Below are 72,089 nucleotides of genomic sequence, written 5' to 3'. Positions count from 1 at the left end.
TCGTATTTCCTGTACGGCTAGGATTTCTAGTTGGTATTTTTTCATTTCAAGAGCTATTTCTTGCATCTTACCTGCTGCCAGCATGGTTCTAATATTCCAAGAGCCCATTCTAATGGGTTTTGTTCTTTTCTTCTTATTGAGATTCTTTCTTTATTTTGTGTGCGTTATTTTGTTTTCGTTAACCGTTTGCATTTCCGAGTCTTTTTTTGCCATGTCAATATCATATTTCAGCCGCTGTTCTTCGTTTATTAGTTTTTTGAATTTTCTATCAGCTGTTCTCTCTCTTCGTCCCATATCTAGATTTTGCCATTCACTATTAATTTCTTGTAGCCGATTTTCGTTTGCTTACCTTTGCTTCTTTCGTCCTTTGCTATTTTAGTTATTTCCTTTTGTATTTATTTTTCTTTCGATGTCCAATCGTTGTTTATATAGATACGATCTTTATGCTGTTTTAGTTTACGTTTCTTGTTTAGGATTTCCATTTTATCCGTGAGGGCTTCTGTTTCTATTGCGCATACTGTTTCTCCTATTTTTTTTGCACTTCTTAGTTTTATTTGTATTTGCAACTCTTGGGCTCTGAAATTTTCCATTTTTTCTTTTAATTTCTTATAATCATTTGTTTCTACTTTCAACCCAGTTACGATCAAGCTTTTCTTTTTGCTAAATTTCTCCAGTTGCTCCATTCATTCATGTAGCTGTTTTACTTCTTTTTTTAGTTTTTGTTTCTCTGCTTTTACACCCATTAACTCTTTATTGGTTTGTTGTTATTCTTTCCTTATTGGTTTTATTTCCTGAAGCATTTCATCGTTTTTATTCATTAGCTCTTTCATTATTGTAATCATAACATTTTCCATGTCTTCCTTGTTTTCGTTGCCTGCTTTGCTTGGTGACCGTTTTTTAATTTTACTTCTATTAAAACAATCATCCAAGTTTTCTCTTTTGCGTTTCGTTTCATCATCGGTTTCACTTCCTGTGACATTTTTTCCATTTTCTATGAGTGCAGCGCTAAATACCTGGAATACCGATATTAGATTATCAACAATACTTAAAAAATGAAAGTTACTAATTCACCGGTAGTTAATGCGTTATTTAAAAATTATCTGCGCACCAGAGTTGCCAGTGGGTCTGTAATTAGGATGGGGATTAAAATAGATACGAATTCACCGGGACCCGGAAATATGCACACCCTGATATTCTAGTTACGTAAGCTCGTCCGATTGGCGTATGACGTTAACAACAGAGTAAAGCATAGTCCCGTCTATGCGTTCGTAACACGAACGCGAATGAAATTTGAGAATAGTACAAATGAATGAATTATGACTAAAAGAAACTAAGTGATTTTTATAGTTTAGAGGAAAATTATTAAACTATTTACTTTTATTTAAATTGATTTTCAGTTATTTGTAAAGTTCCCAGTTTCTTGATTATATTGGTATCCGGAAAATAAAAATATTCATATAATCGATATCTACTAAAATTATTATATTTCGTTAGTTGGCAAAAATTGATTAGTGGCCTACACATTAGTAAATATAATTTTTACCAAGGGGAAGAAAAGCCCCAAAATAAAACCATAAATTTAATGGATTGATAAAAAAACAAAATTTTGTATTTTTTAAATAATGTATTTCATCAGATTTAAGTAAGAGGCTTGGAAAAGACAAAAATAAGTTTTACAGTTTTCATGCCATGCACTTTATTTAAATTTTGTGCATGTGAAATAGACGTACATACAGCAACTATGTAGCACTTTTCATAATTTTTCTTTTACGCAATGTCAGGTTGTTAAGAGACTTGTTTAATTCTTTAATTCGGAAGTACATCCGAGACCTAAAAAATAACTTGTTCGCTTTGTTAGAACAGTCTACAGTTACACTTTTGGACATAAGGTTTTCTAAATAATTTTTAGTTACCAAAATGGAATCACCATTCATGTGGAAGGAAAAATTGTCTCCAGTTACTTAATATATCACAAGAGAGTGTCTGATGGTTTACATAAACCACACTCACGCAAATGATCAACCCACGTGTACGTTGAAACATCTTCGGATTGAATACTGGAGTCCTTCAATTTATGGCAGATATAACCAGCCAAATTCTCCAAACCATCATATTCGAGGTCACTAATGTTTTTTCATTCTAACTCTCATTGAAAACTTGAAAATCCACAACTGTTTCGTTGTTAGAATCCAGCCTTTGGATCAATTGTCCAGAAATTGGTAAATCTGGGATGTCGTCTGTTTAAACGTTCGAAAATTCGTACCGTTGTCTACCCTACCCGTATATAACTTTTATAAAATAAAATAAAGCTTTTTGTTAACACTTTAAAAACATTTTAATGGGTTTTCCCCGAAAAGAGCTTCATTTTTTGGTACTATGTATCACGTTAAAATATTTGATTTGGAATTTGAAGGATAAGATCGTCTTTTTTATGAGCTACAAATTTACTTTTACTGGTTCTATAGACTAAGAATATACCATTTTTTCGTTTTTTTTATATGCTACGTTTTTTCCAAGAATATTTTTTCGATATAATACTTACTTTTTCAGTATTTGCGAAAAACCGCCGAAAAACGTGTTTTTTTTTTGTTGAAAAGTAAATATTTTTAGTCGCAAGTGACTCTAGTACCTACTACTAAATTAACCTATTACCTAAGTTAAAAAAACTCTATAGAACAAAAGTTGCTTAAACTTAGTCAGATCTGTTTCCGGACTTATTTTAAACGTATATTTTTTCACCCTCCAAGTAAAAGCAATCAACGGCACAAATTCAACTTTGAAGTGGGTATGGGTAGAATCTAAATCCAAATTTTCATGCAATTAGGAGTTGACCCTGAAAATTATGTGTGTTTCTTTTTATCTTTTAAATCATTTTACTTAAAATCATTTTTTAACTATCAAATAATAATTACATATTGAGTTATTTTATTTTTTAAACTTTAATAATATTTATAAAAAATTTTACTTTCTTGTAATGTATTTTTAAAACAAGCAATCATTTAAATAATTATTTTGTAACAATTTGTATTATTTAAGAATATAATAATTACATTTTGGTTTCGTAGTAAGTGTTTTTTAAGAATATTAATGTATAGTTTTAAAATATTGTATTGCAAATAATTATCATTATTAAATGGTTATTATTTGTCAAGTATTCTTTTTCTTTTTTCACACCCTTATGTATGTAATAAAACTAAGGAACTTTCTGAAAGGTCAATCGTAGACTTTAAAGACACAAAAGAAGCGATACTTAAAAGTTACGCCCATTATATATCTTTATATCGTGGGAAATATACAATACAACACGAGCTCCAACCGCTCGACTAATACTCTTTAGAGCTGGCATCAGTGTGTGATCTCGCGTTGAACGGTAAATATCTAAAATTTCGTATATAATTCCTCCCCTTTACTTTTCAGCGACGGATCTCGTTTCGCTGTAAATTTATCAGAAAAATTTAAGTACAAAAATCTTTTCCCCTCTAAGTGTGCCATGATTAATATGTTAATTATAAAGATACTTATGAACAATATACTCCAATAATTAATTTCCTATTGGTGGATCTCGGGTTGTCCTCGATTTAGTCGGATCTCGCCTTGATATGAAGACGTATATATATATATATATATATATATAAACATGAGATGTAGATCCTTGAAACACACTCAGTGATCAAAAGATCCAAGGTTAATGGTTTGACGATCACTCGTACGAAATCAAACAGATGAAATAGAGAATGTGGAAAAATCCCTTTTGTTCGTAAGGGGATTTTTCCACATTCTCTATTTCATCTGTTTGATTGATATATATATATATATATATATATATATATATATATATATATATATATATATATATATATATATATATATATATATATATATTGATGTGATCTTTATTATTGATATGAGATAATATTCTTATATGTCATTTAATTTAATCAATGCATTAATAATAATCTAATTATTAATTTACCAGATCACATATCAATATGTTTTCAATCTCAGGGCTTTTTATAAAATTAATTACTTACTTACGTGGCTTCTAAGTATTTCTCAATGGTTCCTAATCGGGATAGGAAAGAAAAGAGTAAAATAATACACACATATGGGTTACAATTATAATCAAAATATTGTTTATTTTATTTAAATGGCAATCACTGCTTAATATTTGCTATATCTTATTATTCTTAAACATAACATTTACACATGGGAATCTTATTTCCTTTTGGTTTCCAATTGAAAGTTTTTATTAACATTTAACTATTATGATTTATTAGCAACAATTCTATTTAAGTTTGATGAAGCTTTTCTGATATTATTGATTATGTTCTTCAATTTTAAATGTGGTATTTAATACGAAAAACCCATACATTCATGTCCAAACAAATGAGACTGACCTTTTTCTGGTGAACTGAGAATGTCTTCACACAAGACCCGTTTCCTGCTATCCTTGGCTGCGATCAACACCTCGTCCTGGCTTCCAGTAATGTTCTTCTTTGAAAAATAGCTCGTATAGCTCCCGTTCCTGCTTCTGTCGTGATGCTGTATTCTACCTTTTTCGAAACTGCAATCAGCTACCGGGACACTCTTGGCTCAAGGAGGTTCTTTTACTCTCAACCTGGCCTACCTCTCGTTCCACGATAGATACTCCACACTCACGGAACTACACCGGCTTTTCTCACTCTCCGTACACTACCGTCTACTACTGGACTTCACTTCTCGACAGCTCAAAACATTCTGATCTCTCCTTTCAGTCATTCACCTACTTTCTAAATATCCCTTCCAGATTCACAAATCAACCTTCCACCACCAACTCTCATTCGCAGTATTCCTCAAAACCCATTTTTAATCTTTCTAAATATGCTTAATGGATTTCCAAAAAAATAGTTAATTCCCATTCTAAAATTACTTTCTACTATTTACAAAATTTAATGACCTATTATCTACTTCAACTGAGTCTTATTTAGCATAGGCTAATGATCGAACCTTCCGCGAACAACGATAATGACCTATTATCTATTTCAACTGAGTCTTATTTAGCATAGGCTGATGATCGAACCTTCCGCGAACAACGATAATGGTACGCGCCATTCACTTTGTTTATTCTAAGCGCATTTTCCCGAGTTTCGTTTAATCACTTCTTAAAATTAAATATAACAATTTGTTGTATACAGGTTGTTCTAAATTTATATGCCCGTGGTTGAGAACATTGAAAATATTTTATATTAAATTGAATCCTGTCTATAATTATCAAAATTTAATTTTCATATCAAATAGAAATATAACAAATCCCCGCCTTGTATTCGATAAAATTTATCTGCATTTTTAAATAAATTTTCTCGAGGCAAAACCAACTCCCTGTATATTTCCTTACTTTAATCTACGTCTTATATCCCTTCTTCTTGTATTACTCTAATTAGTCCCACCTGTAGAGTAATTGTTTCCTTATTTTCAGTGTCCTCATCCTGTGTTAGAGTGTCGGCTATTATGTTGTCTTTCCCTTTTTCCCATATCAATCTTCTGTCTTTTTCCTCAGATTTTTCACATACTTTTACCGTGTATTCTGCATCCTCGTTTTCATATGCCTCCTCTTCAAATGCCACTGTTTCGATCATATCTTTTTCGCTTTCATTTGTTAGCTTTATTTCTTCTTCTCCTGAGCTCATCTCTTCTTTTGAGGAATCCCAGTTTTCTTTTGCTTTTGATACTCTCAATTTTTCTTCTTCTGGGCTCAACTCTTCTTTTGAGGAGCCACAGGTTTCATTTTCTTTTGTCTTTTTCTGACTTTTTCTCCCTTTTCTTCTTTGTCCTTGCTTCGTTGCCAAATTCATTTCCACTGTTTATTCTTTACCTGATTCGTCCGTATTTTGTTTCTCCTGTTCCTTGTTCTGTTCTTCTTCTTTTTCTTCTGTTAGATTCATCGTATTATTTTTAAAATCTATCACTACATGTTTTTCTGCCAATTCGTCAACTCCTACTATCATGTCATGTGACATGTTTGACATTATTACACATTGTAGTGCATACATCTTCTTACCCAGTCGTACCATTACTCGTATGCCTTCATTTATAGTTGCCAATGTCCGTTTGTTTGCGCCCACTAAATTTACCCTAGGTATTTTGTAAATTAAATTTGTTAAGTTAACTTCTTCTATTAGTTTTCTGTTGACCAATGTTATTTCAGATCCAGTGTCTATCATAATTTTAATTGGTTTCTCGTTGATAAATCCATCCACAAATTTTAAATTAACTCCATTTTTCTTTTCGTTGTTTCTTGCCAATTTAATAAACTCCTTGGGGTTACAAAAGATTCCTGTTTGATTTTTGGTTTTTAGTGAGCGCCGTCGTGAAAAGACGCCGGTTGCTCATCGTTGTTTATATTTTCGTCATAATGTCTCTCTCCGTCATATTCATCTGTCTGGGTATTATTTACTTCTCTTCTATTTTCTCTTGGTCTGTCGGATCTGTTTCGGTTTTCTCGATATCCCTGTTCATTTTGTCTACCATTATTTCTGTTTTCTTGATTTGCGAGTGTGGTGTTTCTATTCTGGTATTCTCGATTTCTGTCCTCATTCCATTGCCTATTTCTTTGTTCATAATTTCCTCTTGCGTTGTCTCTATTTTCGTTTTCCCTTCTGGGATTAAATTCTCGTCTTGTATAGTCCCTCCTATTTTGATTTCTATCTCTGTAATCCTGTGTTTCTCGGGGCCTGTAATCTTCTCGCGACCTTCTTGATTTTCTTTCTCTTAAACGTGATTCTCTTATTTGTAGGAATTGGCATAAACTATCTATGTCTTTGTAGTTTTGCAATGTGATATGGTCTTCCAGCGTTTCTTCGAAATGTCTTGCAATCAGTTCGACTAATTGTTCCGATGAGTAATTATATTGTAAATGTTTTGCGTTATAGTAAATTTGTAATGCATATGTCCTTTCTGATATACCCATCCTATCATTGTATTTCCCATTTTGCAATTCCTTGTTAATTTCCAATTGTTGGACTTTTCCCCAGAAATAATTCAAAAATTTTTGTTCAAATTGTTGCCAACTGTCAAATTCTTCTTCTTTGCAATCGAACCATAGGCTTGCTTCATATTTTAGATGGTTTCTGATAGTTTCTTTTGCTGTTTCGAAATTTCCGATGTGCTGTATTTTCTTTTTCAGGCTATTTATGAACGGCACTGGGTGTAATCTTCTTACGTCCCCGCCAAACCTTATCTTCACGTCATCTGTGCTATGTATAACCATTTCTCTTCTTTCTCCTACATTTTGTTGCGTCCGGTTTTCGGTGACTTGTTTTTCTATTTCTGTGATTCTTTTTTCCACTTCTTCTCTGTCTACTTGAATAGCATTTTCCAACTTGTTTTCCAAACTTTCCATTTCTTTTTTCTGGCAATTCGTTAACTCCTTCATTTTTATTTCTTGTTCTTGCATGTGATCTTTAATTTTCATTTCATACTTTTCTATGCGTTCCTCCATTTTCTTGTTGTTCTCTTCTATTGCTTGTTTCATTTTTTGTTGTGTTTCATCCATTTTTTGATCCAATTTTTGTTGTGTTTCATCCATTTTTTGTTCCACTTTATCCATTTTCTTTGATGTTTCTTCCATGGCTTGTTTCGTTTCACGTTGATTTTCATCCATCGTCCTTTTTGCTTCATCCATTGCTTGTTTTGTTTCTCTTTGATTGTTATCCAGTTTTTGTTGTGTTTCATTCATTTTTTGTTGTGTTTCATCCATTTTTTGATCCACTTTATCCATTTTCTTTGATGTTTCATCCATTTTTTGATTTGATTCATCCATTTTCTTTGATGTTTCTTCCTGATTTTTATCCATTGTTCGTTTTGCTTCATCCATTTTTTGTGACTGGAGTTGCATAAGTTGTAATATCTTTTCTAATTCTGACAATTCTTTTTTTCCTGTTTCCATGATTGTTGTGTCTAAAATATCTTCTTGGTCTGAATTATCCTCTTGATTTGAATGTTCTTTTTGTTTTTTATTGTCTTTGCTTTGGCTTCTTGTCACAGACATTTGTTTTCAAGAAGTACTGTCCCCGCCAAATATGAAATTTTACTAGTATGTTACCAAGACGACTTTTTCTCACCCAAATATTATAAATTGTCAATAAATATATCAAATGTAAATATCGTAAAAATAAAATATTAAATCAGTTATGTAAAATTTGTACCTAAAGAGATCTAAAATTTTATGTTATCAAATGTAAGTATCTCACTTTTTACCACAGGCATATAAATTTTCAAATACCGGCTTTACTCTTTCTATCCTTCAAATTTGCCACTAGAAATACTTTTCAATGCTTTCCACGTTGGACGACAGTTGATGTGATCTTTATTATTGATATGAGATAATATTCTTATATGTCATTTAATTTAATCAATGCATTAATAATAATCTAATTAATTTACCAGATCACATATCAATATGTTTTCAATCTCAGGGCTTTTTATAAAATTAATTACTTACTTACGTGGCTTCTAAGTATTTCTCAATGGTTCCTAATCGGGATAGGAAAGAAAAGAGTAAAATAATACACACATATGGGTTACAATTATAATCAAAATATTGTTTATTTTATTTACATGGCAATCACTGCTTAATATTTGCTATATCTTATTATTCTTAAAAACAAAACATTTACACATGGGAATCTTATTTCCTTTTGGTTTCCAATTGAAAGTTTTTATTAACATTTAACTATTATGATTTATTAGCAACAATTCTATTTAAGTTTGATGAAGCTTTTCTGATATTATTGATTATGTTCTTCAATTTTAAATGTGGTATTTAATACGAAAAACCCATACATTCATGTCCAAACAAATGAGACTGACCTTTTTCTGGTGAACTGAGAATGTCTTCACACAAGACCCGTTTCCTGCTATCCTTGGCTGCGATCAACACCTCGTCCTGGCTTCCAGTAATGTTCTCCTTTGAAAAATAGCTCGTATAGCTCCCGTTCCTGCTTCTGTCGTGATGCTGTATTCTACCTTTTTCGAAACTGCAATCAGCTACCGGGACACTCTTGGCTCAAGGAGGTTCTTTTACTCTCAACCTGGCCTACCTCTCGTTCCACGATAGATACTCCACACTCACGGAACTACACCGGCTTTTCTCACTCTCCGTACACTACCGTCTACTACTGGACTTCACTTCTCGACAGCTCAAAACATTCTGATCTCTCCTTTCAGTCATTCACCTACTTTCTAAATATCCCTTCCAGATTCACAAATCAACCTTCCACCACCAACTCTCATTCGCAGTATTCCTCAAAACCCATTTTTAATCTTTCTAAATATGCTTAATGGATTTCCAAAAAAATAGTTAATTCCCATTCTAAAATTACTTTCTACTATTTACAAAATTTAATGACCTATTATCTACTTCAACTGAGTCTTATTTAGCATAGGCTAATGATCGAACCTTCCGCGAACAACGATAATGGTACGCGCCATTCACTTTGTTTATTCTAAGCGCATTTTCCCGAGTTTCGTTTAATCACTTCTTAAAATTAAATATAACAATTTGTTGTATACAGGTTGTTCTAAATTTATATGCCCGTGGTTGAGAAAATTTAAAATATTTTATATTAAATTGGATCCTGTCTATAATTATCAAAATTTAATTTTCATATCAAATAGAAATATAATAATATATATATATATATATATATATATATATATATATATATATATATATATATATATATATTGCATTTGCGTCCCTCGTGGCTTCTGTATAGTTTTGACTCTTCGTGACTTCCGATCAATATACAGCGTGTATATTAACAAGAATAATTTCATACAGTTAGCGCTCGCTTTGGCATCCGTTATACTGGCAACAATGTACTTATAATATCAAGTAAAATATTTAACCTTGGTCGTGTTTATGTGCAGATTTAGTTGTAGAACCCAGACAAATTCTATTTATAACTTTTGCCAATTAGGTGGTTTTGCTCGGATATACGATAAGGATTTGCTGTAAATTGTTTGTTTTCGTTTTTTTATACTCTTAAATCAGGTTAGAAAAACTTATTTCTTGGGTGTAGTTATGAAAGATGTATTTTCTAAACTTTTAAATTTTCTATTTTATTTCGATGAAAGAAGATTAAGGATTTAGGAAGATTTCGATGGAATAAGTTATAATGTAATATACTTAACAATACCACTATATACCCGTGACAACTGTTTATTTTTTAAAGTTAATAATTGTTTGATGAGCCTTTCGATAGGTTAGGTTAGGTTTATTATTAAATTTTATTTTGATAAACAATCGGTATTGTTTCTCTCTCTCTTTCTCTCTCTCTCTCTCTCTCTCTCTCTCTCTCTCTCTCTCTCTCTCTCTCTCTCTCTCTCTCTATCTATCTCTTCCTGTAATCCCTTCCCAGCGCATTCTTTTCTGTTTTATTCTTTCGAAATTTGCTATACAAGTATTTCCATTGCTCTCTGTTGGACTTCTCTTTATCTCAGGCCAAGTCTTTCATGATCTCTTATTACAGTTCATCTCCAGCTATTATCAGGTCTTCCTCTTCTTCTTCTTTCGTCTGGTTGGTATTCGAGTGCTTGTTTGGTTATATTATTTCGATCCTTCCTCAGAGTCCGTATAATTCATTTCCATTTCCTATTTTTAATCGTGACTGTTATTTTCTCTTGTTTTGTTCTTCTCCGTAGATCTATGTTTTAGGATTTTCCTCAACGATTTTCTATAAAGGTTTGTAATTTTTTGCTAGTTGTTTCTTCCTGTAAATATTTTGATTTTGGTTAATTCTGATATATCGCGTGTGTTCCAGTTTTTCCTTAAGGTGATACAGTAGCGATCAACAGGTAGCCAAAACGCGTTCCAGATTGCGGCTGTAATTTTGAATATTTTTTCGAGATATTTGGCACACGTATTCGTAATATAATAAAGAATGGCGGTACAGAGCCCAATTTGAAAAATATATTAATATGTGGAAATTACTCTGTAATTAAATACAATATTAAAAAACGAGCCTGTATCGCCATTAAGAAGAACAAAAAAATATATTTTCTTCAAATAAACTTGTTTATCCGATGCCTAGATTTTGTCATTTTGGAACTACTAATGAAATAAAAAATTTTAGTAGTTCCAAAATGACACAAAATCTAGGCATCGGATAAAAAAGTTTATTTGAAGAAAGTGTATTTTTTGTTTTTCTTAATGGCGGTACAGGCTCGTTTTTTTAATATAGTATTTAATTACAGAGTAATTTCCACATATTAATATATTTTTCAAATTTGGCTCTGTACCGCCATTCTTTATTATATTACGAATACGTGTGCCAAATATCTCGAAAAAATATTCAAAATTACAGCAGCAATCTTGGAACGCGTTTTCGCTACCTGTTGATCGCTACTGTTTGCTCTTAATGCATTATGATTATATAATGAGTGCATATTGTGCCGTCACTATCCTTTTTTCTACATCTGATCTAATAAATAGCTTTATCCCGCTAACTGTTCACTGTAATGAAAATCTATGCACAAGGGAATTTTACTTATTAAATAATAAGCTACAATTTAGTAGTCCATAATTTTTTTCGTATCTCCAGTATTTTCGGAGATATTTTGAAGTAAAAGGTGAAAAATAGGAAATTGCAAAAAGTAAATTTTTCTTTAAACTCCACTTTTTCTAAAATTGGGCCTTTTAAATAGGTCAAAGTTCTTGGGTGTATTGATAATACGAATATAAAAGGACCTACTTACAGAAAGGTGAAGATCAATTTTTAATTAGAAGGGTAGTTGGGGGGCTGTTTTCACTAATTTTTTCATAGAGAATAGCAGGTACCGACCTTTTTTTGATCATAAGTCTCTTAATTTTAATGTTAGCAGCTTCATTTTTTGAAAGGTCTAACAGTATACTCGAAAAAAGATTATTTAAGTTTGATTTAATTTGTGTTACTAAAAGATTAATTTTTGATATCTACAGGTTTTTTTGATTAAATGCATATTTTTCGAGGTATTCTCAAAAAACCCTCTATAGTGGAGTCACTGAAGGTGGATATGAGCTATTACCTCCGATTTCATTGAACTTCCATCGATTTGTATGAAAATTGGTGAGTGGTTAGAGGCTATAAGGTGACATGGTGCCAACTTGCGCTTTTACCCTGGGGGTGGATGCCACCCCTTCTCGGAGGTGAAAATTATTTTATTGAAAATAACCCCATAATTCGATAGAGAGGCAAATTCTAAGCAAAATTTATTATATAAAGTTATTAAAATAAATCAAAACTTTTTGAGTTATTAAAGATCAAAGATTTTAATATTTCTTGAGAAAAATGTATGTTTTAAACCGATTCTTCACCAATAACTCAAAAACTATAAGTTTTTACAAAAAAGTAATTATTACTAAAATTGAAGCTAATAAAAAATGAAATAAACTCCCTACTAGAAAAACCTTTTAGTGGTAACTGAAAGTGAGTTATAGGTAGAATATATATTTTTTTCGGCGAGTAAAAAAATCTACGTATTCAAACTGAAATCACGGGAAAATGATGCATTTTATAACATAAACTTATTAAACATTTGTCAAAGTACTTAAAAATATCTATCAAATGAGCCCCCGAACATGTTGATAGCATTAAAATTTATGCTCCAAAATGTTTTCAAAATTTATCTTTTAAAAATATCTCCAAAAAATGTTACTGTTTTTTTTTTTAATAACTCCGTTCATTTTTACGATGTCAGGTTCATCTAAAAACCGTTTAAAAGCTAATTTCAAGGGCTATTTCACCAAGTTAAACTTAATCTCTTAAACCCCTTACTTTTTAAAAATAAAAGGTTAAATGGCCCCGGTTGCATGATTCTTACAGCAAAATTTAAGATTTAAACGTTTCTATCTCGGTTATTTTTTACTCTGTAGAAATAATAAAACAGGTAAAGTATTTGTCACAAAAAAAATCCAAAATTTGGTTATATATTATTTTTACGTGTATTGAGTATTTTTGGAGTTATTATCAAAAGAATATAAAAATTACAATAATTTTAAAAATTATAATTTTTTTAAATTATATCTTTTTTTCAAAAATATGCATTTTAAACCGGTCAAAACTATTGAAATCATTACTTATGCTAATATGAAGAAGTTCTTATAAGGATTATTATAAATTTAATTTTTTGTGGAAATCGCGTATGATTGATTTTTCACTTTTTCTTAAAAAATTCCAAAGGATTCTCTTATTTTCATCATAACTTGCTTAATTTTAACGCTTTTAGCTTGCTTCGAAGCTCATTTTATAGGTATTCTGAAGTACTTTGACAAATGTTTAGCAGGTATATTTTATAGATTGCATCGTTTTCCCGTTATTTAAGCTTGGATAATTAGATTTGAGTACTCGTCGAAAAAAATACACATTAAATTGCCAATAACTCACGTTGATATAACATTAGTTTAGTTCTTTAAGTGAGGAATGTATTAAATTTTTTTATACAGCGGCATGATATAGAAAATGATCCTTGGACTATTCCCTACCTTCTGTGAAAATTTCAAGTAAATCCATGCTGGACGAAAAAATTGCGAGTCAAAATGCTTCATTTCCTCGACTATAGAAGGAGGAGAAACAATCAGTAAATGTAACGAATACAAATACCTGGGTATGAATATGAAAATCACGAATGATGGAACACTGGACGGAGCCGTTAAAGAACGAAACACTCAGGGCAGGAAAGCAATTAGGCTCCTAAACTCAGTACTCTGGGACAAGCAGATAAACAACCAAAACAAGAAAAAGATCTATAACGCTGTAGTGAAAAGCATTATAACATACAGCTGCGAAGTATGGCATATGAAGGAAAAATCAAAATGAAAGTTAGAGGTCACCGAAATGGATTTCTGGAGAAGGGCTGCAGGAAGATCAAGAAGAGAACATGTCACCAATGAACGGATACGAGAAATAATGAACGTCACACATACAATAAATGACGAAATTAACGAAATACAACTAGGATGGTTTGGTCACGTACAAAGAATGCATGAAGACAGAATACAAAGAATAATACTATACACTTCGCGCTCGTTTTGGCATCCGTTATACTGGCAACAATGTACTTATGGTATCAGGTAAAATATTTAACCTTGGTCGTGTTTACGTGACAATTTAGTTAAAGAACCCAGACAAATTATATTTATATCTTTTGCTATTTTGGCGTTTTGTCATAGAAAATCGGTTTTATATACAGGGACTTTACCGACAAACGAAGACAGGAGATTCCTCAGATAATTTTAAGACAATTTAACCCAATTCACCTAGTCGGAAAATGCTTCTTAGCCAAGCCGCACACCAAAGAAACATGAAACGAAAAACATGAAACATGAAACGAAAAACATGTTTCATGAAAAGAAAACATTGCTAAAAACATCTCAAAGTCCGCCTACTAATGAAACGAGTGTGATTCATGCTCATGACACATTTTTATTTTCGGAGAGTCTCATAAATGGCCGGATATATATTTGTTTAGCAGTGGTTTATTTCCATGAAACGTAATTTACGTTTCATGTTTCTTTGATGTGCGGCCGGGCTAAGGGAGCTAGGGCTCTTCAAAGATGGCGTCATGAAATTAGTTTTTCTTAAATACCTCCAAAACGCTTAGATTTAGAAAAACGAAAATTGGTATGCATATTTAGTTTTCAGAGATGAATCGATTCCATATATCGCAAAATTCTAGTACCGGTCATGGGCGTCCGTTTTGGGTAGAGCAACGGGTATTTTAACGCATAACTTTTTTGTTCTTAACTTTTATGCATTTTTGACACCGTATTATTAAATTGTGAGGTATTCTAGTACTAAAAGGTACTCTTGCTTTAAGTCGGTAGGACACACGGTTTTCTAGAAAAATCGATTTGAAATTTTTCATTTTTGGAATTAAAAAAAAATGAAAAGAACTTTTCAACAAAAAACGAAGTATTTTACCAACATAAAGTAAGAGTAACTTTTAGTACTCGAATACCTCATAATTTAATAATCTAGTGTCAAAAATGCTCAAAAATTCAAGATAAAAAAGTTATGCTATAAAATAACTGTTGACCTACCCAAAACGGACGCCTATGACCAGTACTAGAAATTCGCAATTAATGAAATCGATTTATCTCTGGAATATAAATAAATGTACCAGTTTTGGTCTTTCTAAACAGTTTTTTTTTGAAAAAATTTTTTTTATTTCAAAGCGAAAAATTTTCAAATCGATTTTTCTAGAAAACGGTGTGTCCTACAGATTTAAAACAAGAGTACCTTTTAGTACTAGAATACTCCATAATTTAATAATCCAGTGTCAGAAATGCATAAACGTTAAAGATAAAAAAGTTATGTGATAAAATAACCGTTGCCCTACCCAAAACGGACGCCTATGATCGGTACCAGAAATTTGTAATGGATGGATTAGATTTATATCTTGAAGATAAATACGCGTACCAACTTTTGTTTTTCTAAATGGAAGCATTCTGGAGGTATTTAATAAAAACTAATTACAAGACGCCATTTTCAAAGAGCTCTAGCTCCCTTAGGAAGCATTTTCGGACTAAGTGAATTGGGTTCAATTAACTTAAAATTATCTGAAGAATCTCCTGTTTTCGTTTGTCGGTAGAGTTTCTGGACATCCTGTATAAAAATCTTTTAGACTCCTAAATTTATTCTTTAAACACTTTTGCTCTGTAGAATGAACAGGGAAAATTATAATTTTATAATTAGGTAGTTGTATTTTGCTTGACCGGTTTCACACAAAGTTTGTCTTTGCATCATCAAACGGTTTAATAGACTTAGATTTTTAATGATAATGGTCAACGTTACACTAAAAACAAATGAGGCGCTCCGAGGAAAAAGGGCGAATACGCCAGTTACAGTTTTTTTTTAATGCAATGGATAGCCTGATCATTATTCGAACAATGTACCACCATAACATGCTTTATTCGTCCTTTCTATTCAGAACTATAATAGGTTGACTTAACGGAAGCAAACTGTATGAATCTTAAAAAGTATGGTAAATGTTCCGTGGAACAACGGCGAATACCCCACCGCTACGTCGGTACACAGCTAGCCCTCCCACTTCTGTCTTGCCAAATTTCTGAATAAAATTTCCGTGATTTCCGTCTTATTTTTACCGTTTTAAGCTACAGTGTCGTTTTGCTTGTCAAAACAAGTAGTTTTTATTTTGATTAGTTTGAATAGTTTGAGTTACTTTACTAATAAAGTTAAAATTTTACTGCTACAATGTCAGAAAGCGAGTTTACAGAAGACCAAAACAAAGGCTACACTAGAAAAAGGTCGAAAACTGAAGACACGTGGCAAAAGAATGTGAATAAAGTTAAAAGAAACTCAGGTGAAGAATACAGCACCATTAAAAACAGAAAACTTGTGCCTAAGCGGATTGTGGGAAGTCCCTGTTCCTGTGGATGTTTTGAGAAAGTAGGTTTGGAGAAAATTAGTATAATTTTTAAAAACTTTTGGGAATTATCTGAGTATAACCTACAAAACGCTTACTTATCTAAAAGAGTGAAATCTGTTTCTGTCAACCGTTGTCGCATTAAAAATCGACCTAGTCGAAAGTTACGTAGTATTGAGTACAGTGTACTTTTTGAAAGCAATGAATTTAAAGTCTGCAGAAAAGCATTCTATGCGATTCATGGTGTCACTGAAAAGAGGGTTCGAACTGTTTTGAATAAAGTATCCACAAGTGGCACTGTAGAATTGGACAGAAGAGGAAATAAAAATCCAGTTAACAAAGTAAGTGTAGAAATGAAAGAAACTGTAATGTTACATGTAAATAGTTTACCCAAATGTTCAAGCCATTACAGCAGAGCAAAAAGCCCTTACCGAAAGTACCTTTCCACAGACTTAAACATAAACAAGTTGTATGACCTGTACTGTGAGTGGATGACAGAAAATCACCCTTTAATTGACCCTGTCAGCTCACGGTTCTATCGTGACACATTTAATAAAAAATTCAATATTGGTTTCAACCCTCCTAAGTCGGATACTTGTAATTTTTGTGACAAAACAGATATGGAACTTTCAAATTGTGATGATTTACAACGTAACCAATTGCAAGTTGCCAAGGAACTTCATTTAAGACGAGCCAAAGCAGTTCAAAAAATACTTAAAAGTTATAAAAGTAATAATGAAGACTCAGTTTCAGCAATTTGTATAGATCTGCAGCAAACTCTCCCTACCCCTAAACTGACGACATCTGTACAGTATTACAAAAGGAAGCTTTGGACCTACAATTTTGCAGTCCATGATGTTAAATCTGGAAAATGTGTTATGTACATGTGGAATGAAAGTACTGGAGGTCGTGGTTCATGTGAAATAGCAAGCTGCTTGTCCCATTACTTTGATTCTATGGATCATCAAGTCAAAAAAGTTGTGCTATTTAGTGACAATTGTGGGGGCCAGAACAAAAATATGAACATTGTTTTAGCTTGTTTGAAAAAAATTCATGAATTAAAATTTGATTTCATAGAACATTACTTTATGATTCCTGGACATTCATATTTACCTTGTGACAGGGATTTTGGTCACATTGAGTTAAGGCTTCGAAATATTGATGTTTATTCTGAAGACCACTATATTGACTTAATTCGTTCATCAAGGAAGGTCAGACCATTCAAAGTAGTAAAAATGACATCATCAATGTTTTTTGATTTCACTGCTCTTCAGAAGTTAATTACAAAAAGAAAATCAACTGCTAGTTTTAAAGATGGTAAAGTATTTCTTTACTCCAAGTTGTTCAAACAAGGGTTTTCCATACAACCAACGTACCAAAATGTTTTGTCCGAACAAGTTGTTTTGCAGAAAGGAAAAGTAGGAGAATATCAACGCCATTTGTTTGATTTATCTGCCGCAGTTTTGTCTCCTAAATACCAACAGCCTATAAAACTTTCAGAGGAAAAAATAAAAGACATCAAGTCACTTCTTCCATACATACCGCTTCATCATAGGAGTTTCTTTGATGAGCTGATCTCTCTCCAAGAATCACAAACCAATTTGGCAACGCTAACTGGAGAAAGTCAGGATGATGTTATGGATTTTTGCTTGAATTAATAATTTATTGTTTGGTGTTTTTTTAGTTTTTGATTTATCTTAAACAGAACAATTTTTAATTAAAATAGCTATTTGTATAACAAGGGAGGAAAGTGCTACTTTTCCTCCCGAGAATGAAGTTTACTGCCCGACGCGTAGCGGAGGGCAGTAATCATTCAAGGGAGGAAAAGGCACTTTACTCCCATGTTATACATATGGTTTTTCCACCTTCCTCAAATAACAAGTAATTTTTTCATTTTTACTTAATTTATTTATGTAACTAACCAACAAAATTTATTAGAACTAAAACTAACAACAAGTAGGTACAATATAACTGTCAACTGTCAAATATAAGTCAAATTATTAATGTAAACATTGTTAAATCAAAATATCAATTTACTGTTTTTTACCATTCTGCGAAATACAGGGTGTATTATAAATAAACGTTAAAATGTATAGATGCTTACGTAATAGAAAATAGATATTGTACAGGGCGTCAATAAGTTATATTTCATGAATGAAATACCATGACGTCAGTTTTACTTTTCCTCCCTAGGGAGGAAAAATATTTTCCTCCCTAGGGAGGAAAAGTACAACTTTGCTCCCTACAATCAGGTCCGGAAAAGTATACTTTCGGTAGAGGTAGGTGGAAAAATGTTTTTCATATCATATCCTTTGAATAAAACTTTTTTCAATATCCTGAATTATAATTTTGGTTTAGATGGGGTGATCTTATTTGCTTAACAAGCAAAACTTTTTATAAAAAAAATAGTTTTTACCTAACCGCATTACAAAATTTTGATGACGTGTATATTCGCCCTTATTGAATTAAAAACACTTTTTCAACTTTAATCGCGTTTTTCTCAAAATGCCCATTTGGCGTATTCGCCGTTTGTCCACGGAGCGCCTCAAATAATATGGAGAATAGAAGATTATGTAAGGTACATTCCATGTCAAATCACTCAGGCAAAAAATTTTGGATCTCCGGCTCCGATTTGTCTGAAAATTGGTATATAGCTTCTGCGTGACGTAAAAATAAGATATTTAAGGTCAAGAAATCTTCTTCTTTTTTTCTCAAAATGTTATTTTATGCGATTTTACAGTGATTTGGTGTTTATTTAAACAAATTTGCAAATACAAATTTCTGTGGCAAAGTATCAATGAAAAACATAATATTTTAATAGAAGGGACTCAAAAATGTCATCATATGGCATATGGCACAAGTTATTTGGATTCAAAACAAGGTTTTGATCAAATTTTATAGTGTAGAAAACGGTAAAATACCGTTTTTTACATTTTTCTCCATTCCCAAAATACATCATCATCGATTTGGTTGAAAATCTGCCAACAGATAGCCAAAATATAGGACTTTAAGTAGTTAGAAGAATTTGAATTATATTACAATACCAAAAAAGTTACATGCAGTAATATCAGACTCAAAAGTATATTAGTCCAGTCGGAATAGCATTTGACCTTGCATGCCGAGCTGCCCAAAATTTTATTTTTCTAACCTTTAGGAGAGTCAATAGTAGCCTAAATTTAAAATCACGAATGAATTCCTTTTTTACGTTAGCCACCATCTTGATTTTAAAGGAGAACCTGTTTTGCTCAATATCTCAATTTTTAACTTTTCGACAAAAATGGTAGAAACTGAAATTGTTCCTATTTATTTTACTATTTACTATTTACTATTTACAATTACTATTGAAACTATTTACAATTACATATTACAATTTCTTTTTACCAAAGTTTTCCATTGATACTTTATGATAGAAAATGCAAATTTGGTTAAATAAACACCAAATCACTGTAAAATCGCATAAAATAACATTTTGAGAAAAAAGAAGAAGAATATTTTTTGACCTTAAATACAGTCGGAAAATGAAAGAATACCCATGAGCGATCACCTTAATCACTTATTTTGTATTCGCTGTCTTTTTCTATAAATAACAAACGTTAGTTCTTTGCTCTATCAGTAGTTTTTTATAGTGGTTATTATGTTATTGCTTACATTGTTATTTCTTATATTGTTATTACACCTTATTAATTATTTTCTATTTATGGTAAACTTTTAAGGTTACTAAAATTTTAGTTGGTAGGTAACTACTAGGTAATGCCAAGTAGCTATTTCTTGCGTGTCTCTAAATTTTAAACAGCTTTAGTTATATAATATACAGTGCCGGATTAACTATTAGTCGGACTAGGCGGGCGCGCCTAGCTATGAGGCCCGCACGCCGTGCAAAAATATTAATATATTATATATACCGAGGGCCCTACAGCTCTGGCTGCTTCCTGCACTTCAATCTCCAGTTTTGTCTCTCCTGCCAATCCTCTTCTTCTATTTCTCTTTTTCGCATGACATCCATTATTCCTTGTTTTTAAGATTTACGAGGTCTGCCTCGTCTTCGTCTAGTTGTTGGAGTAGTCTAAGATCTTTCTTGGCCATCATTTATTGTTTGTTCGTTTAACGTATTAATACCAAATCAGTTGCCGGAATTCAATTCTCTTGTCAATGCTACTCTTAACCTTTGCTCGTTCCCTAACTACTTCGTTTCTTATGTGGTCTAATCAAGAGATTCTGCACGATCTTCGTAGAAAGTCCATTTCTAGTGCTTTCAGTTTGTCTCTGTTTCTTTGTGATATCTGCCAACATTCTGCGCCATATGTTGTGATTGGTTCTACTATACTGTGATAGATCTTTGTTGTCATCCTGATATTTTTTGACCATAATACAGAATTTAATTTTTGGATAGCCGTTCGTCCTTGAATTATTCTTTTATAGATATCCTTTTCTGTGCTACCATCTTCGGCAATAACAGTTCCTAAATATTTATATTCTTTACAGCTGTTTATAATACCGTCTTCAACTGGAATATCTTCTGGTTTTCCTCCAACTATATGATGTTCCGTTTTATTTATGTTTAATTTTAATCCCCATTTAGCGTATTTTTCCATTAGCTTTCTTGCCATGAATGTTATGACTTCTGCATCATTTGCCACTAATACTTGGTCATCTGCAAATAGCAAAGTATACAGGCAGTCCTCTCCAATTTCTATTCCCATTCTTGAGCACTTTTTCATCCGTAGTTGTGGCGCTTTTTGGATGTAAATTTTGAACAGCGTAGGAGAGAGGCAACATCCATGTCGTAGACCTTTAGATGTTTTAAAGGGTTTTGATAAATTGTCTCGTATTTTTATCCTACTAATCGAATTTTTGTATATGTTATGAGAGAATTTACATACGTGTTATCTAAACCAGATTCTTGGAGCACTTTAAACATCCTGTTTATTGGCACACTATCGTAAGCATTTTCCAAATCTACAAACATTAGATGAGTTGTCAAATTTCTTTTCATTATCTTTTCTACCAATTGCTGTAATACAAAGGTATTGCCTAAATAGGATCATCCTGCGCGAAATCGACTTTGCTCTTCGATGTCTGCGAAAAACATCTCGATTCTTATTTTTAAAGCTCTACCATACAGCCTTCCCCCAGAACTGGTTACACTAATACCCCTATAATTGCTACATGTTCTTTTACATCCCTTCTTATGTACTGAGCTTATAAAAACCCTTTCCCAATCTTTCGGGATATTATATCCCTTTATTGAAAATAAATATCCAGTTATTGAAAATATCTGTAATTTTCTCTATTAGCAAATCTGAGCAATATTTTACCAGTTTTATAGGTATGCCTCCAGGTCCCGTTGTTTTCCCATTTTTCATAGTTTCATAGCTTTCCTAACTTCTTCTTTAGTGATCATTTCTAAATTTGTAGTTATTTCTTCTTGATCAGACTCAGTGTTTTCTATAAATTCCGGTCTATCCTCTGTTAGTAACATTTTATAATGCTCTTTCAATTGATCCATTTTAATTAAAAGTACGTTAGTATTATGCTTTTCGTCTGTTCTTAAATTTCTAAGGGTTTGCCAAACTTCAGATACTTTCGTTCCTCCCATATATCTACTCAATTCAGCGCATTTCATTTCCCACATTTCGTTTTTTCTTTCTGCAACTTTCCTTTTCACTTCTCTGTTTAACCGGGCATAATATATCATTCTATCTTCACCGTCTTGTGAAACTAACCATATGTGGTAAACTTTCTTTTTGTTTTCTATCAAGGATTCTAGATCTTGTGACCACTATTCTGGGTATTCTCTTTTTATGTTTTCCTTTTTCCTAGCCCTTCTTCTGCTGCTCCATGAATGGCTTTCTTTACCTCCTCGTATATCGCTTCTGCGTTTCTATTTACTATGTTGTTTAGTTTTGCAACTAGTCTCCATTTATACATAAAATTTATATAAAAATAATAATTGATGTTTAATTATTTAAGTAGTAAATATAGAAAAAATATAAAATGTTTTCATTATCATAAATAATTTCAATTCAAATACTGATTTGAAGACGTGTCTGTAGATTGTAGATAAATAATTTGACCAGGGCGTCGACGTCGCACCGCCGAGTAATCGAGAAGTTATATCTTTAACACATGCCGACACAGAGCTGGTGACATAATTAAGAATTTAGTTGTTTAGTCTACGATGATTTATGGTTAACGGTGCGAATATGATTTTGAGATAAAAATATTGGAGATGATATTAGGTTCATAAAGTCAAAATCTATTCACTTGTCATCATTTTTTTTTTGTTAACTCGCGAGTAGTCGCGCGGTGAGATAGAATCTCAATTTTTATCCTTTTTCGCGATAACTTGATGAAAAATTTTGCAATTTTGAAAAAATTTCGTAAGTGCCTCGAGGAAGGGTGTAGTAATGCGTAGGAATTTTTTTTTCTTCTTCTTCTTTTTGTGGAATTTTTCGCTTTGGGGAGAGCCAATTAGCTTTAACCCGCGAGTAGTCGCGCCGTTAGATAGAATCTCACATTTCATCCTTTTTCGTAATACAGTAAAACCTGTCAGTAACGGCCACTCAAAATGAAAGAACTGTTGGCCGATATAGATAGGTGGCCGCTATTGCTAGTTTTTGTAGTCTACATATTATAATTGGTTTGGGAAATTTTTAAACTGGCCGTTAGGACAGGTGGCCGATGTTGGCAGGTGGCCGTTAACACAGGTTTTACTATACAGTAAAATTTGTCAGTAACGGCCACTAAAAGTGAAAGAACTATTGGCCGATATAAAAAGGTGGACGGTATTGCCAGTTTTTGTAGTCTACATATAATTGGTTTGGGAAATTTTTAAACTGGTTAGGACAGGTGGCCGATGTTGGCAGGTGGCCGTTAACACAGGTTTTTTTAATAAAATTGCTAGAAATGTATATTTTCAATATAAAAAGTAGATAAAAATAGTACAAAATAAAAATTGGTTATAAATTGCTATTTTGAGATAGAATTTCACACGCGACTATCGACGTTACAGAAGTGAGCGCGACTACTCCCGGGTTAAGAAAAGGTAACAACCTCGTACAATCACATTATCAGCCTTCACTTTATTTTATTATTTGGTATTATCTAATAAAGTTATAAACTTCTCATTATAAATTTAGAAAACATAACAAGAATAGAACCAAATTTAAATAAAGAACCAAAACAAGGACCCATTTTAAATAACTTTTTCAAATACTTTTCAATTACGATTAAGTGAAGGACGTTATAACAGTAGAATAGGGTGACCAAACATCCCGTAAAAACGGGATTGTCCCGTTTTTTAACGATTTGTCCCGGGGTCCCGAAACAGTCTCTCGGGACGCCTAAATGTCCCAAATGTTTGCTTTTGGTTGATTTTTTGTAACTGACCATATTTTCTCTCTTTAATTTTTCTTCAAGTGCGGCATTTATTTTCATTCGTATTTCTCTCTCTTTTGCTACATTGGGGCCCAGTATTATTCTCATTCTGTGTTATTAGATATTTCTGAGTTATTGTGTCATCCTTGCCTACCGTCATGTATTTTGTTTTTTGCTTGTTTATCTCTAGTCCTATTCTCTTCGCTTCCTTATGTAATTTTCCAAGTGCTTTTGAAAGTGTCATCTTTGCCTTCTCTATTACGACTACATCATCTGCATTATGCTACTAGTTAAAGTTGATCTGTAATGTTTTTTTGCACAGTTTGTCCTTCCCATGATTACTTTCAATATAAGATTAAATCATGTCGTAGCGAGATAGAGTCACCTTGTTTCACACCTTTGTTTTCATTAATCTTCTTAGAAGTTGTTCCGTTGAAACTGATCCTTGCTCTGGTGTTCTTTAGGCTCACTGTTAGCATATGTCTTAATTTTTCTGGGATTCCAACATTCTCTAGCTCCCCCATCATTTTCTTCCGATTGATTGTATCAAAGCGCTTTTGAAATCCATGAATATTAGGTGTATTTCTCTGTTGTGCTCTCGATTTTTGAATTATTTGCTCCACTGTATGTATGGAACTAATAATCGACCTTCCCGGTCTGAACCCGTTCTGGTATTCTTCTAATATTCGTTTAGCGCATGATTCAAGTCTTATGTTTAGTATGTTTGCCAGAATGTTATACGTGGTGTTAAATAAAGTGCTTCCTCTGTAATTCTCGCACTCCTTCCGATCTCCTTTTTTATATACAGTAGAACCCCGCTAATCCGAACGTTCGGCAAATTCGGACCAACGGCAAGTGAAAAAAATTCAAGACAAAAATTTAAAAACATGTTTATTATACAGAGTAAAACCAGAAAATTGAACAATCTACGTTTAATAGGTCTTTGACTCCGTAACTTTCTTCTGACGCATGGAAGTGTAGCGAATTGACGCAGTGATGATAAACTATTTACACATAAACATTACATCTACTGGTAACGCAGCAGAGTTATGCTCCACGTAACGTAGAGCCACACCCAGAGCTTTAGTGGCATCTGCGTGTGACAGCCAATATGACAGGGAAACTTCTTCCTCGCTTTCTTCATCTTCATTAGTCATTAGGGTTGCCTTGAGGTTGAACCAAGTCTACAATATATTCATCCGTAAATTCTTCGCTCCCTTTCTGTAATTACAGTTTCTTCTTAGTTTTCTCATCCATCTTGTATAGGGGAAAATGGAGCTTATTCAAATTAGAAATCAAGCCATGGAGTTAACGACTAAGCACAAAAATGATGACACTGGCTCTGCATCAGTGAGATCAATCTGAGATGGGTGGAAGAAGGAGAGAGACAGGCACAGCGACTCAAAATTTTAACGACAAAGTAAACTTTCAATTATTAGTTGGGCTAACTTTCGGATAATCCGAACTTTTCGGAATCCGAACAGGCTGTCCCCCCCAATTAGTTAGGATTTGCGGGGTTTTACTGTATATAGGTACCTACTATAATATCTGCGTTCCAATCGGCTGGTAGTCTGTATTGTTCATATTTTTTGTTGTATTAGCTGGTTTATTTTCTTATGTAATTCTCTTCCTCTGTATTTTATTCCACTCTTATTTCATTTTCTTCTGCTGCTTTTCCGTTTTCTATGTTTTTAATATTTGTTTTTGTACGTCTTCTTCTGTGAAAATTTCTACTTCGTTGTTATCTTGTTTTTCTTCATCTGTTTTCTTTATAGCGAATAGAATTTTTTCGTAATATTCTTCTCCCTGTTTGTCTTCAAACAGGGTTTCTCTTTTTTTTTTGTTTTTTAGTACTCTTGTTTTAATGCTGGACGTATTTTTTTTATCTGACTTTTTTGTAAAATTGTTGTATTTGATGGTTTTCTCTGTCTTTTTTAATGTCCTCCAGCGAAACCCGTCATTTTTCTTCTTTTTATTTATTGAGTTTGCTGTGTTTCTCGCTATTTTTTATTCTTCCCTCTTTTGTTTTGACGGATTGGTTGTTTATCCACTTCATTCTAGCGTAGTTTTTTGTTTTCTGCTGTTTTCGTAGTCTTGATTGTACATTTAAAATTGAAAAGGATTTATAGGTTCCAAAAAGCTAAAAGACGGTGTTTCAATCCCTGTTTGGCTATCGCTCCAAACCCTTCTTGGCAGTAGCGCACCCAGGGGGTTTGGGAGTTAAACCCCCTTTCCCCCAGGGCATATGAAAAATATATAAATAATAGCAGGAAAATGTAACTTGTCTTTCACAAAATATAGAAAAACATTTCGACGCCCAAGCCAACCCCCTTCCATCCCAGAGAAAAATTATAGGTGCGCTACTGCTGCTTGGATATGTCCCGTTTTTTCAAATTTATGATATGGTCACCCTACAGTAGAAACAGTTTTTTGAACAGAATACAGTTTTTTGTGTCAAATTAGAATTTCATAATGGTAGATAAGTTTATTTTAATTTTCTAATTTATTTCAACAGTAGGGCCCCCGCATACTGCAGACTTTTTACCTGCCGATAGTTTAGTCGGGTTGGGCAAAATTAAAGATTTTTTTTTAAAATATGTAAGAATGTAGTTCGTTTGGTATGGCATGAGTGCTTTAATTTTTTTTTAATATTCTATTTGTTTTTAATTTTGTAGACTAGCAGACTTAACTACTTTATGTAATGTGAAATTTAAGATTTACTACTATATTTTAAATATTTTTCAAAATATTATTTTCTATATCCTTACAGAAAAAAATACATTGAGTGTATGAAATAAGTAAGCAATGTTTTAAACATTTTTATTATTTTCCAGACACTTTTGCACCTATTAGTTGAACAAATTATATTATTAAAACATTTGTACTTACTTTACTTAAGCCGCCCCCTTGTACCCTACGCTGTCGAGGTAAAAATTTTGTAATAAAAAATTAAGAATTAAATCTTAACACTTCTATAATATGTTACAATTGAGCAATTAGACCAGCAGATTCGGCAACTGGTTATGATAAATTCATCAATTTTAATGAACATACTTTTTAATTTTTTATTTTTGCAGTGAAAAAATACATTGTTAATTATACAAAAAAATATCATTAATATATCACAACAATAATTTTTTCAACATACTACAATAATCAATTATAAAAATATCCGAAGTCTAAATTCCAACATTTGAGGTGGCAACAGCGCAGTGGAAGCCATGAGGACATAAACTCAAATATACGGAGACCACCACAACCGCAAACTGAATAAATATATATTTGGATGCCATCAAAACCGTTAAAGTGATTTTAGATATACAGCAAGCGAACATGGCGCGCCTGACGGCAATTTCTCCAAGTAATGTGTATATTATTATACAGATAACGTGACTGGGGACGTCCGGCCAATATTTTGTGTAAGCATTGTAGGAAGTGGTACCTTTCATTTGCGATACATTTTAGGGAAAGTCCTCGTGGCAACCGTATATCGGAGTCCACGAAGACCTGGACGCCACGAGAGACTACAGTTTAACATGGGGGGACGTCATGAGATGCTAAAAATAAATATATATATATATATATATATATATATATATATATATATATATATATATATATATATATATATGTGTTAGAGTAGTATGAGGTAACGCGGCAGTTACCAAAAATCGAGCAAACAGTATATACGATATATATAGGTTTATCACAAGCCTGTAACAGAGTATATATAGTTATTAACAAGCCTGTAAGCAAAGATGGGTTAGGAATAAATAAGATTAGAGCTAGAGTAAAAGTAAAGTAAATTATAATTAGTAATAACCAAGAAAATAAGGGAAAATATAGATATAGGTAAACTAGATGGCAACTACTGATCTAAATAAGTAAAACATAGTAAATATATATACACCTAGAAAAAAGTTAAACTAAATTAGTAAAGATAGAGCTACGAATAAATAACCTAAATAAATAAAAAGTATAGTAAATATATATACACCTGGAAAAGTAAAATAAAGTTAGTAAGAAGGTAGAAAACTACACGTCCCCGTGGAGTTTTTGCAATTGCCGGTACCTGTAACTGATAAAGTCGGGGTTAAGCATAAGCATTGGTTGGAATGAATTCCAACCGCGAAAATATACGTCTAAGACCACTTTCGGCTCTTACATTCGTAAACTTACGGATTGTTGGGTTGAGTTCAGGGCTCTAAGCCTGAACTCCGATGGCACGAGAAGGAAACGACAGAAAAACAACTTTTGCTGGTAGAGTATTGCTCGTACCAACAAGATCTGATCTCTAGAAGTCTCTGCTCGGTAAGATGCCGTCTGAAAAACTCCGCATGTCTTTATCCAATTCTGAACAAAAGGTCTAACGGCATCTCTGGCCGAACAATGTCGAACAATGTCAGAATTGGATTTCTTGACGGGCCAATCAGACGGCTAGGAGCGTCTAGGGCGGAGGCTGTAAGAGCGAGGCTCGTGATTGGTTGAAATCTAAGTTTAAATTGACTCGCTCTTATAACATGCCCCCCCCTTTTGAGACCTGTTGGTACGAGGTTTTTTTTTATTTATTTACAAAAGGTAGATTTTACAAAAATTCTTATAAGTTCGAAAAAAAAGAAAGAAATTGCGAAATTTTACAAGTTTCTCGCAAGAAGAAATGCGAAATTTTTATAAGTTTTTCGCAGAGAAAAAAAAAATAAGGACCTTTTTTCGCCTTTGACTTAGAAAAGTGTGGAGATCATCTCCTTTATTGGTTTCGTCAAGGCGAAAAAAGGTAGAACAACGTTAGTAAAAGTTAGTAAAAGTGTCTTTATTTACATTGGTACAAAACAAAGAAAGTATAATTTTTATGTTTTCTTTATTCGGCATCGTCTTCGCCATTTGGTTCTTCCCGTGGAGGTGGTGCTGGACGGATATCATCGACGTGGATCAGCCGGTCGACATCTTGGTCTCTGTGGACTTCGTAGGTGTGGTCGCCGGCTGCTCGGATGATCGTATGTGGTCCTGTGAGGGTCTCGCCGAAGTTTCCTTTCACGTGGTTCCTGACGAGGACTTGTTCTCCTGGGACGTACCTTGGGGGATGTTTGGCCTCCGGGTTGTTGGGGAACAGGTTCCGAGCGTAGACCATTTTCTTTTGGACGGCTTGCTGGATTCTCTGCTCCCTTGTCTCTTGTCGTCTGGCCTGGGCTTCTTGCTCCTCTGAGCGTCTCGGACGGTACCCAAGTAGTAGCTCCGCTGGGGTCTGCCCTGTCGCAGCGTTCGATCGGGTTCTCAGCGTGAAAATGATGTCGCTGACGTAGGTGTCCCAGCGTGGGTCTTCGGGTGATGTTACTCTCGCTCGAAGTCCTTTCTTCAGCTCCTGGACTCTGCGCTCGACGGGATTTGCTTTCTGGTGGTAGATGGGGGCCTTTTCACCTTCTATGTTGTAACGTCGGAGGAATCTTTCCCACATGTCGGTCCGGAATTGGACGCCGTTGTCGGTGATGATGGTTTTCGGTCTGCCCCATCTGCCCCCGTCCTGCAGGAAGCTAATGCAGTCTCGGCTCTTGGCTGAAGTGGTGCATCTGTATTCCACCCAGTTGCTGAGACAGTCTGTGGCCAGGAGAATGAAGCGATTCTTCGTCCCTCTTGCTACGGGGTATGGTCCGAGTACGTCGAAGGAAATCGTCTCCCAAGGGTTTGTCGGGTCTCTGGGGATGATTGGAGCTGCTGGTTGTCGTGGCATCGCCTTGGTTGTGGCGCACTTCATGCAGCTCCTCACGTACTTGACGACATCTTTGGACAGCGTGGGCCAGTAGTATAGTTCTCGGATGGCTCTGGCGGTTTCTTCTTGTCCCGGATGGTTGGCTTCCGTGCTGTTATGGTAAACTTGCAGAACCTCTGCACGGAAACAACCAGGGACGATGAGACGTCGTGAACCATTGTCGAGGTAGAACCCAGCGCCGTCTTCCACCGTGAATTCCTCGATGAGGCCTCGCTCCATGTCTGTACGTGGACCCCGGTTTCGGATCTGATGCCATTTGCGGGCGAATCTCTGCATACCAATGTGGGTTTGGTGTCCCCTCTGTATTCTGGTTTGCAATGGCATCTCGTTGAGGTCGTCAAGTATCGGGTGGTTGGCGCCGTCTTCGTCGTCGTCAAGAAGGCATAGCAGCGGGAAGGTGTCATCCTCTTGACTGGGCTGCTGTGGCCATGCTAGTCTCTCGACTTCGGCGTCGGGGTCGTGTGAAGTTTCGTCCTCCGTCTCAGGGTTGCGGGAGAGGTGGTCCGGAAGCTCGTTGTCTCGGCCGGGTACGTGGACGACATCGAAGTTGAACTCCTGCAGCAACAGGGCCCAACGGGACAGCTTCGCCTTGTCGGATTTGTACCGGTCCAACCATAGTAGGGCTCGGCTGTCGGTGAATAGGGTGAATTTCTGGTCCTGTAAGAAGTGCTTGAACCTCTTGAGGGCCCAAACAACTGCTAGACACTCCTTCTCGTTGATGTGGTATCTACGTTCGGCTGATTTGAGTTTGGTCGAACTATAGGCCACTATCTGTCTGTCATCAGCTGATCCTTGGAACAGAACCGCTCCCATGCCGACTTCTGATGCATCGGTCTGTAGGCAAAAGGGTTGGCTGGCGTCTGGTCGTTTCAGCTTGAGGTCTCCGGAGATGGCGTTTTTGATTTCGTTGAAGGCTTTCTCGGCGTTGTCGTTCCATTTGAACCTCTGGTTGCCCGCGGTCAGGTCAGTCAGTGGTGTGACTATCTGGGCGAAGCCTGGGATGAAATCTCGGAGCCAGCTTGCTGTGCCAATGAAACCTCTTAGTTGTTTGAGGGTTCTGGGAGTGGTGAACCCTTGGATCTTCTGACGATGCTTGTCTAGCGGTTGTGTGTTGTCGGATGTGATGCGATGGCCCAGGTACTCCAATTCGCTGGCTGCGAATTTGCATTTCTTTAGGGATACCCAGAGTCCATGCGTCCGAAGTCTCTCGAGGACCAGAAGTAGATGTCGTTGATGTTCTTCCCAGTTGTCGGAGAAGATGATGATGTCATCCATGTAGACTTTGACGAAGATGTCTACGTAGCCGGCGAAGACGGTCGTCACCAGTTTTTGGAAGGCTGCGGGACCATTTTTCAACCCAAAAGGCATCACGGTGAATTCGTATGCCGATCCATCTGGGAGGTTGAGTGCTGTCTTCTCCTTGGACCCCTCGTGCAGCGGAATCTGCCAGAAGCCGCTCTTCAGGTCGAGGGTTGAGAAGATCTGTGCTGTGCCTAACTCCTTGATGGAATCGTGTATCGGTGGCATGTTCGATACTTCATCTACGGTGATGCCGTTGATTTTTCGGTAGTCCACGCAGAATCGGGGGCTTCCATCCTTCTTGGTGACGATGACGATGGGGCTGTTGTATGGGCTTTTGCTAGGTCGTACTACCCCAGCGGACAACATTTCTTGGACCTCTTGGTACATTATCCGCTTCTTCTCCTGGGAGTATTTGTACGGCCTAACATTGATGGGCCGATCGTCTGTGAGGTCGATCCGCATGGTCGTCGCCTTCGTCGTTGGTTGTCGAACCTTGTCATCGAAGACGTCGTTGTAGGAGCGGATCATTCCCTTGATGGTTTTAAAGGCGAAGTCCGGGGCTTGGTCTGCTTGCAGCTGGGCGTGGCTGTCTGCATTCATCGGTCTTGAAGGAGCTTCCCAGAATAGTGTTCGGCGGCTCTGGATCCCTACGTGTAGACACTTCCGTGGGATGTCTACGAGGACTTCTTCCGTCTTGAGCCATGGCATGCCGAGCACCAGGTCGTGGCTGAGCTTCTCCACTATGATGCAGTCTGTCGTGCTACAGGAACCGTCGGTGAATTTGATTTTCACCTCTGCTACCCCTGGACTTCGTGATGAATGTCCTTCACAGGCGAGTCGAACCGTGGTGGGTTTACCTCGAACCATATCCTCTCCGATCAGAGCCGCATTGACGAAGTTCCCTGACGCGCCAGTGTCTATCAGGGCCCTGATCCTCCTGGAGTTGACCTCGGCGGAGATCTTCGGAAGGTGGGTTGAGGCATTTTTTCTTTCCAACGGGTTCAGCTGGGGGTTCGCACTGGATGAGGTCCTCAGTGGTCGCCCCCGTCGGCGTTTCCCTGGTTCTCTTGTCGATTGGATTGTCCCTTTGGCTTGGGACGGTTAGATTGGCGATTCTGGCCTCGGTTTCGCCAGTCTTCGATCGTCTCGGACGTTCGTGGAGTTCCCTGGGCTGGATGGTCGTCTGTTTGTTTTTGTTGGTTGGAAGTGAACCTCAGGTCGTGTTCGAGCTCCTCAGCGGCTCGTCGGAGGTCTTCCTCGGTCTTTGGGGTGCTGAGGCGCATGTGCCTCCTCAGGTCGGTCCTCAGCTGGTCGACTATGATTTTGCACCTTCTTTCCTCTGGGATTTCAGGTGCCACACGTCTGAAGAGGGCCATCTTGGAGGTGATGAACTCGGCGGTGGACTCCTTCTTCTGCCATTGTCCGTATAGCTTGGACAGGAGCTTTGTGATCACTGTCGAGTGGCTGTAGTGGTCTGACAGCCGGATGAAGAAGGTGGAGTAGTGCAATCTGGGGTTGGCGTGAGTTTCGGCCCATGTGGCCGCGTCTCCGGATAGACCCTCCTCCAGGATGAATGCCGTCCAGTACTGCTCTTCGAGGCCCATATTCACCAGGTAGGTGATTGTATTTTCTCGAAACTCGTCGGGGCATTCGTGCTCCTCGCCAGAGAAGCGTTGCAGGGTTGGTCTCCACTTGGGTGGTGCAGACTGTGGTGGAGTTACGACTACTTCCTTCTTGGGGATGGAGATCTCTGCTACCGTCTTGGTTAGGGCTGTGACAGTCTCTAGTAGCGTGCCTATCATCGACGCCATCGCCGATAGGTCGGGGTGTGTGATTGGTGCCGGCTGTTCTGAGATAGCGGGTTGTGGTTTTGCCTGCTGGTCAGGCTGATTTTCGGTTGGACCCTGGGGTTGTGGATCCGTTGTAGTCCCCGTAGGTTGGGCGCCATGTCCTTCTGAGACGTCCTGGGCAGATTTAGGTGCGTCTTCAGAGGCTCCGTCCGTGTCCTTCACGGACCTAGTGTTGTAGGGTGATATGCTAGCCTTCGACATCACTGTAGGCTAGCTGGAGAATTTTAGAGACAAAATTTGGGAATTCTCTATATATATAGATTTATGAATACCACAATGAGTTTGGATTCATAACCCAAAACCTACTTTCCCTACAGCAGAAACGTTGCCTCTGGTTGCTCAGGAGGTGGCTGAGAATAAGGATGGCTATTTTATATTCCTTAAAACCTAGTACACCTCCTATCCCGTGAGACAACGTAACCGAATGAGGAAAAAATCAGGATCTCGGCAAGAGGATGGAAAATGTTAAGTAAAAATTCAGTATGTATATGGATGTAAATATATATATATGTACTAAACGACGGTAAATACCTAAGAATAGGGAAAATAGATTAACGTCAATATGTAGAGTCGATATTATAGAAGATAGAGACTCTAGAAATTAAAGCGAGTAAAGTTTAGATATATATATATATATATATATATATATATATATATATATATATATATATATATATATATATATATATATATATATGTTATATCCGTTTTTACCAACTAACCTTAATAATGAAGTACCTACTTATTTCCCATCAGGATATATCAGGTGTCAGCCATCTGAATCGACGCATCCAGTTTCAATGCCAATGTCAGCGAGAACTACTACGTCCAGGCTTTCTCACAACCTCAGCATTTTGTAAATCATATAAAACCATTTGCCGGTGTTTAATATTTGTTCGTAATAATTTAGATTTCATTCATGTAACTTTAATTCTTGTATTTTCAAAATAAAATATTTTTTAAAAAGTCAAAAAAGTTTTAAGTGATATAAAAATTGGCGCAGTCAGCAGGATCTGGAAACGTTGTTAGAACACGGAAAGGCCTAACTTACAACGGTGGATTCCAATCCTTTGATTCAGAAACGAACCATCCAAAAGGCAGAGCCGTCATCACTTTGCAGATATCTACGGATTAGGAACACCTGGTGAAGCCCCTGGTAGAGACGCTGTCGAGAACAAGACGACTAGATGTTTTTGGATTTAGTGTAAGTCTAATATTGAATCATCTCGTATATTATTATTACATTATTTTACAATATTATTATTAATATTATTATTATTGAATACTGTTCGATATTCCAATATTGATTATACTGAAAATCAATAAAAACAAGTACATATTTATTCTCATTATTTGACGTTTATACTGTAAATCGTCAATTTTTTTTTATTATTTATTGTTATTATAAAACGCCGGAAACACGCACTTTTCGCTCATCGGGCAGTTATTATAAGAACATTTTTTTAAATACTAAATACAACCACTAAATATTTTTCTGATTATCTTTTAACTATTTGACGTTTATTCTGTTAATCGTCATTCCTTTATTTTCACTATTGTTCTTATATACACGTCTGAAACACGCACATTTCGCTAATCGGACAGTTGTTATAAAAACATTTTCTGATATATTTTTTTATTATTTCTGATTATTATTTGATATTTAAATTGATTTATTTGACTATTTTTTTTTTATTATTTGATATATTGATTATTCCATTTGACTTATTTGACCATTTTTATTTTTATTATTTGATATTTTGATTATTTCATATTTAAATTGTTTTATTTGACCATTTTTTATTTTTGATATATTGATTACCTGTTTTATTTAAATTTATTTGATCATCATGACTGACAACAGTAATACTTCTCGTCCCGCAGTCCCCGTATCTCATATCGAGAATGAACCCGAAGTAGAACCTTATAAACTATCCGAAATATTTTCGATCGTACCCGAATTTGAAGGCGATCAAATATTTTTACAAACTTTTCTAAATGCTTGTGACTATGCCTACAATATGTCTACGCGTGATCAAAAACAACTATTAGTAATTCACATAAAAAATAAACTTCGCGGAAGAGCAGCGCAACTCATAAGCTCTAGAAATCCCTTATCATATCTAGAAATTAAGCAACTTCTTAATTCCCACTTTGGAGACACTAGAGACCTATCTTCTCTCATACAAGATTTACAGAGAGTCAAACAACCTCCAAATGAATCGGCTCTTACATTCCTCAATCGTGTCCAAGTCCTTAATGCAAAAATGCATGCCAATATCCAGAAATCTGGCCTCACTCCTGAAGAGAAACAAGCCCAAATCGTACTAATCGAATCAATGGCGCTCAATACCTTATTGACCGGCCTAGATCCAAAAATTGCACATACTGTTCGTGCTAGTAATCCTAAAGACCTTCTTCAAGCTCAGGTCCGCATCAGACGAGAGCTACAATTATCCTATTTCGAAATACAAAAAACCAATTGCCCCAATCCTCCAAGACCCAATCAAAATAATCAAGCCATTAGAAGACCAAACTTTCAACCACCTAGATGCACCTTTTGTGGACGCATTGGCCACTCAAACAACGAATGTCGCTCTAGACAAAATTCCCAAAATAATTCCCAGAATTTTAACGATACTCGAAATTTCAGTAGCTATCAAAACTCCAATAATGCCCAAATAATGGCTTTCAGAGGCAAAACTTCAGCCCGAATAATGCCTATCAAAACACTAGACCTAATGACCAACAAAGACCTCAGTTCAATCAAAATAACCCACAAATACGCCCTTCTGTAATTCATAAGAACCCAAATTTTTCGAACGATAGACAGAGAGCTCATTTTGTTAACTACGAACCTGACTATGTTCATGATTATACCCCAGCTCCAATTGAAAACTGTCATTACGAAGATTTCTCCGATAATAATTATTATCCACCTCCTGATTATTACAATTCATTCGATGAATCGATCTATTTAATTGATAGCCAAGACTATCAGGATTTTCTCACAGTTCCAAATCAGAACCACCCACCAGACAATGCCATTTCAATAAACGAACCTTTGTCTCAAATAAAAAATCAGATCCAAACTCTAAATTTGGACGACATGAACCCGTCTCTAAATTTTCCAGAACAGAAATTTCTCTAAGCCCTCCTCTTGCTGTAAACTCCAAAAATCCTTATTATATAACAGACGCATCAAACAAGTTTAAACTACTTATAGATACCGGTGTTTGTATCTCTATCTTTAATGAAAATACCGCGAAAAATTTCAAACCACGTTTTCCCGAAAATATGACCATACAGTTTAATACAGACCAAACAATTCATATCAACGAATCTACTTTATTCCCTTTCCAAATGGGAAACCCCCATAAAGTATTTATCTATAATCTAGATACAGATTTTGATGGAATCTTAGGCCTCGATTTTTTTGAACATTACGAATGTGCAATAGATTTCAAGAACAAACAACTAATCACAAATTTTCAAACATTACCTCTCTACAAAGTAGAAACTAATTCGCTTAACAATGAATCTCCTAATCAAATTAAAATAGATCCCAGATCCGAGCAAATATTTAATCTAACATGTCATCTGTCGAATACAGATGCAATTTTGCACAAAAATGAAAATGATAAAGTCCATACCCCCAACGCATTAGTACACGTGAATGAAAAAGAAGAATTTCTGACATCTATTATAGTAAACTCAAACACAATCCCCAAAATTACCGATTTTTCCGATACCGCAATAATTGAACTCTATTCAAACTACCCGATTCTAAATTTCCAGTCAAACGATAACTTAATAAATTATTGCTCTGATAAAATATACCGAAACGACAACATCAAGTCTCGACTTCCAATACAACATATTAACAAGGAAGAACGAGAACTAGTAAAAAATCTTTGCTTAAAATATAAAAACAAAAGAGCTAATCAATCTGAAAATTTCGATGAACATCCTTTCAATATCCTGCCTTATGCAATTATTTGTCCTAATAACACAAAAAACAAAACTAACGAATTTACACCGTATAAACTTATTTTTGGATATATTTCTATTAGACCACCCGAAATATTTTATAACGCGAAAACTCACGGATTTATGCCCTACGAACTCATTTTTGGATATACTTCCATTAGACCACCCGAAATATTTTATAATGCTAAAACTCACGGATTTATACCGTACGAACTCATGTTTGGGTATACTTCTGTTAGACCACCCGAAACATTTTATAATGTAAATTTGCTTATATCAAAGTACTTTAGGAACTTAGGTAATTCTAAAGGAAAACCCAAATTAAAATTATTGTCCCTTTCGAAACCCAAGAAACCCATGTAAATTCTGTTACTTTATTAAATACCAAATCCAATAGAACAATCAAAGTAAATTTTGATAAATTCATCTATCATGAATTCTCTTTCAAATTCGTTAGACTCATTTCAGTCATCCACTCCCAGTATATGTTAACCCTAATCAACAACACCATTGGAATCTACTTTTATGAATAATTTATTTTATTTATTAAGCTCAAGAACCCTTGAATGCATAGAGCTGAGAAATTTAATTTTCCCCACAATTAGTATTAAGTTATTAAGTACATAATTATATTACACTGTACTACTATAATATAGACTATAGACAATATTACATTTATTTTTATTAAATACTTAATATTAAATATTTACAATGTACAAATTTTATTATAGTCTTTCCATACATTTTTTCTTAACTACTTGTTTCCATTGTTTTCTGTCTAAAGCTTTTTCTTTCCAATTCTCGATATTTATTACTTTTTCGCAAGTCTTCATATACTCTGACATTTAATATCCTTCCTGGTCTATCTTCTCTTCTTGATGTATTGATTTTCGTGATAGTACCATCTTCAACATTCTTTCCTTTCTCATTCTTTCAATTTGGCCTAAATATCATATTCCATATGCTCTGATTGACATCATTATTTTATTATTTTTGACTCGTTATTTAAGTCTCTTATTCCATACAAAAAAAAAACAAATAGTCTGGCTAATTGACTAAGCCAAAGCCAAAGCCATTATAAAAAAGTCTCTTATTATTCCTTCTACTCTATTAATAATTTATTTTCACACCTCTGTATATTGCTCTTGCATTTTCTCTCCCATCTCTCTAAAAAGTCTATTTCTGATTTTTGTACCTATGTTTCACATGCATATGTAGCTGTATGCCTGACAACTGTTTTGCAGATTATAATTTTTGTTTTTCTTGAGACATATTCGAATTTCATTAATGATCGCCACACTCCATACTTTTTGTTTGCTTTTACTATTTTTGTCTTTATCTTTCCTTCCCCGTGTCCCTTTTCACATAATTTCAGACTCACCTGAGTAAACTTTGAAACTCATTCGAATAGGCATTTTTCGCATTCTGTCTAAGGAGAAATTATCTTCCTTTTTATCTCTTTCTCCCATTATCATGCATTTTGTCTTTTCCTTATTTATTACTATTTCCTTATTTATTAGAAGACTAAACCTTTTGCCTCATTCCTAATATTCTTAATTAATCCTCTTAGTTCTTTCTTACCTGTCATTAATAGTGTTAAATCTATACATTGCCATACATTGATGACCATGTTCATAGAAAATATTTCCTGCATCTTTATTTTACTTTTTCTAATTACTCCTTCTAGCATCAAAGTAAAAAAGGGTCATTGATAATTTGTACCCTTACTATAATCCTTCGTTTCTTTCAAAATTGCTTGGTTTATGCCCTTGCCCTTGTTTGCTATTTCGTTATTGTGTTATCCATAGGCATTTTGTTTTCATCATGACGATTTTAATTAGTAGGCTTATCTCTTTCATTAGATCGTATATCTGTTGCCGCTTTACCTTATCTTAGTCGTACTTGAAAGTCAACGAACAGGACATAATAATACTGATGTTTATATTCGTAGCACGTAGTGTGGATTCCCTTTAGCACAAACTTTTGGTCTGTCGTCGACCTATTATTTTTAAATTCTGCCTGATATTCGACCAATATATTTTCCTTATATTTATTTAGCTTTTTCTTATGATTTGTGTCAAGATTGTCTAAACTAACTACTTCTAACAGCGCGATACCCGATACCTCTATTATAGTTGTCTCTACTATAATAGTTTAAATAGTTTTCACCTTTCATTTCGTCAAATTTTGTGTATGGGTCATACCCCTGCTATGGCTCACTCTGTTGACATTTTTCTGTTTCCCATGTGCTTTTATCAAGTTATGTATCTCTTTGGGTAGCCTTTTTTCTTCGGCTTTTATCATTTCCGCCGATATTTCTGTTATTCCTAGACTTTTATTGTTTTCGTCTTTTTATTATATTTTTTATTTCTTCCATTGTACAAGTTTCTATTAATATAAGGTAATATTCACTTTCATGGATTATTCTCCTTCCTTCTTCATTTTTGTTTAGCAGTTGCAAAAAGTAAGTTTGCCAATTTCTCATTAACTCCCTGATTTATTTATTAATGTACCCACCTTCATCATTTTTCATATATGGGATATTTTTCTTATATCCTCTTTCCATTGTTCTTGTTTCCTGGTAAAAAGATTTAATGCCCTTTTGTTTGGAATCTTTCTTCGACCTCTTTGAGTTTATCTTCGTTGTATTTTCTTTTGTTTTACACATTATTTTAATCATTGTCCTCAATTCTCTGAATTCTTATCTACTACAGTCACTATTATTGGTTAACTTTTAATTCTTATTTTTCTAATTGCTTCTACCAATTTTAGCATTTCCCCCATCACGCCATTCCTTTATTTTTGTTTTCCATTTTTAACTATTAACTAATTAATTTAACTAAGGTACCTTTACTAATGTTTAACACTGCTTCCTGTATGTTTTCACTAAATCTTTTAAATCAAAATTTCAAACGACAAATGGACCCTCCTGGTATACAAAGACATGTAACCAATCAAAGATTTTATCGACAAAACGACAGAATCTTAGACAATTTATTAGATACCACTGAATAAAATGTAGCTTGAATACTATCATTCAAATCTGAAGTCCAAACTTACATACGTCTCCTCAAACAAATCTCTAGTTCCGTTAAAGTCAAATACACAGAAATAATCGCTGATACGAAACAATACGCTTTCCGAGAAAAAACATGAACTTATTAACGGAATAGGTTCAATATGGAAATCAATAACAATAACCGGAAACTTAGATTCGTCAGATGGCGAATATTTCAATGAATGTATAAATTTAATAAGATACCCCGCGATGAGTATCAAATCGAAAACCTATTAAAAATTCAAATATCGGTTACCACTTCTCTCATTAAGAGTTTCAACGCGACAATCCGAAAATTACAAATAGATGAGGAAACCTTCAACAATAATATTAAAGAAATTAGAAAATCAATAATGAATATCTCTGACCAATTAAAATTCTATAAATCTCAAATCGATATGCTGAACTTTTGTGAATTGCTAATGGAAAGCTATTCATTTATCGAAGATTCGTTAAATGATATAGTAAATGCTATAACTTTTGCTCAATTAAAAATATTACATAGTTCAATCATTACCCCGTTTGATTTAATTGAATTGCTTAGGCATATATCACAATCATTACAGAAAAATAATCTTCCCTATCTATCTATACTTCAAACCTCCCTCAATATCTCGATATTATCGAATTACATGCCTATCAATTAGACACAAGAATTGTGTTCTTCTTAAATATTCCTTTAACTGTTTAACTGATGTAGAACAATATACTTTATATTATCTCTATCCAATAACAATACTGGATAATCGAACAGGTTTAAATTCGATATTAACAACAACTCATAAATATATTGCGCGAAACGATGATTCTTTGTTATACCTTACAATAAATAGATAGCCTTGAGTCATGCAAAACACTTCGAGCCAGAACCAAGATCTGTTATCCAATCGACAGCGACGCCATATGCGAAGCCCAACTTCTGAAGCGACAAGAACGCCTTTCTAGAACATGCCAGACTTCCGTAATATTTGCCAAAAACTACACCGTTCAGAAGATCAGCTTGAATTTTTGGCTCGTAACAGTTTCTGACCCACTGCCCAATAAAATCAAATGCTAATTCAGAGAAGTCAAGTCAGAAATCATCAAAACTAACCACGTGCTCAAACTACAACCCACTTGCGATGCCCTTATTGGTAGTACAAGAGTACACTCCCAGAAATTGATTGACGCTTACGACAATGTTACGTACTAAAGTCATCCAGTTCAAATACCATTCAGTTGCTGCAATCACTTCTCAGACAAAATCTTTCCAAGACAAAGACCCAGTATCCATACCTAAGCGACTCCATAGACGAAGAAGAGCAAATCGCACTGAATACCAATAAACAGACACTCTGGAAGTTGCTGCCACGCGTCAACTTCCTTCTAACAAGGGGAGCTGTTATATCCGTTTTTACCAACTAACCTTAATAATGAAGTACCTACTTATTTCCCATCAGGATATATCAGGTGTCAGCCATCTGAATCGACGCATCCAGTTTCAATGCCAATGTCAGCGAGAACTACTACGTCCAGGCTTTCTCACAACCTCAGCATTTTGTAAATCATATAAAACCATTTGCCGGTGTTTAATATTTGTTCGTAATAATTTAGATTTCATTCATGTAACTTTAATTCTTGTATTTTCAAAATAAAATATTTTTTAAAAAGTCAAAAAAGTTTTAAGTGATATAAAATATATATATATATATATATATATATATATATATATATATATATATATATATATATATATATATATATTACCCCCCAACAAAAACTTTCATCTCTTGTCCGATCCGTCAAAGACAACATTCCAAATGAACAACACGGAGTTTATGAAATTCCTTGTGCAGACTGCCCCCGATCTTACATAGGACAAACCAATCGTAGAATCCAAAATAGGATTTATGAACATTCCATATCTGTTCGCAATTCCGATTCAGTTTCAGCCCTAGGCCAACACCATCTTCATACAGGTCACAAAATTGACTTTGAAAACTCCAGAACCATAGCCCCCATCCGCTTCTATAAACAAAGGATTATCCGAGAAGCCATAGAAATCGAAAAACGGCCAAGTTGTCTCAATAAAAGAGATGACGGCATCCGTTTACCTTCGACTTGGAGACCCCTCCTAAAGAAAACATCGTCCGCTCCATCTACAAATACAATTCCAGCCGTCAAAAATCTTCGCGCCACTCCAAATAGTCTTCGCGCTAATTCCCACTCCGCCACGTCATCGACAGCCACGTCAGTCACATCAGTCCACGGTATAAATGACCGCCCCAGCGTCAGCAACAACAGTATTGCAGTGAGTAGTGAAGTAGTGAGTAGTGAGTGTAGTGTCTGGAGCCTCAGGAGACTGAGACCCCGGAAGCCCTGAAGATGACGTCAGAGAGGACGTCGAAAGCTCGGCCTAGAAACCAACGACGCGGTTCAACCCGGAAGCCTGGTGAGTTTAATTTTAATATTAATTCTTTTGTTGATATTGATTTTAGCTTTAAGTTTCATATATATATATATATATATGTGCATTTGCTACCCATACACCTCCGATTGCTACATCCTTAGTTCGAGTGTGCCTCCGATTTTACGAGTTCGCCTCCGAAATCGGAGGCGAACACGTACAGTCATGTTTCTTGTGCATTTATTTGTTAACACGTCTGTATAAGGCGTTTGCCAATTTTTTAAGTAGAGGTAAAATCGAGTCATTAACGTCTATCGATATACATTTTAGTTCGTCGTATCTGGCGTCAGAGGCGCAGCTTGTTACACGCGTATACTCTGTCGTTAGCTGAAGGTAGTGGGCGCCTCCGATATATACGCTATGTCCACCGGTTCACTTCGCCTCTTAGTAGTGGCAACATCGCAATCATTTAATCGCATAATGTAGTCGGAACCTGATACACAATGATTATGAATAGCTAGATATAAGACACTGCAACGCTAATATTTGTATTTTCTCACCTTAATAGAAAATTTTATGCAAGTTTGCATTTGACTAAATTCGTATAATTTCGGGGTAATCTTAAATTTATCAGATCCTAAGTAGGTATCTATCTTTATCTTTTTATAAAATAGGGCCCGTGATTTAAATTAGAAAGTCTAAAAGGACAAAATTTAACTTTCTTTTCGCGTACATGGCCTTCAATAGTAATAGCACTTAATAGTGATGTAATTATTATGAGTCATACTTTTCTTGTACTAAACGTACCATACAATTGTTTTATGTTTTATTAACACTGTCGTTATTCTTATTCCTTTATTTTGATGTTAATCAAACTCGATACTGAAACACAGCTTTTAATGTAAATAATATGAAAAGGAATTAAACAAAAAGTAATCTCAACTACGCCAAATTTAAAAAATTAGAGTATTTGTTAATTCTAATACTAACAAACATCGTCATAATCGGAATATCGGGGAATTCCCCTAAGCAAAAGAGGCTCAGTCTATACTATTTCATGTATTTGTTTTGTAGTTAGTAAGTAAAAGTGCTTTATTATAACTGCAAATAGTGTAGACGTCATCATTAAACGTGAATGTTTAGAAGTAATAGAAGCCGAACAACAGTGCAGTACATAATAAAAAAATAGAAACACGAAACCAGCGTGGCAAATAAATTTTAAGCTAGAAATACGAAAAAGTTAACTATGTATAAGCAAGGAACGATGGATTTCTATAAAAAATAAAAAATGATACAAGAATTAATGCACTAAAGCGTACTATTGAAGTACAAACGTGCTGAAACAAGATTGTTCATCCTGAAAACATCCGACGGATATTACGAAAGAATACTTTCATGGTAGGTATAATAAGCTCGGAAGTAACTTTACATATTAGTCAAAATAACGGAAAAATTAAAATGCAAAAATTTAAACATGTGCTCTTTCTTGACGAGAGCAAATTTTACCATAATATTATATTGAAAACAAATTTAAATAAAAGCGTCTAGAAGTTAGGTATTATAGATAGTTTTGTCTTCTACATTGATAACAATTCAAAGCATTCCGCACAAATTGTTAAACAATGGCTATTATATAATTTAGCGTAGGTAATTCAAACACCGACAAAATCATCTGACTTAAATGCAATTAATAATTTATTTCCTAATTTAGTTTTCCTTATTGAGTTCAGATCCGTTAACATGATATTCACAATAATAATAATACAAGAAGATATTAATATAAAATATTAATATAAAAGATAGAAGATACATATATTAATATAAAAGATAAAAGATAGAAGATATTAATATACAATATAAGACATTAATATAAAAATGCTCTTCTAGAAGAATGAAGTAAAATTAATCCTAAATATTGAAACAAATTAGTGAAATCAATAATTGATCCAAACAGGCTTAAAAGTGTCGTAGCTCAAAGGAACTACTGTTATATTGTGGTAATATAAGATTATTATATTATATTATATGTTAATATTATAATTGGAGATTGACGATTTTTATTGTGAGCATTAGTATTAACAAATACACAATTTTTTAAAAATTGCTGTGGTTGGAAGACTTCTGTTTAATTTATTTAATATTATTTACATATGTTAAAAGTTGTATTACCACATTGAGTTTATTAATTTAAATTTTAATTTTTTATATACAGTGCGCTGGAATAAGTGTTACACCCTTATTAACTTATTTATTTTTAGCACATAAGCAAAACGCTCGAACAGGTCGATTTTTAAAGTAATCATAGTATATTATAGCATCAATGTTTCGAACTTTACGCGATACCTCTTCAAGTGACAGGCATAACTTTGAATTTTCTAAATAGGAAAGAACATCATGTGATACATCATTTAAAAGCTTTTGAAATGCTGATTACAAAATTGTATACGTTACTCCTGTTTGAGAGCGTAGGCGCAAAATTTCGATCAAATTCTATTTAAACTCATTTATTTTTTTCGAATTCTGAGGAAACTATTAAGTATTTTTGAAAAGATCAAACGCAGAATTATTACGGAGGGCTGAAAGTCCCTTAGACTAAACAAACAGTTTTTTTGAATAATATATTTGAAATTAAAAATCAGACAAAATTTTCTCTTCTTTTCACCCCTGTGAATTATTAAAATAAACATTACAGAAGTTCTTAGGGAAACCCTCGATATTTTAAAAAAAGACTTTATTAGTTTTCTAATTAGTTTTCTCAGGATTCGAAAAAAATGAATGCAATTGAAAATAATTCGACTGAAATTTTGCGCCTACGCTCTCAAATAGGATTAAAGTATTATATATTTTTGTAATCAGTATTTCAAATGCTTTTAAATGACGTGTCACATGATGTACTTGCCCATTTAAAAAACTCGAAGTTATGCCGATCACCTGAAGAGGAGTCGCGTAAAGTTCGAAACACTGATGCTATAGTATACTATGCTTATTTTAAAAATCGACCTGTCCGAGCGTTTTGCTTATGTGCTAAAAATAAATAAGTTAATAAGGGGGGGTAACACTTATTCCAGCGCACTGTATACAGGGTGAGTCACCACTAACGGGACGGAAGATTACAGCGAAATGGTAAAAGATTTGAAAATTTTTTTAAATTAATAGTTTGTAAGTTGATAAAAGCTACATTCTAAAATTATTTTGGAATATACAGGGTGCGCCAATAAATGGCGGCGTATCAAAGTTATATTTTTTCTTATGGAACACCCTGTATTTTATTGCATTTTTTAATTGTCCGCAAAAAATAAGGTATAGTTCCATAAGGCTTCCCTATACCTATGTACAGAGTGTTCTGAGTTATACTGACTTTTCTTAAAATGTAAAGTTTTAAAAGAAGGCTTATTCTCAAGTTATTTAAGAAATTATAAAAATACTACTTTTACATCTAAATAGTTTGATATTTGTTAAATGTATTCCATGATTAATTATTACACATTTGTCTACAGGGTGTTCAAAATTTACAGTTCCATTATTGGACTATTCAATGTGTCATATGATGCTTATTTGAAATGGAACACCATGTATATTAATAAACAATTATACTAAACAAATTTACCTCTTTCGAATGGTGTATGGATGTCCTATACCTAAGTGTCATAGTTTTTGCGTAATTTACAAATATTTAAATTCTTTATCTGTAAATCGATTTTAAAACAAAAGATGAAGTTAATTAATGTCATTGTATGACATTGTCATTTTATGACAATACGGTCTGGTAATAATCTTATAAAATTTCATGTTAAGGTTGTTCTTAACATAACGTCAGAAATAAGCAGCAGCTCCGTCCAATTGGAGCCACATGTTTGTTCGCACGCTAAGTGGAAGGTTTTAAGAAGGATCCAAAAAACTTATTTTAAGAAATTTAAAAAAGTTGCTCCATTCAGATTTTCGTCAACAAAATATGGGTCGATAACGTACTCGCTCAGAATACTGCCCCAAACATTAACACTTCATCGGTGTTGGCGATCAACAGTAATTTGGCTGTTGTAGTTGAGTTTTATACGGATGATAGTGGTTTTTCTTATATATTGTACATACACTCGTTTGACTGATTTCCAATCGACCCGAAATTTTTCTCGTACTAGTATTTGGGTTTTCCGTAACAGAAAGCAGTACATCAAGTTCGTTAACGTCATCAAAAATAAATGGTTTATTTTTATTTAACTTTTCGTATCTATGCAACATTACCATTAGCACAGAATCTATCGAGAAATCTCTTAAAAACGTCCTTTTTGTGTGTCTTCTATCAAAATACTTTTAAGCGTAAACTTTAGAAGCTAAGAGACAATTTTAAAAATATTCCCCAATGCAAAGTAGCATGTCTACTCTTTCATAGATAGCGTGATTATTCATTTTTAGGAACAATTAAATTTGAATGTAATTGGCCCTGCCAAAGCCATTTTTAAGTAAAAAAAAATTGAATTTCATACACGGATGTTTATAGTTTTGATAATTACCAAACCAGACTGTCATAAACTGACAATGTCATACAATGACATTAATTAACTACATTTTTTGTTTTAAAATCGATTTACAGATTAAGAATTTAAGTAATTGTAAATTACGCAAAAACTATGACACCTAGGTATAGGACATCCATATACCATTTGAAAGAGGTAAATTTGTTTAGTATAATTATTTATTAATATACATGGTGTTCCATTTAAAATAAGAATCATATGACACATTGAATACTCCAATAATGAAACTGTAAATTTTGAACACCCTGTAGACAAATGTATAATAATTAATCATGGAATAAATTCAACCACTATCCAACTATTTAGATGTAAAAGTAATGTTTTGATAATTTCTTAAATAACTTGAGAATAAGCCTTTTTTTTTAACTTCACATTTTAAGAAAAGTCAACATAACTCAGAACACTCTGTACATAGGTATAGGGAAACCTTATGAAACTATACCTTATTTTTTGCGGATAATTAAAAAATGCAATAAAATACAGGGTGTTCCATAAGAAAAAATATAACTTTGATACGCCGTCATTTATTGGCGCACCCTGCATATTCCAAAATAATTTTAAAATGTAGATTTTATCAACTTACAAACTATTCAATTTAAATTTTTCTCAAATCTTTTACCATTTCGCTGTAATCTTCCGTCCCGTTGGTGGTGACTCACCCTGTATAATAATGTAATATTTTTTGCAATAAACATATTTCAAACGAATGACCATATTTACCGTGAGCCACTGTATAAGTTGAACAATAATATATAAGTTAAAAAATAAAAAAATATGAAAAGAAAATTTTTTAAGAAACGCTTTTCCTTAGTTACGAGTGACTAAAATTAAAAATCCTATAAAAAAATCAACGAAAAAGCAAAAAATAAACAAAAATTGAAAAAATCTAACACATTCGTCAAAGAAAAGCGTGGAGCGTGTTCATCGAATAAACAGTTTTCGCCCCACGCTTATCTTTAACGAATGTGTTAGATTTTTTCAATTTTTGTTTATTTTTTGCTTTTTAGTTGATTTTTTTATATGATTTTTAATTTTAGTCACTCGATTAGCTTGCTAATCACCGAAAAAAGGTCGTACAACTGGGGAAACCACCGGGCGAAAGCGATTACGCATTAATAATTTTTATCAATACCAATACCATTAAAAAATAACAGAGAAGGTAAAATACAACAAAAAGTTACGAAGATTATAAAGAGAAACCGAAGAACTGTACAGTACCTAATAAAAAGGCAGAAAGACTAAAAGAGGGGGTGCAAATAAATTCCAAACTAGAAATACGAAAAAGTTAAGTATGTATAAGTATGATTCATATGTCGCAATCGCGATAATTAAACGATAAATTTGGCAACATCTACAGAGTTGGGCCCGCACTTGCAACATCATATAAAATATGCAAATGAGGCCATAGAGTACGTTCAGTGTATGGAGGCAAACACGAACTACACAAATAAAATAACTGCATAAAATTAGGTTAATAAATGTTTACCCCTCTTTCTTTGCCTTTATATTATACATCAAAATAAGGTTAATGATGCATTATATGTGCACATACTACCTTTAGTTTTGGTGGAGCGATGGACGTCTGTTGTATGTGCGGAGGCAAAAAGGATACAAATGCACATATATATATATATATATATATATATATATATATATATATATATATATATATATATATATATATATATATATATATATATATATATATATATACATCCCGCTATCATTATGTCATCTTTTCATGTTGCAGTCATTTGGCATCACCAAGAAATACTATCATTTTCGAATTTTAATTCGTGTATGTTTGTTGAGCGCATTTTTTAACGCCCTGTATCGTTCTCAGTTTTCTAAAATTTTAATTTTAAAAATTTAAATTATATACAAAAATTTTTACACTTCATAACCATTTTGACTTCCACCACATAAAAATGTGTATTTCCCATCATTTTGCCGCTTTTCGACGTTGCCACGAGTTAAAAATACCGATCTTTTGAGGACAGGTAGAAAAGGTCTATTGTAAACTTAGAGGATGGAATATTTTGGTAAAATATTCCATCCTCTCAGATTATAAACTACATAAAAGGTAGGTTCTTTACCTGTTCAGCTGGATTACCAAGCAAGGGTCTAAATATTTTACGAGTTGAATTGTGTTTATTTGATTTCATCTGTTAAATTAAAATTTCTCATACCGACTTAAAATATTTGTTTGAAAAATTCATTTTATATTTTCGTTTAATTTACTTAGGGTTTTTGGTCAGAATTTTGAAGAAACGCTTGGTTTGACATAAAATTTGGGACACGTACCTATAGCTAATATGTTAAAGAAAAAAAGTGATATTGTGCCGATATGTGCTTTTGATCTGGAGGTGAGTTTCGTCGGTTATAGGGTATGAAAACAAATACGTTCAAATAAGTCCGGAATTGGATAAACTGACTAATTCTAAGCAACTTCTATTTTATAGCGTTTTTCACTAAGTCAATACTTTTAGAGATATTTGCGAGTGAATATGTTCATTTTTCAACAAAAAAAAAAAAACGTTTTTATACGGTTTTTCGCAAATAACTCAAAAAGTAGGTACTTTATTGAAAAAAAAATTAGCAAATAGTAAATATAGCTTATAAAAAAGTGAAAAAATGGTATATGTGTCAGGTCTGTAGACCCAGTAGAAGCAGAGTTATTGCTAAGCTTTGTTTTAAAACCAAGAGGAGTAGGTAAACTAAATGGCAGATTCACACCCAAGAAAGTCACTAGAAATATCATCAGATAAATCTTCTTTTTTGGTTGATCATATCGGCCTTTGACGGTAATCTTGACTAAAAATCTAAAAATAAAAGGAAGAACGCAGAAAATACAAAAATTGCTGATAAAATAAATAAACTAACCTATGAAATGCCAATAGTGTCAAAATTTGATATGAGTAAAATTGCCTGAGGTTGTACCAATTACAAACAAGGTGTACGGCGCGGGAAATTTGAATGACTCCTCTTGTTTAAAAACAGACTATAGTGAAAAATAAGCTCTTATATCTCAAATTCCAAATCGAATATTTTAACGTGAAATAAAAAAAATGAAACACTTTTCTGGGAAAACTTTCTTAAAGTGTTTAAGAAAACGTTTTTTTTTATTTTTTTTTTAAGTTTCCAGCAGCAAGAGTAAGCAGGTTACGCTCAAAATACAGTTGTTCCTTTTTGTTTGGTTAAAAATATTCTAAAAACTTTATTTTTTTTTTAAGTTTCCAGCAGCAAGAGTAAGCAGGTTACGCTCAAAATACAGTTGTTCCTTTTTTTTTGGTTAAAAATATTCTAAAAACTCCCTCTAATTAACAGCCCAAATGGAATTAATCGTTACCACTTCACAAGTAACTTTATGTATTGTTTGTGTTTGTAAGTTTCATCAGTTCAAAGTGCTTATTTGTGGAAAAATTTGGTTTTAAAGTAAATTTTTTTAAATCTTTAATTTTGAAAAAAAGACTTTTGTCAAAATAACTTAAAAATTATTAGTGATACCAAATATCTTAAAGAGTAAAAAATGTAGGTGTTGCTTTTTTAAATATTTGGAATTTTTTGATTTTCTGGAAGACAAAAATTGGTTAAGATATGGCTGTTCAAAATTTGCATATACATACTCGTGACTAGTGATTCGTTCGAGGCCTTTCAACAAAACCCCTTTCAAAAATAAGCATTTTGAACCAATGCAACTTACAGATCATATACAGGGTTTCCCCGAAAATAGTGCGTTCCTTAAAGGTATAGATAGAAAGCACAATGTAGAGCAAAAAAGTCTTATAACATTTTATTCTAAATTCAGCCGTTTGACCAAAAAACGAAAATACATTTTGATATGCAAATTGATACTCAATTAGTAAATAAACAAGGGGTCCCATTAGATTAAATTTCACAGTCACAGGTTCTTCTACGCCATGTTGCCAGGTCATATAAATTTATGAAAATAAAAATTTACTCTTATGGAGAACAACGTAATTTTTGTTGAAACGGTTAACTTTAGGAAAAAATGTTACAACACCTTTTTGTTCTAAATTGTGTATTATATCCACACCTTAAAGGAACGCACTATTTTCGGAGACACCCTGTATAAACAATACATTTATCTAAAGTAACGTGTGAAGCGGTAACAATTAATTTTCATGACTTTCTTTTGCCAAAAAAAAGGGAACGATTTTATTTTCAGCGTAACTTGCTTACTTTTCACGCTAGAAACTGTTTTAAAAACACCAAAAAAAATTTTTTTTAAACACTTTAAAAGAGTTATGATGAGTGTTTCCCGAAAAGTGCTTTATTTTTTTGGTTATTTTACGTTGAAATATTCGATTTGGTATTTGACGAATAAGAACCTATTTTTCATTAGCTGCAACCCTGCTTCTACTGGGTCTACAGACCTTATACTGACACCTCTTTTTCATAAGCTATATTATTGCTAGGAATATTTTCTTCGATAAAATATGTACATACTTACTTTTTGAGTTATTTGCGAAAATCCGTCCAAAACGTGTTTTTCTATGAAAAATAAACATATTCACTCGCACATACCTCGAAAAGTATTGACCTAAAACTTTTATAGAACAAAATTTGCTTAGAATTAGAATTAGTCAGTTTATCCACTTCCGGACTTATTTTGCACGTATGTTTTTTCACCTCCAAGAAGGGGTAAAAGTCACATCCAGGACAAGAGAACATATCGGCATAATCTCACTTTTTTCTTTGGCATTTTAGCTACGTGTGTGCCAAATTTTATGTCAATCCAAGCGGTTCTTTAAAATCTGGAGGTTTTCCGATATTTTATCGTGAGTGAATGGAATAATAATTATTACAACGGCAATTATTGCCGTTGTCACTTTTAGATAAGAAGTCATTATCACAATGATATAGTCAGGTTAACTGAATTGTATAATTATTGTTTTTATCATTAAATGTGAAAACCTAGAATTATCCATGTCTGTCCGTCAATAAACACAACTCGTCTATTAGTAGGACAGAAAGAATGACAAATAAGGTGTCAAATGAAAGCCTATAACCAAAATATGATATTACATGTGAGAAGTTTGACCTCGGACTGCCTGTTCCAGAGTTGCAACCGAAAGTACTGTTTTAAATTCGTCGAAATAGTACAAACTATTGGTCAACACGACTAAGAAAGACCAGAACAAATACATACTTCCGGTTTCATGCCTGTCTGTTCGTCCATATCTGTAGGTGAACAAAATTCATCCGTCATATCAGCTGACAAAAAGTTACACGAAGGGTTCAAATATCGACTGCCGGTTCAACTTCCGGTCACTTTTTGTGAAAAATTAGAACTTACGATGTCCAATTGCTTGTTACAATTTTTTTTATAAGTGTTCTACTCTATCTATTCTGACTTTTCATTAACTTACTTAGATCACATATAATTTAATACAGTTTTGATGTCAGGGTCTTCAAAATTTATGTGGTGAGTTCCGGTATGTGATGAATGAAAAACGACTCCATAAGCAGAAGAAAAAAGTGTTCTCAAGACCTAAGACAATACATCGACTCACAAGAGCGTTGTGACAGTAGCAAAAATTCGAGTTGGGGTTCTAATTACTTTCTCATGCGGCTTACTCTCCTGACTTGGCCCCCTCCGATTATTAAGTGTTCCCAAATCTGAAGAAATGATGGGCGAGTCACAAAGTTTCACAAAAAAGCGAATATTTCGCGAAATGAACGTCAGATCGAAAAACTAAAAAATGCGTGTTCAATATTTTTCAAAAGTCTATCGAATGATACCAAAAACGAACCCCCACGGAAAGGGGTGAGGAGTAAATTAAAAATTTTAAATACGAACCCTGCGATATTTCGCGAAATGAACATCAGAGTGCCAGTGTGTGCTTTTTTTCTGGGGATGAGTACCACCCCCTTCTCGAGTGTGAAAAAATATAGGTCCAAATAAGTCCGTAAGTGGATAAACTAATTAAATTCCTTGTAACTTTTGTTTTTAGATGGTTTTTCGCAAATAAATCAAAAAGTAAGTATTTGATCGAAAAACTATTCCTAGCAAATATAAAGCTTATAAAACAGTAAAAAAAATGATGTATGTATGAAGTCTGGACACACAATAAAAACAGAGTTGGAGCTAATCAAAAGTTGGTTCTTATTCGTCAAATTCCAAATCGACTAGTTCAACGTAAAATGTCCAAAAAATAACGCACTTTTCGGGGAAAACCCGCCACAAATTTTTTAAAGAGTTTAAAAAAAGTTTTATTTTTGTTATATAAAAAGTATCTATTCTATCACCATCAGCATCAAAAGTAGACCGGGCAGTATCGTCGCCCCCGCTAGCGAAATTATTCCAATTCGATTTTTTTGCACAAACTTACTCAAAAAGAGGTCCTTATAACATATCCAAAGGGTGCCGGGCGGTGCATTGGTCGAAAAATTGTTTAAAAAATTTTTTTGAAACAAATTCAGAAAAACAATTTTTTTTATTTCGAACAATTTTTTTTTAGATAACTTGTGTCATTCTGGGCAAAAAAGGTGTCTTGCCATTTTTGTTTAAAATTGATTGTTGTCGAGTTATATGCGATTAAAAATTTGAAAAATGCGAAAATGGCCATTTTTAAGTCTTAATAACTCGATTAAAAGTTATTATTATGAAATTAAAAAGTGAGCAGATCAAGTTTCAAACCCTTGCTTCAAGGTCCTTAAGAGATTTTTGTCATTATTTTATTACAAAGCTGTTATTTTTAATTATTAATAATTAGCGCTATAGTCCCGGATTTATCGTCGCCCCTGTTAGTGAAATTATTCCGATTCGATTTTTTTGCACAAACTTACTCAAAAAGAGGTCCTTATAACATATTCACAAGGTGCCGTGGTCGAAAAATTGTTTAAACAATTTTTTAAACAAATCCACAAAAATAATTTTTTCACTTTGAACAATTTTTTTTTAGATAATTTTGGACATTCTGAACAAAAAAGGTCTCTTGTCAATTTTCTCTAAAATTGATTGTTGTCGAGTTATACGCGATTTAAAACCCGACAAATGCGAAAATGGCCATATAACTCGACAAAAATCAATTTTAGAGAAAAATCTCAAGATACCTTTTTTGCTCAGAATAACCCAACTTATCTAAAAAATCGTTCGTAATGAAAAAATTATTTTTGTGAATTTGTTTAAAAAATTGTTTAAGGTGATACAGTAGCGATCAACAGGTAGCCAAAACGCGTTCCAAGATTGCGGCTGTAATTTTGAATATTTTTTCAAGATATTTGGCACACGTATCCGTAATATAATAAAGAATGGCGGTACAGAGCCCAATTTGAAAAATATATTAGGTAATATTTGAAAATTATTCTGTAATTAAATACAATATTAAAAAAACGAGCCTGTACCGCCATTAAGAAGAACAAAAAAATACACTTTCTTCAAATAAACTTTTTTATCCGATGCCTAGATTTTGTGTCATTTTGGAACTACTAAAATGTTTTATTTCATTAGTCCAAAACAAAATTTAAATTTTTTAATTCGACAAAATATTTCCACGCACAGGCTGTGGTCTGTATTAATTCGAGAACCAAGAGAGACAGCTCATTAACCGCCTTTCATTTTTTCTTAGAAAATAAACGATCTCTACACAAAGTACTTATAGGATAATACGCCGCCGTTATGAAATGATTGTAGGATGTTAAAATGACGAAGGATGTTTTACCCGGAAATCCGAATTTTATATACTTTTGTTATATTTAATACCCTAATAGCACACGACGTCCTTTGGACGTCCAAAATAGGTCAATTTTTGGTCCTAACGTCCATGGACCATAAACGGACGTCCTTTGGACGTCCGACGCTGGACGTACTTCGGGTGTACTAAATATGTACGTCCTTTGGACGTCCGGCGTTGGACGTCCGGCGTTGGACGTCCTTCAGGTGGACTAAATATGTACGTCCTTTGGACGTCCGGCGATGGACGTCCTTCGGGTGGACTAAATATGTACGTCCTTCGGACGTCCGGTGTTGGACGTCCTTCGGGTGGAATAAATATGAACGTCCTTTGGACGTCCGTACTCGGACGAAATACGGACCTTTTCCAATCGTCCATATTGGACATATTCTACCAATAAGGGGATTAAACAGCAAAATTATTTAATAAAATATTAACTTAATTATGTTAATAAAATAGTTTAAATGGAAAAGATTATAAATCATATTTAATTCAAAACTGTATATGTAGTTTAATATCTAATACATGTTTTTGTTTTTATGTAAAGTGTGAAAATCTGATCGGTAAATTATTCGTTATGTCCACTCTACATCAACAATAAATTGAACAAGAAATTGACTAAGTTATTCAAGGCCAAATTTGACGAGTACAAAATGTATGATTTGTAAAAGAAAATGAAGGAATTTGATGAAATAGAACAATTGGATATGTTTTATTTTGTCAAATTTCTTTATTTTCTGTTTATTCACGGCAAAATTGGAAGTAGAATTGTGTTTTGTATAAGCCAAATTTGACCTTGAATAACTTGTCGTCAATTTCTTGTTCAATTATTGTTGATGTAAAGTGGACTTTATAATGTTTTATTATTCCCGTTACCAAGATGATAGAAGTTTGGTGGTTAATTCTAATAAGCAAAAATATAATTTTTATCAATGTATCCTTACTACAGATGAATATTGAGAGCATCTTTTTGAAGTTGAGCGTACGTGTGCCCAAAATAGGTCCAGTTTTAGTCCTAATGCGGATGGACTATAAATGAACGTCCTTCGGACGTCCGACGTTGGACGTACTTACGTGTTGAATAAATATGAACGTCCTTTGGACGTCCATTGGACGTCCGTGCTCGGACGTCCGTTGGACATTGACATCGATCCGTGAGCGTCATCTGCAAAGAAGAAAATCACAAGCCAGGACAACCAATCCAAATAGTGAGTGTTTCAAACTTTTGTGTTGTGTTGTCAAAAGTTTATTTAATTATTTATGTTTTTCCTTACATACTTACATATTTTTTCAAGCTTTTTGGTATATTTTTCATATTTTTTACTATATTTCGATAAAAAAATTCTTCGCAGTTTTATCCTAATCAACATCATCATCATTCTATCCAAAAAGGCAAATCGCCAAAATCGCAATTTTATCATAATATGATATGTATATTTGCATTTTACCACATTTTTTCGATGTTTTGAAACATTTTTGTATATCTTTTGTGTATCTATCTATATTTTGTATATCACCCCTCCTCGGGGTGAAACTCACCCCCCAAATTCACATACTAATTTGTAAGTACACATACTTTGTAAGTATGGAATAAAGGTTGCTTAATATTAATCAGTTTATCGAAGTCCGGACTTATTTTGAACGTTTTTCACCCCAGAGAAAGAGTGAAACTCACCCCAGGGCAATAGCACACATTGGCACAATATCACTTTTTTTCTTTGGCATGTTAGCTATGCGTATGCCAAATTTCATGTCAATCCTTTAAAATTTACAGTAAAAACCATCAAAGAATGTAGTAATACTTGTTTTCATGAAGTCGGTGATAGAGTTTGACAAATCTTTATGGTTGTTAAATATCTTTTAATTTGTGTATTCGATTTTTAAAGGTAGGTACTATATACGTCCATTTGGCACAATAAAAAATAACCTTCGACCGGTACATATTGCTTGTATCGATGCTCGGTGCATTGTTCAGTCATAAATTTTACCTGTCCCTATAGCGTCGGCCGTCGGGTCCTATTGTAAATTATTATAATAATAGTCCGTCTCGGTATTTTATTATTTCTGTCATAAGTATCTCTGTGGAAATGCAAATGCTGCTTGTAACATCCCAAAAACCAGCTCTACTATTAATTGTACTCGTATAAATAAGTGTGTAATATGTACCTACCTACTTATTTATTGTATTCATTTATAGACCTGGATCCCGCGTAATAAAAAAAGTTGATTAACAGCAAGCTGAAAATTTGTTAATAGCTTCACGGTGTCTAGTCGGACAAACTTTGATGTACGGGAATACTGGAACCGGGGAAGTTTTAATTGTGGAACAGGTTAAAAACTTGGAACATCAGACTACCGAAAACGTTCCATGTATTTTGTCGGACAGAACTTCCAATTGATTTGTTACCATTTCATTAAACTCTTATGCAAAAATCAGACTGCGTACCAGTCTACTTTTATTCTCTTAATATTTTTACTTAAAAAAAGTGTACTACAATCATCTCGCTAAACTTAATATAACTGTTTTCGAGATAAACCCATTTTAAATCTGCGATATAACATAATTTTTTGCATAATATTGTAGTTAAATCCGAAAAATCAACTTAAAACCATAATAATAATTGTGCCAATTCTCATTTATGTCATTTATATTTTTGGAGATTTTTATGGTTTATAAGTTATTTTTCGAGTTTAGCGAGACGAATGTAGTATATATTTTTTAAGTAATAATATTAAGAGAATAAAAGTTTTGATTCGAAAAGTATATGTAATGTAGAGTTCCCTCAGCGATGTGATATAATATTATTACAGTATAGCTCCCCGTGCATGACAAGCTTATGGAGGTAGCCCATATAGCCTAGGCTATAATATTATTAAAAAAATCACTTAGATGGGACAATGGCTTTAGGAAATTCGAGACATCAAAAATGGCCCATTTTTAAGGTGGTGCGTTAATTTCTTGGAGAAATGTAATTATAATTTAATGTAAATAATCTAATATCCAATAATTGTAAATTAATATAAGATGTAAAATAAGTTCCTTAAAAAATATATTTTTTATTTCCCACAATACATTCTCCACAGGTATAAATATCGTCTCTAGACGTCCACCGAACGTCCTCCCAGGACGTTAGATGGATGATCGGCAGCAATACATTGGACCAAACTGGGACGTCCTATGAAGGCCCAATTGACGTCCACCGAACGTCCCTTCGGACGTTAGGTGGACCTCCATTGGGCGTTTGGCAACGTGGAATTTGGACCAAAATTGGACGTCCTGTTAAGGTCCAATTCACGTCCCCTAAGACGTCCGATTAAGATCCAATTTACTCCGATTAAGGTCCAATTTACGTCCAATTAAGGTCCCATTTACGTCCGATTAAGGTCCAATTTACGTCCGATTAAAGTCCAATTTACGTCCGATTAAGGTTCAATTTACGTCCGATTAAGGTCCAATTTACGTCCGATTAAGGTTCAATTTACGTCCGATTAAGGTCCAATTTACGTCCGATTAGGGTCCAATTTACGTCCCCTAGGACGTCCGATTAAGGTCCAATTTACGTCCGATTAAGATCCAATATATGTCCCCTCGGACATTAGATGGACGTCCAATGGACGTTCGGTAGCGCGACATTTGGACCAAAATAGGACGTATAAAGGACGTTCCTCGGACGAAAACGGACGTCCAATGGACGTCCCTAAAGTCCGTGAAGGACGTCCATTGGACGTCCTTGTGCTATTAGGGTAGGTACCTACCTATAATTCTGGTGATTTTTTAAATCCTCTATTGTTAAGAGAATTTACACCTTTAGCCAAAGTTTTACGATTTTCTAACGGAAATTAACAAGTTATTTTAAATACGCACCAATTATCGATGTTGAAAGGAGTTTTTCAAGTTATAAAAATATTTTGTCTGATCAAAGAATATGTTTCCTCGTAAAGAATTTGGAAAAACACATTGTAGTGAATTATAATCGAAGATATATTTATAGTGATATTGTTGTTTTATTTTAAATAGGTAACTATTGGTAGCAGTTTTTGTAAAAACTGTGAATAAATTGCATATATAAAAAATGATTTTATTTGAAAAATAATAAATAAGATTACTAAATAAGACAGAAAATTTGTGGTTTCCCGAAATGCGCATTTTTTGAATTTTTGTGCATATCTTGCGCATATTTCGTAATTTTTTACCGCATATATATGCGAATATTTCATCAAAATTGATCGCATATAAATCCGCTCCCTAGTCATTGTATTCTGTTGGCTGATTCCAATGATTTGAGCCGCCGTACGACACGTTGGGACCAATGGGAGTGAAGATACGTAACTAATACCTATCAAGAGGTTTACTCAAACTTCTTTTCTGTACTTATACCTACCACTCGGTATAAGTACAAAAAAGAAGTTTGTGTAAACCTTTGCACAACTGTGTAAATACTAAAGAAAAATCTAAAATATTAAAAAAAAATAGAGGAATCCGTTAATCTGTTCTCGAAAAAATTAGCTATGAAAATGAGCATAATTTTCTATATCCCTAACTTTTGACGAGCAGTTTAGCTTAAATGGGGAAAAGCGGTAAGCTTAGACCAAACACCAGTAGGAGGCATTCAATTAATTGAGGAAAAAAATTAAATGGATAACAATATTCATTTCAGTTATAGAAAAGGCATTGCCCCGCTAGAATGGTTGAAATCACAAGTAACAATTAATAGTCCTACAAAAAAGACAGGCGCTTGAAAGTGATAAGACCATTGAACAATAAGCCTGCGAACTGCCTTTTAAACACATTCTTAAAAATAATCCATAACACAATTAAAAAAAGGTTTGTTAAGAAATTCTTTTATAGACTTCAGAAATTCAACAACTTCTCCTGATTATGTTTAAAAAACGTACGGAATGCACTAAATGAAAAAAAGAAGAAAAAGATTTATCATACCGTTATACTCTAATATATTCTTACGTTGAATATTTGATGCTTCCCTGTAGAGTATAAAACGGACAGTTGTGTTTTTCCCGTGAGCTGCCTTGTTTAGTCTTCTTTGTCGTTCTATTCGTTAAATCCTATCCTCTCAAGTCACAGCGTCAGAAAGCAGTGGGTATATGCAGTGAACAGGAGGCCTATGTCGAGCAGTGAACGTTGGGGCCCTTTCGCGTTTATCATATGTAGAGAAGTCGCTTGTCAAAACCTGGACGTATGTAATCGTATTCTATTTGTTAAATACTCTCACCTAATATGTCATACCATGTGTGTTAATCCATTTTATTTCTACAATTTTAAAGTGTTATTACATGCCGTCATTTTCATTTGTCTACACCATCTTATTCTGCCAGTTAAATCCCATCATTTCAGACGCTGTACGTCACGATTGAACCAATAGAACCGTAGATACAAGACTAAGGCCCTTTTGACATGATGCTGTAATTGATTTTCATACGTCATTGTATTATATTAGTCAAATCCAGTTATTTTAGGTGCTGTACGCCACGATTGGACCAATAGGAGCGAAGATACGTAAATAAGGCCCTTTTGACATATTGCTGTATTTGATTTTTCTGTGTCATTGTATTCTGTTCATTAAACCCTACCATTTGAGCTGCTGTACGTCACAATTGGACCAATAGGACTAGATATACATAACTAGGGCCCTTTTGACTTGTTGCTGTATTTGATTTTTCTGTGTCATTGTATTTTATTTGTCAAGTCCTATTATTTGAGATGCCGTACGTCACGATTGGTCTTATAGGACCGCAGATACGCGACTAAGGCCCTTTTGACATGAGGTTGTATTTGATTTTTCTCTCATTGTATTCTGTTTGTCAAATCCTATCATTTGAGGTGCTATACATCACGATTGGACCAACAGGACCGAAGATACATAACTAAGGCCCTTTTGACATATTGCTTGTTTGATTTTTCTGTGTCATTGTCTTCTATGATGTCTAAGGCATATCTCTGATATGCCCTATTTTTAAATTGGACTTCGTAAGTCCTAGGTTTTCACCCACAAACTTTTATTTGACACCTCATTTGTCATTCTACCCGGTATAATGGCGGAGGAGTTATATTGGCGGTCGTACGGACCGACAGAAAGAGTACCCAGCTCAAATATCTCACCTTTAGTACCATCCTTGGATTATAAGCTTTCATTTGACACCTCATTTATTATTATAGCTGGTATAATGATAGAGGAGTTACATTCGCGGTCGGACGGACCCACCGACAGACCGCCTAGGTCAAATATCTCACCTTTAGTACCATCCTTGTATTACCAGCTTACATTTGACACCTTATTTGTCATTCTACCTGGTATAATGACGGAGAAGTTATATTCGCGGTCGTACGGACCGACAGAAAGATTGTCTAGGCCAAATATCTCACTTTTAGTACCATCCTTGGATTATAAGCTTTCATTTGACACCTTATTTATCATTCTACTTGGTATAAAGACGCAGAAGTTATAGTCGCGGTCGTACGGACCGGCGGAAAGACAGCTTAGGACAAATCGCTCACCTGTAGTACCATCATTGGATTATCAGCTTTCATTTGACACCTCATTTGTCATTCTACTTGGTATAAAGACGCAGAAGTTATAGTCGCGGTCGTACGGACCGGCGGAAAGACAGCCTAGGTCAAATCGCTCACCTGTAGTACTATCATTGGATTATCAGCTTTCATTTGACACCTCATTTGTCATTCTACCTGGTATAACGACGGAGGGGTTATATGCGCGGTCGTACGGACCGACGGAAAGACAGCCTGGGTCAAATATCTCACCTTTAGTACCATCCTTGGAATATAAGCTTTCATTTGACACCTCATTTGTCATTCTACCTGGTATAATGACGGAGAAGTTATATTCGCGGTCGTACGGACCGACAGAAAGATTGCCTAGGCCAAATATCTCACCTTTAGTACCATCCTTGGATTATAAGCTTTCATTTGACACCTCATTTATCATTCTACCTGGTATAATGATTGAGGAGTTATACTCGCGGTCGGACGGACCGACGGACAGACCATGTAGGTCAAATATCTCACCTTTAGTACCATCCTTGGAATATCAGCCTTCATTTGACACCTCATTTCTCATTCTACATGGTATAATGACGGAGGAGTTATATTCCCGGTCGTACGGACCGTCGGAAAGACAGCCTAGGTCAAATATCTCACCTTTATTACCATCCTTGGAATATAAGCTTTCATTTGACACCTCATTTGTCATTCTACCTGGTATAATGATGGAGGAGTTATATTGGCGGTCGGAGGGACCGGCGCACAGATCGCCTAAGTTAAATATCTCACCTTTAGTACCATCCTTGTATTATAAGCTTTCTTTTGACACCTCATTTGTCATTCTACCTGGTATAATGACGGAGGAGTTATATTCGCGGTCGGAGGGACCGACGGAAAGACAGCCTAGGTCAAATATCTCACCTTTAGTACCATCCTAGGATTATCAGCTTTCATTTGACACCTCATTTGTCATTCTACCTGGTATAATGACGGATAAGTTATATTCGCGGTCGGAGGGACCGAGTCACAGACCGCCTAAGTCAAATATCTCACCTTTAGTACCATCCTTGTATTATAAGCTTTCTTTTGACACCTCATTTGTCATTCTACCTGGTATAATGACGGAGGAGTTATATTTGCGGTCGGAGGGACCGACGGAAAGACAGCCTAGGTCAAATATCTCACCGTTAGTACCATCCTTGGATTATATGCTTTCATTTGACACCTCATTTGTCATTCTACCTGGTATAATGATGGAGGAGTTATATTCGCGGTCGTAAAGACCGACGGACAGACCGCCAAGGTCAAATATCTCACCTTTAGTACCATCCTTGGATTATCAGCTTTCATTTGATACCTCATTTGTCATTCTAGCTGGTATATTGACGGAGGAGTTGTGGTTACAGACAGACGGACAGACGGACGTGGATAATACAAAGTTTTCACATTTTTTCAAAATTGGGTGAAAACAATAAAACATGATGCCAGACTGATTTCTTTATGAAAATAATATATACATTCTCAAATTGTCTATTTTTCGTTGTGAATAATATTGTATTCAACAGTGATGCCAAATTTCTGATGCCAAAATGATTGATAATGAAAGTGGGATATACGTTTTCATGTATATAACGGCAGCGACAAAATGGTAAAACACTGAACTAAATGTATATAATATTTTCACTGTACGATCATTTTGGACTCAAACATTTTATGGAATAAACTTATATAACTTAGTAAGAGGTAAACAAGGAAAGCTGATATATTAAAGTAACATCAAGGAATCAAATCTCTAACTACCGAGCTGATTAGACTTCTGGTAGCAAGTACAGGAATAAAGTTATTAAGGTAGTGTAAAGTGGCATCGATATACAGATGCCACTTTGCAAGACGATGCCAAATCGATGGTAAATGCATAATGTATCGATGCCAGATTGATAGTGGGATGTATATATATATATATATATATATATATATATATATATATATATATATATATATATATATATATATATATATACGTCTTCATATCAAGGCGAGATCCGACTAAATCGAGGACAACCCGAGATCCACCAATAGGAAATTAATTATTGGAGTATATTGTTCATAACTATCTTTATAATTAACATATTAATCATGGCACACTTAGAGGGGAAAAGATTTTTGTACTTAAATTTTTCTGATAAATTTATAGCGAAACGAGATCCATAGCTGAAAAGTAAAGGGGAGGACATATATACGAAATTTTAGATATTTACCGATCAACGCGAGATCACACACTGATGCCAGCTCTAAAGAGTATTAGTCGAGCGATTGGAGCTCGTGTTGTATTGTATATTTCCCACGATATACAGATATATAGCGGGCGGAGTCAATGACGGCACCAACAGCGTTGTCTCGAATACTTTATGTAACTTTTAAGTATCGCTTCTTTTGTGTCTTTAACGTCTACGATTTACCTTTCAGAAGGTCCCTTAGTTTTGTTACATACATAAGGGTGTGAAAAAAGAAAAAGAATACTTCACAAATAATAACCATTTAATAATGATAATTATTTGCAATACAATATTTTATAACTATACATTAATATTCTTAAAAAACACTTACTACGAAACCAAAATGTAATTATTATATTCTTAAATAATACAAATTATTACAAAATAATTATTTAAATGATTGCTTGTTTTAAAAATACATTACAAGAAAGTAAAAATTTTTATAATTATTATTAAAGTTTAAAAAATAAAATAACTCAATATGTAATTATTATTTGGTAGTTAAAAATGATTTTAAGTAAAATGATTTAAAAGATAAAAAGAAACACACATCATTTTCAGGGTCAACTCCTAATTGCCTGAAAATTTGGATTTAGATTCTACCCATCCCCCACTTCAAAGTTGAATTTGTGCCGTTGATTGCTTTTACTTGGAGGGTGAAAAAATATACGTTTAAAATAAGTCCGGAAACAGATCTGACTAACTTTAAGCAACTTTTGTTCTATAGAGTTTTTTTAACTTAGGTACTAGGTTAATTCAGTAGTAGGTACTAGAGTCAATTGCGACTAAAAATGTTTACTTTTCAATAAAAAAAAACACGTTTTTCGGCGGTTTTTCGCAAATACTTAAAAAGTAAGTATTTTATCGAAAAAATATTCTTAGAAAAAATGTAGCATATAAAAAAAAAACGAAAAAATGGTATATTCTTAGTCTATAGAACCAGTAAAAGTAAATTTGTAGCTCATAAAAAAGACGATCTTATCCTTCAAATTCCAAATCAAATATTTTAACGTGATACATAGTACCAAAAAATGAAGCTCTTTTCGGGGAGAACCCATTAAAATTTTTTTAAAGTGTTTACAAAAAGGTTTGTTATATTTTATAAAAGTTATATACGGGTAGGAAAGACAACGGAACGAATTTTCGAACGTTTAAACAGACGACATCCCAGATTTACCAATTTCTGGACAATTGATCCAAAGGCTAGATTCTAACAACGAAACAGTTGTGGATTTTCAAGTTCTCAATGAGAGTCAGAATGAAAAAACAGTGACCTCGAGTATGATGGTTTGGAGAATTTGGCTGGTTATATCTGCCATAAATTGAAGGACTCCAGTATTCAATCCGAAGATGTTTCAACGTACACGTGGGTTGATCATTTGAGTAAGTGTGGTTTATGTAAACCATCAGACACTCTCTTGTCATATATTAAGTAACTGGAGACAATTTTTCCTTCCACATGAATGGTGATTCCATTTTGGTAACTAAAAATTATTTAGAAAACCTTATGTCCAAAAGTGTAACTGTAGACTCTTCTAACAAAGCGAACAAGTTATTTTTTAGGTCTCGGATGTACTTCCGAATTAAAGAATTAAACAAGTCTCTTAACAACCTGACATTGCGTAAAAGAAAAATTATGAAAACTGCTACATAGTTGCTGTATGTACGTCTATTTCACATGCACAAAATTTAAATAAAGTGCATGGCATGAAAACTGCAAAACTTATTTTTGTCTTTTCCAAGCCTCTTACTTAAATCTGATGAAATACATTATTTAAAAAGTAAAAAATTTTGTTTTTTTATCAATCCATTAAATTTATGGTTTTATTTTGGGGCTTTTCTTCCCCTTGGTAAAAATTATATTTACTAATGTGTAGGCCACTAATCAATTTTTGCCAACTAACGAAATATAATAATTTTATTAGATATCGATTATATGAATATTTTTATTTTCCGGATACCAATATAATCAAGAAACTGGGAACTAATAACTGAAAATCAATTTAAATAAAAGTAAATATTTTAATAATTTTCCTCTAAACTATAAAAATCACTTAGTTTCTTTTAGTCATAATTCATTCATTTGTACTATTCTCAAATTTCATTCGCGTTCGTATTACGAACGCATAGACGGGACTATGCTTTACTCTGTTGCTGACGTCATGCGCCAATCGGACGAGCTTACGTAACTAGAATATCAGGGTGTGCATATTTCCGGGTCCCGGTGAATTCGTATCTATTTTAATCCCCCATCCTAATTACAGGCCAACTGGCAACTCTGGTGCGCAGCTAATTTTTAGATAACCCATTAACTACCGGTGAATTGGTAACTTTCATTTTTTAAGTATTGTTGATAATCTAATATCGGGATTCCAGGTATTTAGCTGCACTCCTAGAAAATGGAAAAAATGGTACAGGAAGTGAAACCGATGATGAAACGAAATGCAAAAGAGAAAACTTGGATGATTGTTTTAATAGAAGTAAAATTAAAAAACGGTCACCAAGCAAAGCAGGCAACGAAAACAAGGAAGACATGGAAAATGTTATGATTACAATAATGAAAGAGCTAATGAATAAAAACGATGAAATGCTTCAGGAAATAAAACAAATCAGGAAAGAATAACAACAAACCAATAAAGAGTTAATGGATGTAAAGCAGAGAATCAAAAACTAAAAAAAGAAGTAAAACAGCTACATGAAAGAATGGAGCAACTGGAGAAATTTAGCAAAAAGAAAAGCTTGATCGTAACTGGGTTGAAAGTAGAAACAAATGATTATAAGAAATTAAAAGAAGAAATGGAAAATTTCATAGCCCAAGAGTTGCAAATACAAATAAAACTAAGAAGTGCAAAAAAAATAGGAGAAACAGTATGCGCATAAGAAACAGAAGCCCTCACGGATAAAATGGAAATCCTAAACAAGAAACGTAAACTAAAACAGCACAAAGATCGTATCTATATAAACAACGATTGGACATCCAAAGAAAAAGAAATACAAAAGGAAATAACTAAAATAGCAAAGGACAAAAGAAGCAAAGGTAAGCAAACAAAATCGGCTACAAGAAATTAATAGTGAATGGCAAAATCTAGATATGGGACGAAGAGAGAGAACAGCTGATAGAAAATTCAAAAAACTAATAAACGAAGAACAGCGGCTGAAATATGATATTGACATGGCAAAAAAAGACTCGGAAATGCAAACGGTTAACGAAAACAAAATAACGCACACAAAATAAAGAAATAATCTCAATAAGAAGAAAAGAACAAAACCCATTAGAATGGGATCTTGGAATATTAGAACCATGCTGGCAGTAGGTAAGATGCAAGAAATAGCTCTTGAAATGAAAAAATACCAACTAGAAATCATAGCCCTACAGGAAATACGATGGAAGAAAGAAGGAAAAATTGAGAAAAAAAACTTTAGCATGTATTATTCGGGAGAAAACAAACAGGGAACGAATGGTACGGCATTTATGGTGAACAAAAAAATGAGGGAAACGTGATACAATTCAAAGCAGTTAATGAAAGGATATCTTACATAAGAAAATAAACAAGCCAACATCTCGATAGTCAATTGCTATGCACCCACCGAAGAAGCAAACCAAGAAGATAAAGCAGAATTCTACGACATCCTGGAAGAAACCTGTGAAAATATTTCGAGGAATGACATATTAATAATATTGGGTGATTTTAATGCAAAGATCGGAAAGGACTATAATCGTAATGTAGCTGGCAAAGAAACCATTCATGAAACTACGAATGATAATGGAGGAGAAATCTGCAACCTAGCAGCAGCAACAAACACATATATAGTTAGTACTGGGCATAAACATAAAAAAGAACACAAAATAACATGGATGATACCAGGAAGAATGGATGGAAACCAAATAAATCATACTCTAATTTCGAAAAAGTGGACACAAATAGTACAAGACGTAAGGTCATATAGAGGGGCAAATGGAGGCACTGACCACATATTGTTGATAGCAAAACTTAAGATGAAAATAATCAAAGCAAATAATCATAAGGAAGGAAAAAGGAGGAAATGGAATATAGCCAATCTGAAAACGCAAGAAACAAAGCAACAATATACAGAACAACTGGAACAGAAATTGGGTCAGTACAAGCACATAGAAATAGAAGGAGAATGGAAAAACCTAAAGAACAGCATAATAGAGACAGCAGAACAAATAATAGGATTCCAAAAAACAAAGAATCTAAAGAATGGTTTGATTAGGAATGTCACCAAAAAAGTCAACTGAAGCACCTCGCAAGAAACAAATGGCTACAAAGTGCCGAACAGGAACAACTGGACCAATATAGAAAAGAAAAACAAGAAGCATTGAAACTCTATAGAAGAAAGAACAACACATGGATCTCTGAACAAATGCAAGAATTAGAAACGAATAATAAAGACAAAAAGAAATTGTTCGAATAGATAAAACAACAATGGAGTACCAAGAAATCTGTCACAAAAATAAACAAAAAAGATTGGGGAAAACATTTCACGGACCTATACAAAAACGACAATAAGGCATATTCAGAGGATGAGGATATAAGAGATAACAGAGATGAAGAGGAAGGCGCACCTACTTATCAGGAATTCATGGAGGTATTCAAACAACTAAAAGTAAACAAAACGCCAGGGCCAGATGAAATTAACAACGAACTGATCATCAACGGAGGAGAGGAGCTCACGAAGCGAATGCACAAGTTAATGGTTACAATTTGGAAGGACGAAAGCATGCCCATAGAATGAAAAAACGGACACATCGCACCAATCTTTAAGAAAGGAGATAAAACTAAGTGCTGCAACTACAGACCAATTATGCTACTAAATACAACCTATAAGATATTGACGACAATTATAAGAAACCGACTAAATCAATACACAGAAAAAATTATAGGACCATACCAACAGGGTTTTAGAAAAGTAAGATCAACAATAGATGCAATACACGTACTGACACAAACAATTGAAAAAAGCTATGAAAATGACATAGAATTACACATACTATTCATCGACTTCTAACAGGCCTTCGACAGCATATACAGACAACAATTATTAAAATAAATGAAAAAAATGGAGATACCGGCAAAATTAATAAGACTATCTAGAATGACAATAAAAGACTCAACAGCAAAAGTTAAAACAAATGAGGGCGATACAAATGACATCAAAATAGAACTTGAAGTAAGACAAGGAGACAGTCTGTCAACGACAAACGACACTATTTAATATCGCTCTAGAAGGAGTAGTTAGTGACACAGGGCTGAAAAAGACAATCATTCAAAGCTCAACACAGATCAAAGGATATGCAGATGACCTGGAACTGGTAGCACGAGATAAAAAAAAGACTAGAAGAGGCACTTTTAACCCTGGTAAGAGAAGCAAAGACGAGAGGATTAATAATCAATCAGAATAAAACAAAATATCTTATAAGCAAACGAGACAATGTAAACAGAATAACAGAAATAAAGTTAGGTGAAAATACATTCCAGAGAGTAGATTGCTTCAAATATCTGGGGGTGATGGTGGACGGCAAAAACGGAAGGAGTATAGAGATAAACGAAAGAATTAAAGCAGGTAATAGAGTATATTGGAGATATCACCAATTACTCAAGGACAAAAACCTGAGCAAAAAAACAAAATCAAAAATATACACAGCAGCAATCAGATCAGTGATAGCCTATGGAGCAGAAGTAATGTGCCTTACGAAAAAAGACGAAGAAATGTTAAGAATAATTGAGAGAAAAGTTATGAGAAGAATACATGGCCCAGTAAAGACAGAAACAGGGGAATATAGAAAGCTGATGAACCATGAAATAATAAATACAAATAAAGGAGAAGATAGAGTAAAATTCATTAAAGCACAAAGGCTCAGATGGTTTGAGCACACACAAAGAAGAGGGGTAGAAGAACTGATCAGGAAGATAATGAACTGAAAACCAGTAAAAAATAGACCAAGAGGAAGACCAGAAATAAGATGGGAAGATCAACTGCTAGAAGATATATCAAAGATGGAAATTGCAAACTGGAGAAAAAAGATTCAGGACCGGAGAGAGTGGAAGAAGATAGTAGAGAAGGCAAAAAAAACATCACAACCTATGAACTACGACCTAAAGGAAAAGCGGACTAATTTACCGCGTGAAATGGATTAAAAGAGCTCATATTTGAGCTAACTATACTCTAACAAGAGTGAACGGTCCATATAATAATTCCAGGTATGTACCTGTATAAATTACCCTCTTTGAAGTTGGCGTAAAAGGTATTCATCATTTATGTATTGTCTTTTGGAAGGATTACTAGAGAAAATCCAAATAAATTTTGAAAAAATGGCTGAAATCGCTGAAATTCTTGTAACAGATTTCGTAATGAGTGAACATGGGTGTAAGTTATTGGTGGTAAATGATTTTAAATTTCACTTAAAGAAAGTGCTAAAAAGTGGAAAACATTTATGGTACTGTTCTGCATCTGGTTGCCAGGCAAACTGTTATACCGACGGTTAGTTTTTTTTAATATTTTGAGTAGTAACTATGTTGGTTATCAACAGTTTGATGTCAAAAATGCACATTTTGCCATTTTTTGTCTACCATTAAGAAGAAAAACATTCAAAACAAAATTTAAGATAACCGCATTATAGCGCATGTAAAACAATTTAAACAAGGTTTTATAAATTTCGCTATACTTAATTGTTGCTTATAAAACTATAAATTAAGTCAGTTTAACGTTAATATAACTTATGTAAAAATACAACTTATATCTCGATATTACGTGAAATAGCTCAAAGCAATGAGTAAAAATACATGGTTTTTACGACACTCAGTGTAACTACGTAACAATTGTTTTAGTTTCTATATGGACGGAATAACAAAATTTATGTAAATCTGACCAATTTTTTCTCAATTTAATTATTTATTGACAATTTAAATTTAAAATAGCCGATTTTAAGAATTTTCGTCTATAAGTTACAATATTTTACCAAAAAACTGAAAAAAGAACCGGTTAGTTTATTGAAATAGAGTTAAAATGAGTTGAAGTAAAATAGAATTGGAGCTTTGTTTATCAATAAACATTAATGAAAAGTATACATTTGCGATAGGCTCTGTGTTGGCTTAATCCGTTACTATTCAAATTTATTTCTTACGTTTTAAGCTAACTACCTGAGGTACCCCTAAACCCTAAAAATGTCATCAAAACGACGATTTTGAAGCTCTTCCGACTGGATTAAAGAAGGTATTATCGATTCAAACAAAAGTTGTGTATTTTTAATTCTAAATTTCAACTATTTAATTAAAAATAAAGGGTTTCAGTTGATAATTCAAAGTTGCTACACCCACCGCTTTCGCAGGCAGAATAAGAACCCTACTACTGCATAAGTATATAGATTTTGAAAAACCATTAAAAAAGCATTCCAAAGTTTTTTCGATATGCCGTCTAGTTCTCGAGATATTTGACAATCGCCTTTCTGGACAGAGCCCTTAAATAATGTAAATATTCTTATTCAAGCTAGACATAAGTGTGAGAGAGCTGACCGTGAAATTCATTTGCGATGTTTCCAAATTTACCGGATCTCGGGTTGTCTGCAAAATATATATTTACCATATACACAACGGACCGCGCGCGCTGCCCTCTACAGCGGATTTAGTGGAACCACTGCAATAGAAAATTTACCAAAAGGGGTGCAAAATGAGATCCAGACAAAAATCGATTTCCTTGTACCCCAACCATTGTTACATCGAGATGTCACTATATACACGTGAATACAAGGTGAGATCCAAAATCGGATCTCGCCTTGCAAAACGGATCTCATCTTGTATAGCTTATGATACAAACGGATCTCGCCTTAATATGAAGACATATATATATATATATATATATATATATATATATATATATATATATATATATATATATATATGTAATGATATTTATAGGAATAAGGACAGCTGTGTTGCTCTAGAATAAAGTATTTTATTAAAACATGTTTTTAATACAACATTTACAATATTTACCTAGAATAAAGAAACGACATTTAATGTCAATATTCCCAATCTATGATTATTTCTACAAATAAGTGAAAATAAAAGTTTCATAAATGCTTGACATTTCATAAATGACGACGTCTGTCAATCCAATCTCTTCTCAGCTAGTGACGGTTCGGCAGGCCAGGAGTGTGTTCCGAATTTCTAACGTTGGCTGACTGCGTTCCAATTTGAAATTCCAATTTGAGATGACATCTTGGAGCACAGCAATATTAAAATGATGAAAGTATAATATGTAGTTTCATTACATCATCCTTCCCAAAGGTGAAAATATTCAAATATTTTCGTTACCATCTTCATCTTGACCTTCTTCCTGTATCGGGAATGGAACCAGCTTCGAGATATGGAATAGATTAGAGTCTGACTTCTTCCGATTCATATTTACTTTATAAATGGAATTTGATAGTTTTTCTGTTATTTCATATGGTCCAATTTTTAATTCGTCCAATTTTTTTCGGTTTAACCTGTTTCCATTTTCGACAAACACCAAATCACCTATGTTGAAGTCCACATGTTTACGGTTCTTGTCATAAATTTGTTTATTATATTTGTGAGATCTTTTCGTTCTTTCTAAAGCAAGATTTTTGTTTCTTATCCAATCTTTTTCTGAATCTACTTCTTTCAGTTCAGATGGCAGTGTTGTTACTTTTTTGCCATACATTAAATATGATGGTGAGAAACCAGTTACAGTATGTTCGGTATCATTGTATTTGCCCACACATTCTTGTGCTATTGTTGTCCAAGCTTTTTTTTCTTTTGTCTCGTTAATTCTACACCTAATTTTATTAACCAGGGTTTGATTTAGTCTCTCATTGAGACCATTAGAAAAAGGAGAGTTAGCAGCAGTGAATATTAGTTTCGTAAACTTTTTCTCTAAAAACTTTTTAA

The sequence above is a fragment of the Diabrotica virgifera genome, chromosome 9 (genome assembly GCF_917563875.1).
Source record: "Diabrotica virgifera virgifera chromosome 9, PGI_DIABVI_V3a".
Taxonomy (NCBI): Eukaryota; Metazoa; Arthropoda; class Insecta; order Coleoptera; family Chrysomelidae; genus Diabrotica; species Diabrotica virgifera.
The sequence above is the reverse complement of the archived record's forward strand: the minus strand, read 5'-3'. Positions refer to the sequence as shown.